Source organism: Styela clava, chromosome 7, assembly GCF_964204865.1.
Source record: "Styela clava chromosome 7, kaStyClav1.hap1.2, whole genome shotgun sequence".
NCBI classification, from domain to species: domain Eukaryota; kingdom Metazoa; phylum Chordata; class Ascidiacea; order Stolidobranchia; family Styelidae; genus Styela; species Styela clava.
The window spans coordinates 13,707,257-13,779,345 of record NC_135256.1 but is presented as its reverse complement, the minus strand read 5'-3'; the positions used below and the strand labels follow the sequence as shown (position 1 = coordinate 13,779,345).

Here is a 72,089-nt window from a genome sequence, read left to right as displayed (position 1 = left end):
ACAAATCTACTTTGAATAATATAAAAAAAAACAAATCGTGCATACGCTAAGCATGAAGAATGGAAGTTTACCAGTAAAATCACGAATGAAACGTGGGAAATGCAATGCTAGCAAATTTAGGCCCTTGGGTTCAAATCACATATCCACCAAGAATGTGATGAATTTGGCAAAAAATATTGTGACGAAAAGCCTGGTCCTTCCAAAAATAGTAGGTATCAGTGGTTGCTCGTACAAGGGTTGTGTAGTTGGAGTTGAAATGATTTTAGGGCAAAAATTTTTTGTTGCAAATGTTAAAGATTTTATTATTTAAATTTGATTTCATCGGGAGTACACAGTTGAAGCCCGCGTCGAAATTTCCGTCAACCTGAAGTTGGGAGCTAGAGTCTGAGCCAAAATTTATTTCAACACTAACAGGCAGTCTTGAGCCAAACTCACGGTGGGAGTAAATTGTGGATTTTCCACAACTCCACATTCTGACTTATACAGAGCTCTGTTAAGAATCACCAGTGTTACTTCTTAGCATTTTTAGTCTAGCTAAATAAAATTCAAAACTGACCAACTCCAAATCAATAAGTGAGATACATTCCTTTTCAGATGCCATATTATCGACAGCAAATCTTTCTCTTCCCTTGAGCTGTGTTGAATTTGCAAGAAGAGTGGTTCCTGAAAATGAAAAAGATTTACTGCATAAGCATCAACTCTACATAACAGAAATCTATATAATTTTTCTAGATTTTGTGTTTACTGCTTACATAAAGTGGACTTAGTTTGCGAGATACTAATTTTTAAATGTCCCTGCTAAAATCGACCGATATTTACTAATTAGTAGGGTCCGCTGATGATGTAGTACATGATAACTGACCTCGAATAAAGTAAAATCTGTCTCTATTGGAAGGCAGGGAGATAATATATGAGTATGAAAATCTCATTCTTACTGTGTAAAGAGTATGTGTGCCATTAAATCCAATAAAATTCCAAATTAGTATCCTCTTTAGCAGGTATTTAACATCCATACAATACCTTCATATATTATTGGTCCTTCAGGTAATGGAGCTTCTTTTGATCTTTTTTCGACAGTTACTATATATTTTGAATCCACAGTTTGACGTCCCAAGTTTGATAAAGTAATACCCGACACATCAACATCATCATCCTGTGAAATGATTGAATATACTTATATTAGAATAGAATTTTCCTATTTATTGCTCTATAAAATATAAAATAAATAAAATGTAACAGTGGCAAATGGTTGCTTCGAGTAAGATGACCCAACTAATTTGGTACACAAAGCAAAGCACTTGAGGTCAAACCGAATGCTCACCCATATTGAAGTAAATTGTCAAGATTCTTTCAAAAGCACATTACATGTATATTTTAGTGACTAATTGCACAGACTAGTATAGTACAGGATTATTGAAGGGAGGTGTGATACGCCACATTGTAAAATGACATTTATATAAGATTCAACTCTTAGTAGTTCATCACTCACTATAAAAATATCAATGGCTACTTGTACTTGTTCAAAGCAAAAACATAAATAAGTGTCGCGTAAAAAAGGGGGAAAACTTTGACATAGGTTACTACGACTCACTGGTTCTATATAATGCATTTCATCTCTCCGCTTTTTCTCGTTTTCAGCCATGCTTCGTTCAACGTCAACTGCTTTCTTTTCTATAATATCGTCGGTTTTCTGTTTCATCGATTCATATTCAGGCACATCAGATTGTGCGGTATCTTCTGTTAAAAATAAAATTAAAAATTCTATTAACGAAAAAAAATATGTTTCGAATTCTTTGGCTCATGCAGTCAATGCAGATATAAATCTTTTATCAGATTAAATTAATCTGGACTGAAAGAAAAATTTTAGCAGTTTTTAATCAAATTCAACATGCAATTTGAGCTTATCGATTCAAACAGAAATGCAAGTTGACTATTCTTTACTGTTAGTCAAAGACATTGATGATTATGGGTATTTTATTACGTCTAGAGGAAAAGAATAGCACTCTAATTCCATTTAAAAAGCTACGAGGTCCAAACTTTGTGAATCTTCGTTCAAAAAAAAATTGTCTGACAAATGCCAGGACCGACAAGGTATATAAAGTTGAGAGAATTCCCACCACAAGGCCACCAGCCATCAGCAAAAATAGAATAGGTTCAGATATCCTGGATTCTAAATTGGCCTACACTATACTAGGATGGTGCAGCGGTGTGGCTCATCCTGCTAAGCGTTAGGAAAACGCTCGCCACCGCACCTCTGATTACTCTGGGTGGGTTCGAATGCCACGCAGGGATAGTTATGTGCAAGAGGATTGCTGGACTCCTTCGCTGCCGTAGGTTGGTTCATGTAAGGCCGGTCGATTACGGCTTCCTCCACTATCAAGTCCATGCTTCCGAAAACAAATAACAACTAATCCCATTTCTGACATGGACTGGTAACCAGACGAGAGGCCGTGGTTCGCCATATGGTTAAGTTGCTTATCTTATCCTATACAACAGTTACTGTAAGAATTGACATATCAATATCTCGATACACAAATTTAAAGCTTTCACAAAACATCACCTGCATTTGTAGAATTATTAATTTTTTCCACTGAATCCTGTAAAATTTCATCATTTCCATCTTCCTCATCCAAATCGAAATCCATGTTATCATCCCTGGGATCTTCATTCTTCTTAATACTTCCGAAGTGAACAAATATACTCTCATCATAATCTTTGATTCCAAAATATTGATACGAGTATTTCAACATGGCTACCTCAATTTTGATTTTACGATGGTATAAAACCGCACCCTTGAATATATAAATATTGTTATAATGCAACTGGAAGGAAATAAGCAAAAATCCTTAAAACACAAAAGATGAGGTTTCTTCATAAATAAAGTAATAGCAGCTGAACAAAACAATAAACATTGTAAAAAAAAAGAAACAAAAAATTCAACAAATTCATACTGGTGATTAAATTGAGTAATTTAAATCTCATTTTGTCAGGATTGCATTATGCATATGTGATTTCAGGTGACCGTACATTTGAACCTATGTGTATATCCGCGGGTTCAATCAATATGCGGGTGCTAAAACCCATGGGTTAGGTTAGTATGGGTACAAATATCCGTAAAACCAAAAAAAATTCCATTATCCGTAAAACCAAAAAAAATTCCATAGGTGCAATGGCATGCAGGTGCAATTGTCGTGGGTTCAAATGTACGTGGGTTCAAATGTAATGGAACCGTGATTTCAGTAACAAGTTGTTGAATCATCTAATGTACAAATTAAATTTCTGACTTTTTTGACTTTCAAAGTGGCACGATTTTCTACGGCCTAGCGATTAAAGAGTTAGACTTAACTGTGTTGCTATTGGAGTTTATGAATCTCGAGTTTCAAGTCCCATGCCAACCAACTCATTTGAGGGTATGATAAATTGGGTATACATTGTCAAACGAAAAGATTCTAGTATTTTCAAATAAATAATGATAACTTCTTTCATATCATTAGGTATCAATGCCTGCTTGTATAGAGCCTAGTTCAGAGTAAAAGGGGTTGGGTGAAAAATAAATAAAATAACAGTACAATTTACAAACCTGTCTTGGTTCAAATTTATCGATGCCATCAACTTCATTTGAAAGTAACCTTAGATTCTCCAACATTACAGTATCATTTGGATGAAACACAAGATAAGTTTTTGCACATTCTATTGATTTATGAAAATTGTTGGCTGTGTAACAAAATGACATATTATGCCTAACTATATGTTGATGTGTAAAATCCATTTAATAGTAGCTGATAAGCTGTGACACCATATTCTGTTTAAAAATAGATTTGCTAAACCACAGTTCAAAATACCTACCTACCTCACTTTTCCAAAAAATGGCAACTCGAGTAAAAACATTGTCATTGGCAAATAATAAAGAACGTCAGAGATTTGTAATGAGCAGATCATCTAGCTGTCTGTATTTTTTATAATTTGAATTGAAAGGCGTCTTATTGTAACATAATCTAATTTATTCCTTCAAGAAGTTGAAATAATCTCTCAATGAGCATTCTGAACCCCCAATTTCTGGATGTGAGTAAGATAATTTACACTTTTTACTCTTGATTCATCGAAATATCTCCTACCTTGATAATAAGAAAATTGCAGATAATGATATTGCACAGGAACAAAATTTGGATATTTTTTCTCCCCATAATCTGTTGCTAAATCTTGTATACATTTCAGACTGCATTCAAGTACTTTGATGTAAAGATCTAAAGATAAATACAAATGTAAATACATTTTCACACTTTAGAAATTTTTCAATCTCAAAGAAAGCTTATATAAATATACCAAGAATACGTTTACTAGGTTGATTAAACTAACTGCTTTAAATCCAATTAATTCTGATTGTATCGAGTTTATGTGAAATATAAAGTAAGGCTGACATTTTTCAAAATTGGCCAACTGTCAAGCAATTATGTATAATAAAAATTTAAAACAAAATTTGAAAAGCAACAATGCTGAAAAATGGGTTATAAAATATACAAAGTAAATTTTATACAAATTGTTGCATAGAACTCAATTTTTCATATTAATTCTAAATTGTCTAAATAAATATATATATTGAACTATGATAACATAAGATTCATAAACTGCTGTTATATTTGTGAAGGGTGCATGATGCGCAACTGTGTCTTAGGTCAGAAAATTCCTGCATGTCCTGTATGTTTTTTTATTATACAGATTCTGTTACTTTTTGCGACAAATAAACGCACATACATACAAATAGAGTCTGAAAACTCAAAAAAGGTTTACCAGATCACCAAATAACAAGATGAAAAGTGCCAAAAATTTGAGACATCAAAAAATAGATAGAAGATACAGGGTGGAAATTCAGGAAATTTAAATGACTTTGAAATTTAAATGAGATTTCCAACAAAAGATGAATGGGCACGCACAATCCGAACTTGGGATATAAAATACAAGTGAAAATATACAAAAAATAACAAATGAAATTGAAGAAAATAGAAGAATTTAGCATATTTCAACTACCATATATCCTCACATATAAGCAGAGGAGTTAAAAACTAACGATATACGGTAATTGGATTGGCACAATCCCACTCATATAAATACACAAATGTTAGTCATGCAAGTCTTAAGTTTTTGCCTACATACAAGTTTATTCTTACATGCAGTCTGTCTGTGAAAATCTAAATTTTCTCTACTTTCTGCTTCTTCAAAATTACTTTCATTTTCACATAATGCATAGCATTCTTCTACTGAATTATAATATGCTAGTAAAGATGATTCAAAATTTTGTGCAGCATTTTCATAATCTTCCTTCAAATAAGCTTGAACGGCTGAAATTTAATTAATAGTATAGAAATTAATTATATGTATAAAATGAAAAAAAAACACTGGCAAGTTGAATAGCTTCTATGGTCTCCATGTCGATGGACTGACAGAGTTTCTAAAACTGAGCCCTCGGCGTCGTAAAATACTTAATTAACAGAAGTAGAAGAAAAGAAATTACACCATACCCTGATCGTATAATTCAAGATGATCTCTTGGTTCTACGTTTAAGAACATATCCTTCGTTACATCATCATTACTCCGAAAATATGCCATGTTCTTTTTCATCATTTCATCCTCTGGATATCTCACATTAAATGTATGAGCAGATGAAACTGATTTGGCCAAGAGACCTTCCTGCAATAGGAAAACATTACAAAATTATTACTTTTTTTCATAGAGCGCTTACTCACACCATCCGCTCTAAACAATGCCCTACACAAGCAGCCACAGATACCTATGTAAGGAGCTTCTTATATTCAAAAGGACCAGAATCTTACCATTTCAGCATTGGCTGGCGAATTTATCACACCCTGGGACTTGAAAGTAGAGAGTATTCAGAGACAGTATTCATTTTTATTCCGAGAATAAATTGAAATATTACCTTAAAATATGCATATTGAAGATATTGATATGCTGCTAACTTTTCAAATGCTTGCTTCACTTCACGAGATATACCAGAAATAAATCGGAAATCTCCAAATTTTTCATCCAAACATTCTCGATTGCACACAGCTGCAATAAGAGACAGAGCATCAAATATGCCAAGTGAAGTAACAACAATCACAATTTCAAATTCAGTTATCTAAAATCATAAGCACTATTGTTACCTGATTCAAACCTATAATAGAATAAAAGCTAAACCTACTAAATAACGATAAAAGCACTTGAAAATGAAGGTTAAATAGGTTCGCAATGTCATATCGATATCTTCCTCAGATTTTCACTTGTGACAATTTTACAATGTTGGCATTGTTAATATATCTTACTACTATTGCTTACACACAAGTATAAGAAAATCATTATATGAATTTCACCTTTCAGAGTAATTTTTCCCAGATCACTTTGACTCAGTAATGAATTTTCCAATGAAGAATTTTTACATCTCATATAACAATCGACAACACCACTTTTATATTGCCTGAGAACGGAAATTAAGGATTTAATCAAGTATTTTTAGAGATAGCGTTTTCATAATCTCCAAATATTATGGGCCTGGGTTTGAAGCATTAGGCTTAAATGTGGCGGCATGACAGATTACACATCTCAAGTTCAAATCCCCTGCCACCATCTCACCTTGGTGGTAATAAATTGGGTAGACAATGCCAAATTGGCAAGAATTTGGGCCCTAATATTAAGATAGTATCTCCTTACATAACGGTGTAAGCTTGTACAGGGCCTTATTCGGAGCGATAGGACAACTCTATCACTTGTGGGATCATTAACGAAATGACTGATAATAAATATCTCATCCCAATTTAAAAGTGCAAACCTGATACTAATGCACATTTCAGTCATTAGTTTCCAATTGCATACCAGTACAGCTTTGGGATCTAGTATAGTTTAGTACCACAAGTACTTCCGGTGGGCGTAACGAATCCTGTATGTCATTCCTAACCCCCACCTGACTATGTCATCTAAAAATTACGTCACTACGACGTCACAATCCCGTCATAGAGCTTGCCATATATAGCTACCATCGTCCAAAATGGCATCTGCGCCGATGATACCAAACTCACTAATGCCAGCGGTCTCTCTCATATTGGGATCGTTGCGACGAGAAAACGAGAGAAATAGCTTGCTCGATTTCGGGTGATCGTCTGCGTATTTGGACGACCATTCGTACACTTTGGGAGGTATTTATTATGCCAGTGTGATGTCGTAGTGAAGTAATTTTATGGTGACGTAATCAGGTGAGTGTGGGGAATGACATATGCAAAAATTGTTGAACCAGGCCAATTAGAAGTGCATGTGGTACTAAACTATACCAGACCCAAGCTTTGTTACACTATTAATTAAAAATCTAACTAACATTTTATTCTCATTTCGAAACATCAGAAATTATTCAGTGGAGAGCTGCAAAGAACAGATTAGTGTTTATCATCGTAATACACATTGCAGCATTGTGAAAAATTAACTTTTCTTACTTGTAACTTTTTATTGCTTCTTCAAAGCTTGAAATTGAAAGTTTCCAGTTTTGATTTCCATAAGCAGTCAGACCATCATCATAAAGTTGGTCAAATGAGACATATTCTGTAAGAAATATCCAACATAGAATTACAGAATTACAGAATTAGGAAGTCCATGCTTACGAAAACAAATAACTAACTAATCCCATACCCGACATGGAATGGTAACCAGGCGAAAAGCCGTGGTTTTCCATATGGTTAAGCTGTCTTATCGTCTCTCCTCTCCCCCGGGATAAATATGTGAAACCTATCTTATAACAGTACCGGTACAATGACTGAATGCAGGAATGAACAACAAAACAATGCAATTTTTCCAAGCTGATAGTCAACTTACATCTGAACATCCATCAGGCAGGCAAGATTAGTTATATCCTAACCTTCCCTGAGCCTATTCTGCATACCGGCAATCACAAAACAGTGCCGTAGAGCAAACCATCCGCCGTGGGATAAAAAAATAAGTACCGTACCGGTACCGTCAGACCGTACCGTATTGGATACGCAGTCTGTCAATCTTCAAGAATTTAAGTTAGTTACCGATGAGTTTGCTTATTTTCCTTCATTATCAGTATATTATTACAAAATAAACACTTACCCCCAAGCGCAGATGCAGTCACGATGAGAATACATATGCAGACAAGGCTATTCATGCCTACAGGCTAAAGTGGCAAAACGATCTCCAAAAAAAACACCTCTGGGAAGCTAGCAGCAAAAAACGAAATTAAGACTGACAGAATCGCAGAAAATACCCACGCGTAAAATTTAATGTTCCCAATGATTTGTCTTGTTAAAATATGGTAAACAAGCATAAAAAAGGAAATGCCGGATTGAAGAAAGCAAAGAAAACGGAGGAGGGACGGTTTTAAAATTTCGAATGAAAAATATAATCATAAAAATTGTAAGCAGAAGCAAATGAATTTCTATCAGAAACTCAAAATTATGTCAATATTTATGGCGATTTTGGTGTTTTTCAAAGCCCAGCAGCATGTGGTTCCGGTCAAGAGGGGGTTGATTTTATTATTTTAAATTAAAGATATAGTCATATAGATTATAAGCAAAGTTTAATGAATTTCAACAAAAACTTATAAATTTTTGAATTTTTCGATTGAATTTCGATAATCTGACGCAAAATTGACGTAACTCATATATGGCGATTTTGGTGATTTTCAAAGCCCAGCAGCATGTGTTTCCGGTCAAGAGGGGATTGATTTTATTATTTTAAATTAAAGATAAAGTCATACAAATTGTAAGCAAAGTTTAATGAATTCCAACAAAAACTTGGAATTATGTGAATTTTCCGATTGACTTTTGATAATCTGCCGCAAAATTGACATAACTCATATATGGCGATTTTAGTGATTTTCAAAGCCCAGCAGCATGTGTTTCCGGTCAAGAGGGGGTTGATTTTCTTATTTTGAATTAAAGATATAGTCAAACAAATTGTAAGCAAAGTTTAATGAATTTCAACAAAAACTTGGAATTATGTGAATTTTCCGATTGACTTTTGATAATCTGACGCAAAATTTACATAACTCATATATGGCGATTTTAGTGATTTTCAAAACCCAGCAGCATGTGTTTCCGGTCAAGAGGGGGTTGATTTTATTATTTTAAATTAAAGATAAAGTCATACAAATTGTAAGCAAAGTTTAATGAATTTCAACAAAAACTTGGAATTATGTGAATTTTTCGATTGACTTTTGATAATCTGACGCAAAATTTACATAACTTATATATGGCGATTTTCAAAACCCAGCAGCATGTGGTTCCGGTCAAGAGGGGGTTGATTTTATTATTTTAACTTAAAGATATAGGCATACAGATTGTAAGCAAAGTTTAATGAATTTCAACAAAAACTTTGAATTATGTGAATTTTCCGATTGACTTTTGAAAATCTGACGTAAAATTGACGTAACTCATATATGGCGATTTTGGTGATTTTCAAAACCCAGCAGCATGTGTTTCCGGTCAAGAGGGGGTTGATTTTATTATTTTAAATTAAAGATAAAGTCATACAAATTGTAAGCAAAGTTTAATGAATTCCAACAAAAACTTGGAATTATGTGAATTTTCCGATTGACTTTTGATAATCTGCCGCAAAATTGACATAACTCATATATGGCGAATTTGGTGATTTTCAAAGCCCAGCAGCATGTGTTTCCGGTCAAGAGGGGGTTGATTTTCTTATTTTAAATTAAAGATATAGTCATATGGATTATAAGCAGAATTTAATGAATTTCAACAAAAACTTATAAATTTTTGAATTTTTCGATTGCATTTTGATAATCTGACGCAAAATTGACGTAACTCATATAAGGCGATTTTGGTGATTTTTAAAGCCCAGCAGCATTTGTTTCCGGTCAAGAGGGGGTTGATTTTATTATTTTAAATTAAAGATATAGTCATATAGATTATAAGCAAAGTTTAATGAATTTCAACAAAAACTTGGAATTATGTGAATTTTTCGATTGACTTTTAATAATCTGACGCAAAATTTACATAACTCATATATGGCGATTTTGGTGATTTTCAAAACCCAGCAGCATGTGGTTCCGGTCAAGAGGGGGTTGATTTTATTATTTTAACTTAAAGATATAGTCATACAAATTGTAAGCAAAGTGTAATGAATTTCAACAAAAAATTGGAATTATGTGAATATTTCGATTGACTTTTGATAATCTGACGCAAAATTTACATAACTCATATATGGCGATTTTGGTGATTTTCAAAACCCAGCAGCACGTGGTTCCGGTCAAGAGGGGATTGATTTTATTATTTTAACTTAAAGATATAGTCATACAAATTGTAAGCAAAGTTTAATGAATTTCAACAAAAACTTTGAATTATGTGAATTTTCCGATTGACTTTTGAAAATCTGACGTAAAATTGACGTAACTCATATATGGCGATTTTGGTGATTTTCAAAACCCAGCAGCATGTGTTTCCGGTCAAGAGGGGGTTGATTTTATTATTTTAAATTAAAGATAAAGTCATACAAATTGTAAGCAAAGTTTAATGAATTTCAACAAAAACTTGGAATTATGTGAATTTTTCGATTGCATTTTGATAATCTGACGCAAAATTGACGTAACTCATATAAGGCGATTTTGGTGATATTTAAAACCCAGCAGCATTTGTTTCCGGTCAAGAGGGGGTTGATTTTATTATTTTAAATTAAAGATATAGTCATATAGATTATAAGCAAAGTTTAATGAATTTCAACAAAAACTTGGAATTATGTGAATTTTTCGATTGACTTTTGATAATCTGACGCAAAATTGACGTAACTCATATATGGCGATTTTGGTGATTTTTAAAGCCCAGCAGCATGTGTTTCCGGTCAAGAGGGGGTTGATTTTATTATTTTAAATTAAAGATATAGTCATATAGATTATAAGCAAAGTTTAATGAATTTCAACAAAAACTTGGAATTATGTGAATTTTTCGATTGACTTTTAATAATCTGACGCAAAATTTACATAACTCATATATGGCGATTTTCAAAACCCAGCAGCATGTGGTTCCGGTTAAGAGGGAGTTGATTTTATTATTTTAACTTAAAGATATAGTCATACAAATTGTAAGCAAAGTGTAATGAATTTCAACAAAAAATTGGAATTATGTGAATATTTCGATTGACTTTTGATAATCTGACGCAAAATTTACATAACTCATATATGGCGATTTTGGTGATTTTCAAAACCCAGCAGCATGTGTTTCCGGTCAAGAGGGGGTTGATTTTATTATTTTAAATTAAAGATAAAGTCATACAAATTGTAAGCAAAGATTAATGAATTTCAACAAAAACTTGGAATTATGTGAATTTTTCGATTGACTTTTAATAATCTGACGCAAAATTTACATAACTCATATATGGCGATTTTGGTGATTTTCAAAACCCAGCAGCATGTGGTTCCGGTCAAGAGGGGGTTGATTTTATTATTTTAACTTAAAGATATAGTCATACAAATTGTAAGCAAAGTGTAATGAATTTCAACAAAAAATTGGAATTATGTGAATATTTCGATTGACTTTTGATAATCTGACGCAAAATTTACATAACTCATATATGGCGATTTTGGTGATTTTCAAAACCCAGCAGCATGTGTTTCCGGTCAAGAGGGGGTTGATTTTAATATTTTAAATTAGAGATATAGTCATACAAATAGTAAGCAAAGTTTAATGAATTTCAACAAAACTTCATATAATTTTAAAACTTTTCGATTGAATTTTGATAATTTGACGCAAAATTGAAGTAACTCACAAATGACGATTTTTGTCATTTTCACCAGCAGCATGTTGTCCAATCAAGAGGGGGCTGAGTTTATTCAAAATACGTATATGTTGTTAAAGATTGTAAGCGAAGAAGAATTAATGTTATCAAAATGTTGTAATTTTGATTATTATTTTGAATTGAATTTTGATTTGAATTTTGAATTTCGATTGAATTTTGATAATTTGGCGCAAAATTGAAGTAACTCACAAATGACGATTTTTGTCATTTTCACCAGCAGCATGTTGTCCAATCAAGAGGGGGCTGAGTTTATTCAAAATACGTATATGTTGTTAAAGATTGTAAGCGAAGAAGAATTAATGTTATCAAAATGTTGTAATTTTGATTATTATTTTGAATTGAATTTTGATTTGAATTTTGAATTTCGATTGAATTTTGATAATTTGACGCAAAATTGAAGTAACTCACAAATGACGATTTTTGTCATTTTCACCAGCAGCATGTTGTCCAATCAAGAGGGGGCTGAGTTTATTCAAAATACGTATATGTTGTTAAAGATTGTAAGCGAAGAAGAATTAATGTTATCAAAATGTTGTAATTTTTAGTATTATTTTGAATTGAAAATATTATCTTTAAATCTATAAGCCAATCGAATGAATTTCAGCGGGTTTCTTAAAATTCTCCTCATGGTAAAAAATAGGATGGATATGAAATATTGAAAAAAAATGGCAATCACATCTTACGAAGGAATTTAAGCAAAAAAAAAACAAAATATCGGATTAGATACGTAGGTCGTAGTGAACTAAATTGAAAATTGGCTCTGATGTTTGAGCTGTGAAACGATCAAATTGGATTGGAAAGTATTATTTTGAAAGCTGTAATAATACGAAATCGAATCACTGAATGAATTAACTGGTTATTGTTCCATTGAATACTTGAAATTGATTCTGTATCAAATTCTACATGAAACAAATCAAACTTGAGATTTTTTAAAACATAAATGAATCAATAAAAATATTTACAAAGAAACAACACAAATTTTTTTTATGGTTTTCAATTTTTTACTTTTTTTAGTGAAATTTTTTAATTTTATCGTTTGAAAAATAATAAGTAAAACATATAAGACGAATAATAAGAAAATACAAGACGATTACATTGCAAAATACACACTAAGTACAGTTCGTAGCGATCAAGTTTGTAATCGAGTTGGCCTATAACAGTTAGAAAAAAATTGAGCTTTGGTAAAATTACTAAAAATGAATTCATTGAACAAAATTATAATAACATTTATAGTCGGATGTTCAGAAAAATTGCGTATACCTTGGCGCATCCTAACACATTTTGATAAATGACAAATAATGAATTTACAATATATTAAGGATGGGCTCTCTTTTGTACTGGACTCACTAATACCAGCTTCAGTTTGACTCGTATTCAAAAAAAAAAAAAATACTAATGTGTATGCAGGCCTTGTTTGTCTATTGGGTATGCGTTTCAAGCTCGCCATTGACTTTTTGAAATTACAACGTCGAGACACTCGAGAGTTTGAAAACATTACTCGTGCTCAAACTATCTCACATCAACAAAAACAAGCTAAACTCGAAACTCCACAGCCAATTTCCCAATATATACTGACAGGTAGCAGTATAAATTATAAATCAGTAAGAAATCAGAAATGACAAATCTGTTTGAATATTCAGTGTTGCTGTGTCTATCAGCGATAGCAAGACATGAAAATTACAAGATAATCGATAATAATATATGTGTCACTTGAATCAGTGAGGACCATAACCGATGTATTAGACAATTTCTATATTTTTAATTTTATCAAAATCTAACAAAATAGAAATACGTAGTAAAACAATTATAAATAAAACACATGTCAAGTGTGACATGATTGAAATTTGAAACTTTCGCTTCTGAGTAATAATAGATAATAAAATACATGATTAATTATGATGACTTGCACCCTGTATCAGGCAAAAACAGGAATAATAGCAACTAGAACCGTAGTTTGAATTGTACAGTGAATTTCAAATCCTTAATGAGGACAAAATTTTTCACACGGACGGCACTTTTCCTATCTCACAAGTATCCCCCTTCACGAGTTTTAAGCCACAATTTTTTTTATCGAAATGGTCGTAGGCATAGCGGTTGAATCGTGGTGGCAATGGCATATAAGATTGTAATGTCTCAAATCTTAAAAATTCAAACTATACCAACATACCGGACACCAGAACAGATGCAAAACTTCGTAAATCGCAAGTGATTACCGTGCATAATAATGTCAATTGAGAAGAGGAACATAGCGAAAAGAGAACAAATAATGTCATTGTTTATAATTTTTAAAAAAATTGTCGAAAGTATCACAAACACCCAAGTTTTGACCCACATCGTGATATGTGTCATTGGTTTTAGACATGCGATAATAAATCAGTGCCTCATGAACCAGAACCTGCTTTATGTAATTTTTTATATGCTGTTTACCTGATTCAAAAAGTGACACTAAATCACTTCCTCTTTTAAAACAATTAGATTTGTAAACTAACATTTTTGGGGGAGTGGGTATTTTTCTAAATCCCAGACTATAATTTGTATTAATTGCAATTTCACAGTACTTAGAATGTAAGTATTTTTCCATATTTATGAGAAAGATACCCTCACCAAAAACCATATCTAATTTTCTGTTGATTGATGCTAATAGTCTATTATAACCCTGTAAAAACATTGAATGTCGAAACCCGGAGTACTCAATTCTGGCTCTTTCGAATGGAAGATTCACAGTTTTTTCGAGCTCTGAGCAAATCAAATCTAAAGTAGAATTTTTGATAGAAGACCAACTTTCATCAGACTCATAAATTGGATCAATCTTTTGTATTTTATGTTTTACCACAGAAACACGGTTGTTTTGCGACAAAGATGGGGGAACCCTGTACCCTTTTCGTTTGACAGTCTTGATAGTGTCGTGAACTGGGGAATGATCTATCTGATCTATTTTTTTATGACCAACTTTGACATAAAATAGGAGAACACAATTCTGTTTTATCAATTCAATACAGTCCACGTAAGGCATGATAGAAATATTGATATCATCAAATACAGCAACTTGAGAACTTTGTGGTATAAAAGAGTACGTAACAAAATGACCACGGTCTACTCTTGAACCCAAATGGATAACACAGCTGTGTAATTCATATTCGTTATATGAAGAGGCAGAATCATCATACATCGTGATTTTATCTTGTAACTCAACCGGTTGCGTTACTTTTCCGTCCTCTGCACATCTGGCTACAGCAAAAGTCAACAATAGAGGAGTCAATATAAGTTTGCTATTACATTGAGCTCGTTGACCACAATTGTTACAGAATTTATCACAGCTTAGTTGACGATCTATACAGACTTGGGGTGAAACATTGAAATCATTATTAAGTGAAATTTGAAAATAGTTAACATCAGTCATTGTTTGCGAAGTATTGTGACCACATGAATCACACACATTGGTCCAAGAAAATATGCAATTCGTGGTTATTCCAATATACTCCAATACACCTCTTTGTATTAAAAGTATTGCAAATTCGACCACATCATGATGCTCGCCAAGATTCCATCTAAACTCCTCACATACCCCCATTAGAACCGAATGCAATTTATCCTTTTCTAGATTATTCCCGTCTTTTAAAATTTTCAAAATACCACATATACTCTCATTCAACCAGTTTTTAGCGGAACAACCTTCTACTTCTACATGTAATTTTGATAGAATAGAAGCAAAAGACTGGAGGGCGGAATTGAACCAACAATTATTCCAATTATTGATCATTTTTGTATGCATGGCGTAACTTTTAATAACAACTTCTGGATCTGTTTTATCGCCATCTCCAAATTCGCCCAAATTGAGCAGTTCATAAGTTATGAAGTGACGGTATTTGAATATCAATTCTGAATTAAAAGCAGGTGGTTCACTCAACGAGCACCAAACATCAGTAGCAATGCATGTACAGACCCCACAACTGCTATTGTCATTTTGACGAATCAAACACCTTTCATTGTATTTGATTTTTTTTTCAGCTGTGATGTTTTTTTCTAAAAACGGAATGAAGTGTTTCTCTATCCTTTCTTTGAGTATTTTGTTCACTTCTCCCAATGAATCGATAACGGTAATATTATGGGTTTTGATTGATAAAGCCATTAGAACAAAATGTGAATTATAAAGCACAGGAAATAAAACATATTCAATAGAAGACATGTTTTTTTCATAATGCAATATTCGTTGCAGAGTATTTTTAGGATTTTTAAATTGATAACCATTTAGTACCTGTCTAACAAATATGGTATCGGTACATGCAAAAATGACCCTATTCAATGAAGCGTTATGGCGGGTAACAGTGCAATAGATGTAAGCGCTAACAGCATTCTCGGTTAGCTGGCCAGGTTCATAATCGATTTCATTGGCATGTTTTTTTAAAGCTGAAACAACTACTTCGTTCTCAATTGGGCATACAGAGCATACATCCATCCAAAAAATAGGGCCATATTTTATCTTGAATGCAATGTGTGATAGGGTCTCTAATTTGTTTGTCCAGATATTTTCTGAAAACGACATTATTTTTTGCATTTCGGTATTGTCAAGATTCCAAACGTAGGGAGCGCACCAAGTTAATTTAGATATATTGCAGTTATTATACGCAGTATCAATTTTGTCAGATGTTTTTTGCTGTGGTATATTGTTGTACTTTTTAACAAATTTCGCTAAAAGATGCTCATTGTAGGCGCCCTTCCCACGACATTTTCCTCTTTTTTTGAACTTGGATTCAACCATTGGGCTCTTTTTGATAGTGTCTTTAAGTATATTTTTACGTTTTCTCAAAAGATAACCACGATGTTTGACCAAGTCACCAAATTGTTTTTCAATAATTTTCAGTTGTTCTATATATCGATAAGTGAAATCATCAAGTCCAGAAGCACGGGTGTTATTGAAAAAGGTTCGCTTCATGTATCCAAAATGCTGTTCAATAGCACCCTGTGTTCTGTTATCCGAAGCGATATTTTGAACAGGGCACTTAGACAAATTGGAATACATCTTGCTGAAATTAGCAAACAATTCTTTCTGTTTAGCATTAGAGGATTCTGTTTGATGTCGAGAAAGGTCGCCAATCATAAGAGCAGAAGTGGCAACAACCCTGCTCAGTACGTACTTGACAACCACCTGGCAAAAGTTTTCATTATAAAAAGGGTTTATTTCATCAGCAGTACCAATGAACTTGTGTGTTAAATAGGTTGGAGACTCAAAAAATTCGTTCAACATTGTAGCATATCTGGCATAAAAGGGAGATTCTATTTCTTGTTTCAAGTCCATTTTTTCGTTTGCAATGAGAAATTCATCACTGGATTTTTCAACCCCGTGTGATGAAATTTCACTCAAATTGATATTAGAACCTTTTCCTAAAACTAAATTTAAGAGCGCATTTTTTACATCTGTTGAATTTTTACGACAGTTCGTCACTACAAAGAAATTTGCAACTAAATCATCAAGCTCATCGAGCATTGTGCAATTGAAAAATTTGGACATCCACACCATACTATCTGTGACATGAGTGAAATGTTTAGAGCACATGATAAGAGCGGCTCGCATAGCATGGCTATAACAATTTTGAACAATTGAATGATCCAAGTCTGAATGTTTTGGTCTGCCAATAATGATTCGAAAACATCTGTTGTAATATTCAACTCGAGTCTCCCCGCAAAACGATTTTAGGACACCATTCCAAATAGCCATGGACCCATCAATCATAATTCTTAATGGCTTTCTACAATGGCCCAATTCTGCGACTTGAAAGGCTTGGACTTGATCAAGAAACGCACTAATGTCAAGCGCCCTATGTCTCGATGTCACAAAAGACGCAACTGGTAGTGAGAGGTATCCCCGATGGGGGTTTCTCGCAAGCAAAGTGTAAATTTGAAAATCACTACTGGAAGGATTGCGCCTAATGATACCTCCAGTAGCATCCAAATAAATAATGTCCTCCTGAGAGCGGGCGGAGTAATATTTCAACTGTGTTTTGCTCATAATTATTATGCTGGGTGGCTCTGCACCAATGAATCTTATGTAATTATCTCCCTCATATTTTTCCATCATATTTTTCAGATTCACGATAGAAAATTTTGTCTGCCTAAAGTCTTTTTTCTCATTTTTTATTTTCCGCAACACGTCACTTGAAGGGGCGTACGAGTGCGAACCAAATTCCCTCTCTTCCTGTGTCAGTTTATCGTAAGCAATATTATAATGAACAGAGGGTGGAATAAATTTCATTTCATCTCTTAGTTTTTTCCTAACCTCACCCCGTACATAAATGCTTCGCTTACAGCCAATATTATGTTTGCGAAAGCCGGTGATTTTTATGCGACCCTCCAACCTACCAATTGTTTTGTAGAACATAATAGCAATATCAACGGAGCATTTGCAGCATTTTTGATGAGCACACTGCAGCTTTAGGTACCCTATTGGTTTCAAGATTTCAGTCAAAGGTTCAGCGACACTTTCTGGGGCATATAAATAGTGATATCGCAAAGTTGGTACACAACATTTATACAATTTTTGCACTTCCGCAATAACAAAATTCTTAGCCACATAGATACCATCAGAGCTAAGTCTATGCTCCGTACGATCACACATGATATGATTCCAGATCGTTGGAGATATTAAAAATACGCTACACAGATCTACTTGCACACATGTGCTATAGATCTGTGTTTCTTCACATGTATCATGTGTTTCAGCAACATTGCTCTGTACTTCTTTGCGAATATCCAAATCTGAAAGATTGCAAATTTTGTTGGAATAAGGTAATTCATCCGAATTTTCAGTCACATGATCAGCAGGAAAAAAATCTGTCTCGCTGCAATCCATTTTTTGTTCAGTTTGAGTGTCTTGTTTAGAGTGGTACGGAGTTTGAGTTTTTTTGTTGTCACTATGTGTAGAATGTTGAGGTATTGGTAACACACTTTTGTCGTGTACAAAAATGTACCCGCTTGAATTTGGACTATGAAAAGCAACTTTCGTATTCGAGCATACGAGTAAAATCTTTTCCCATTCTTTATCATTCACATATTTCAAATACTCACTTTGGATGACGCATGCAGGGTGAAACCATCTTTTACATTGGTCGCATTCTATCATTATTTCATCTCCTTTCCACTCACTCTCGCAATCACAAAAAACTTGGCCTTCATAATCGGATACGTTAAATATATCACCTGTATTTTGAGGCGGTATCTCAAGAATGTTACTATTTTCAATGGCCTCAGCGGGAGGGACAAATGGAGCGCAATCCACTGGTTCCATCGAATCAATGTCGCGAATAATTCTGAGAACATTTTTTTCACTCCGATCAAGGTGCTTTGAAGAAATTTCTTGCAGCGCTACTGCTCTCTTGTCTGAGCGCTTCAATGAATCATGGCAGGGCATGATCTTTTGAGAGTGAATGGGCAAGCATGCATTGCGTATTTCGTTTCCATGTTCCTTGAAAAAATTAATTAAAAGCAACTGTCTTGTCTTGTTAGATCTCTTTTCCCAAAATTTATTCATACGAAGAAAGCTGGCTTGATGGTCAAAATCCGCAAAATCTTTAAGATTATTTTGTATTAAATATTTGGCAATAGCCGTACATATCTTTTTTATCCATTTAGAATTCCCTGAACATTTGATAGTTTTTTTGCTATTAGTTTTAAAATTAGAATTCATAACTTCTGTCGTTTCGCCACGTTTTTCCCCTTCAGATTCCAGTAGTTTTTTCGAATTTTCCAAAGAAAAATGCATACTATTTGATATCAAACGCTTAGGAAACCTTCCCTCACTTCTTAGGAAGAGAATTGGACGTAATAAACTCGATTAAATAAACGAACACTTGACACCAATGCGTGCAAATCAAAACGACTTTCAAATGTCGGAAAGATATGAAAGCTCTAGGAAACCTTCCTCACTTCTTAGGAAGAGAATTGGACGTAATAAACTCAATCAAAAAAACGAACACTTGACACCAATGCGTGCAAATCAAAACGACTTTCAAATGTCGGAAAGATATGAAAGCTTTAGGAAACCTTCCTCACTTATAAGAAGAGAATTGGACGTAATAAACTCGATCAAAAAAACGAACACGTAACACCAACGCGTGCAAATCAAAACGACTTTCAAATGTCGGAAAAATATGAAAGCTTTAGGAAACCTTTCTCACTTCTTAGGAAGAGAATTGGACGTAATAAACTCGATCAAAAAAACGAACACTTAACACCAATGCGTGCAAATCAAAGCGACCTTCAGATGTCGAAAAGAAATGCGATCGATATTTTTTCTGCTACAGTTTAAGAAGTATGTTTGAACCACGCCGTTGATTATGACGCAGCAGTTACAGCGAACCGAGCAACGCAAGCGTGGAAAATGTTGCCCCGAGAATCGATTTTCTGAACAATACCTCAATTATGACGTAGGCGAAGTGATTTGTCCTGCGGTCCAAGGACTTCTTTCGTTCACAGCCGTACACAGTTTTCAGAGATTAGATGTGAATCACTAGTTGTCATCATGCCTTCCCGGGAGTTTTAGCTTACCAAATTTATTCAAATATAACGTGCACTCTCTAAACACGGTGTATTAATTTTGATTAAAAATTGGTATAAATATTTTTCTACTTTACTTAATATACGATGTACTAAAAAGTAACTCAAATAAAAAGAGGTTGAAATGCTACTTGAAACATTTAACACTGACATCTTATAACAGGTTTGAATTACGGTGGAATGCCATCTGAACATTTAGGAACTGACGCTTTTTAACAGTTACTTTTTTGATGCTGTCATGGCGAGAAATTTTACCTTAATTTTGCGTAACTTATTTAACACCCTGTATATTACGCATGTATTACGCACATGGCACATCCTTGGTTTTTTTGCATAATTATGCGCGGTATACGCGAATAAATACGGTAATTGCAATATTCAAAAATTAGTCCCAGAAAAGTCATGATAGAATATTATTACCTGTAAGCGGTATGTATTTTTTTTTTCAGAAAATAGATATTTAAAAAAAAGGAAATGAGTTTGTAAGTGCCAACTCTTCAAATCACTCAAAAATAATCATCAAAACTTTTGCAATAGTAAAGTAAAAAAATATTTTTAGAGGGTTCAAGTGTCTAGGAAAAATGAATATGAAAAAGTGTTCTAAAGCGAAAGTTTTGGCTCTTAACGGATGATTAGTAGTCAATTGAATGGACGTCGTGGGGAGGAGAGTTTGGGATGTATATTCGACATTGAAATTAGAATGAACATCATTGATTTGACCGAAAATCGCCATATACGAGTTACGTCAATTTTGCGTCAGATAATCAAAATTCAATCGGAAAATTCTAAAAGTTATAAGTTTTTGTTGAAATTCATTAAACTTTGCTTATATTCTTTATAAATACATCTTTAATTTAAAATAATAAAATCAACCCCCTCTTGACCGGAAACACATGCTGCTGGGTTTTGAAAATCACCAAAATCGCCATATATAAGTTACGTCAATTTTGCGTCAGATTATCAAAAGTCAATCGAAAAATTCACATAATTCCGAGTTTTTGTTGAAATTCATTAAACTTTGCTTACAATTTGTATGACTTTATCTTTAATTTAAAACAATAAAATCAACCCCCTCTTGACCGGAAACACATGCTGCTGGGCTTCGAAAATCACCAAAATCGCCATATATGAGTTACGTCAATTTTGCGTCAGATTATCAAAAGTCAATCGGAAAATTCACATAATTCCAAGTTTTTGTTGAAATTCATTAAACTTTGCTTACAATTTGTATGACTTTATCTTTAATTTAAAATAATAAAATCAACCCCCTCTTGACCGGAAACACATGCTGCTGGGCTTCGAAAATCACCAAAATCGCCATATATGAGTTACGTCAATTTTGCGTCAGATTATCAAAAGTCAATCGGAAAATTCACATAATTCCAAGTTTTTGTTGAATTCATTAAACTTTGCTTAAAATTTGTATGACTATATCTTTAATTTAAAGTAATAAAATCAACCCCTTCTTGACCGGAAACACATGCTCTTGGGCTTTGGAAATCACCAAAATTGGCATATATGAGTTACGTCAATTTTACTGCAGATTATCAAAATTCAAAAATTTATAAGTCTTTGTTGAAATTCATTAAACTTTGCTTATAATCTTTATAAATATATCTTTAATTTAAAATAATAAAATCAACCCCCTCTTGACCGGAAACACATGCTGCTGGGTTTTGAAAATCACCAAAATTGCCATATATGAGTTACGTCAATTTTGCGTCAGATTATCAAAAGTCAATCGGAAAATTCACATAATTCCAAGTTTTTGTTGAAATTCATTAAACTTTGCTTACAATTTGTATGACTATATCTTTAATTTAAAATAATAAAATCAACCCCCTCTTGACCGGAAACACATGCTGCTGGGCTTCGAAAATCACCAAAATCGCTTTATATGAGTTTCGTCAATTTTGCGTCAGATTATCAAAGGTCAATCGGAAAATTCACATAATTCCAAGTTTTTGTTGAAATTCATTAAACTTTGCTTACAATTTGTATGACTTTATCTTTAATTTAAAATAGTAAAATCAACCCCCTCTTGACCGGAAACACATGCTGCTGGGCTTCGAAAATCACCAAAATCGCCATATATGAGTTACGTCAATTTTGCGTCAGATTATCAAAAGTCAATCGGAAAATTCACATAATTCCAAGTTTTTGTTGAAATTCATTAAACTTTGCTTACAATTTGTATGACTTTATCTTTAATTTAAAATAATAAAATCAACCCCCTCTTGACCGGAAACACATGCTGCTGGGCTTCGAAAATCACCAAAATCGCCATATATGAGTCATGTCAATTTTGCGTCAGATTATCAAAATTCAATCGAAAAATTCACACAATTCCAAGTTTTTGTTGAAATTCATCAAACTTTGCTCACAATTTGTATGACTATATCTTTAATTTAAAATAATAAAATCAACCCCCTCCTGACCGGAAACACATGCTGCTGGGCTTCGAAAATCACCAAAATCGCTTTATATGAGTTTCGTCAATTTTGCGTCAGATTATCAAAGGTCAATCGGAAAATTCACATAATTCCAAGTTTTTGTTGAAATTCATTAAACTTTGCTTACAATTTGTATGACTTTATCTTTAATTTAAAATAATAAAATCAACCCCCTCTTGACCGGAAACACATGCAGCTGGGCTTCGAAAATCATCAAAATCGCCATATATGAGTTACGTCAATTTTGCGTCAGATTATCAAAAGTCAATCGGAAAATTCACATAATTCCAAGTTTTTGTTGAAATTCATTAAACTTTGCTTACAATTTGTATGACTTTATCTTTAATTTAAAACAATAAAATCAACCCCCTCTTGACCGGAAACACATGCTGCTGGGCTTCGAAAATCACCAAAATCGCCATATATGAGTTACGTCAATTTTGCGTCAGATTATCAAAAGTCAATCGGAAAATTCACATAATTCCAAGTTTTTGTTGAAATTCATTAAACTTTGCTTACAATTTGTATGACTATATCTTTAATTTAAAATAATAAAATCAACCCCCTCTTGACCGGAAACACATGCTGCTGGGCTTCGAAAATCACCAAAATCGCTTTATATGAGTTTCGTCAATTTTGCGTCAGATTATCAAAGGTCAATCGGAAAATTCACATAATTCCAAGTTTTTGTTGAAATTCATTAAACTTTGCTTACAATTTGTATGACTTTATCTTTAATTTAAAATAGTAAAATCAACCCCCTCTTGACCGGAAACACATGCTGCTGGGCTTCGAAAATCACCAAAATCGCCATATATGAGTTACGTCAATTTTGCGTCAGATTATCAAAAGTCAATCGGAAAATTCACATAATTCCAAGTTTTTGTTGAAATTCATTAAACTTTGCTTACAATTTGTATGACTTTATCTTTAATTTAAAATAATAAAATCAACCCCCTCTTGACCGGAAACACATGCTGCTGGGCTTCGAAAATCACCAAAATCGCCATATATGAGTTACGTCAATTTTGCGTCAGATTATCAAAAGTCAATCGGAAAATTCACATAATTCCAAGTTTTTGTTGAATTCATTAAACTTTGCTTAAAATTTGTATGACTATATCTTTAATTTAAAGTAATAAAATCAACCCCTTCTTGACCGGAAACACATGCTCTTGGGCTTTGGAAATCACCAAAATTGGCATATATGAGTTACGTCAATTTTACTGCAGATTATCAAAATTCAAAAATTTATAAGTCTTTGTTGAAATTCATTAAACTTTGCTTATAATCTTTATAAATATATCTTTAATTTAAAATAATAAAATCAACCCCCTCTTGACCGGAAACACATGCTGCTGGGTTTTGAAAATCACCAAAATTGCCATATATGAGTTACGTCAATTTTGCGTCAGATTATCAAAAGTCAATCGGAAAATTCACATAATTCCAAGTTTTTGTTGAAATTCATTAAACTTTGCTTACAATTTGTATGACTATATCTTTAATTTAAAATAATAAAATCAACCCCCTCTTGACCGGAAACACATGCTGCTGGGCTTCGAAAATCACCAAAATCGCTTTATATGAGTTTCGTCAATTTTGCGTCAGATTATCAAAGGTCAATCGGAAAATTCACATAATTCCAAGTTTTTGTTGAAATTCATTAAACTTTGCTTACAATTTGTATGACTTTATCTTTAATTTAAAATAGTAAAATCAACCCCCTCTTGACCGGAAACACATGCTGCTGGGCTTCGAAAATCACCAAATCGCCATATATGAGTTACGTCAATTTTGCGTCAGATTATCAAAAGTCAATCGGAAAATTCACATAATTCCAAGTTTTTGTTGAATTCATTAAACTTTGCTTAAAATTTGTATGACTATATCTTTAATTTAAAGTAATAAAATCAACCCCTTCTTGACCGGAAACACATGCTCTTGGGCTTTGGAAATCACCAAAATTGGCATATATGAGTTACGTCAATTTTACTGCAGATTATCAAAATTCAAAAATTTATAAGTCTTTGTTGAAACTCATTAAACTTTGCTTATAATCTTTATAAATATATCTTTAATTTAAAATAATAAAATCAACCCCCTCTTGACCGGAAACACATGCTGCTGGGTTTTGAAAATCACCAAAATTGCCATATATGAGTTACGTCAATTTTGCGTCAGATTATCAAAAGTCAATCGGAAAATTCACATAATTCCAAGTTTTTGTTGAAATTCATTAAACTTTGCTTACAATTTGTATGACTATATCTTTAATTTAAAATAATAAAATCAACCCCCTCTTGACCGGAAACACATGCTGCTGGGCTTCGAAAATCACCAAAATCGCTTTATATGAGTTTCGTCAATTTTGCGTCAGATTATCAAAGGTCAATCGGAAAATTCACATAATTCCAAGTTTTTGTTGAAATTCATTAAACTTTGCTTACAATTTGTATGACTTTATCTTTAATTTAAAATAGTAAAATCAACCCCCTCTTGACCGGAAACACATGCTGCTGGGCTTCGAAAATCACCAAAATCGCCATATATGAGTTACGTCAATTTTGCGTCAGATTATCAAAAGTCAATCGGAAAATTCACATAATTCCAAGTTTTTGTTGAAATTCATTAAACTTTGCTTACAATTTGTATGACTTTATCTTTAATTTAAAATAATAAAATCAACCCCCTCTTGACCGGAAACACATGCTGCTGGGCTTCGAAAATCACCAAAATCGCCATATATGAGTCATGTCAATTTTGCGTCAGATTATCAAAATTCAATCGAAAAATTCACACAATTCCAAGTTTTTGTTGAAATTCATCAAACTTTGCTCACAATTTGTATGACTATATCTTTAATTTAAAATAATAAAATCAACCCCCTCCTGACCGGAAACACATGCTGCTGGGCTTCGAAAATCACCAAAATCGCTTTATATGAGTTTCGTCAATTTTGCGTCAGATTATCAAAGGTCAATCGGAAAATTCACATAATTCCAAGTTTTTGTTGAAATTCATTAAACTTTGCTTACAATTTGTATGACTTTATCTTTAATTTAAAATAATAAAATCAACCCCCTCTTGACCGGAAACACATGCAGCTGGGCTTCGAAAATCATCAAAATCGCCATATATGAGTTACGTCAATTTTGCGTCAGATTATCAAAAGTCAATCGGAAAATTCACATAATTCCAAGTTTTTGTTGAAATTCATTAAACTTTGCTTACAATTTGTATGACTTTATCTTTAATTTAAAACAATAAAATCAACCCCCTCTTGACCGGAAACACATGCTGCTGGGCTTCGAAAATCACCAAAATCGCCATATATGAGTTACGTCAATTTTGCGTCAGATTATCAAAAGTCAATCGGAAAATTCACATAATTCCAAGTTTTTGTTGAAATTCATTAAACTTTGCTTACAATTTGTATGACTATATCTTTAATTTAAAATAATAAAATCAACCCCCTCTTGACCGGAAACACATGCTGCTGGGCTTCGAAAATCACCAAAATCGCTTTATATGAGTTTCGTCAATTTTGCGTCAGATTATCAAAGGTCAATCGGAAAATTCACATAATTCCAAGTTTTTGTTGAAATTCATTAAACTTTGCTTACAATTTGTATGACTTTATCTTTAATTTAAAATAGTAAAATCAACCCCCTCTTGACCGGAAACACATGCTGCTGGGCTTCGAAAATCACCAAAATCGCCATATATGAGTTACGTCAATTTTGCGTCAGATTATCAAAAGTCAATCGGAAAATTCACATAATTCCAAGTTTTTGTTGAAATTCATTAAACTTTGCTTACAATTTGTATGACTTTATCTTTAATTTAAAATAATAAAATCAACACCCTCTTGACCGGAAACACATGCTGCTGGGCTTCGAAAATCACCAAAATCGCCATATATGAGTCATGTCAATTTTGCGTCAGATTATCAAAATTCAATCGGAAAATTCACACAATTCCAAGTTTTTGTTGAAATTCATCAAACTTTGCTCACAATTTGTATGACTATATCTTTAATTTAAAATAATAAAATCAACCCCCTCCTGACCGGAAACACATGCTGCTGGGCTTCGAAAATCACCAAAATCGCTTTATATGAGTTTCGTCAATTTTGCGTCAGATTATCAAAGGTCAATCGGAAAATTCACATAATTCCAAGTTTTTGTTGAAATTCATTAAACTTTGCTTACAATTTGTGTGACTTTATCTTTAATTTAAAATAATAAAATCAACCCCCTCTTGACCGGAAACACATGCAGCTGGGCTTCGAAAATCATCAAAATCGCCATATATGAGTTACGTCAATTTTGCGTCAGATTATCAAAAGTCAATCGGAAAATTCACATAATTCCAAGTTTTTGTTGAAATTCATTAAACTTTGCTTACAATTTGTATGACTATATCTTTAATTTAAAATAATAAAATCAACCCCCTCTTGACCGGAAACACATGCTGCTGGGCTTCGAAAATCACCAAAATCGCTTTATATGAGTTTCGTCAATTTTGCGTCAGATTATCAAAGGTCAATCGGAAAATTCACATAATTCCAAGTTTTTGTTGAAATTCATTAAACTTTGCTTACAATCTGTATGACTATATCTTTAATTTAAAATAATAAAATCAACCCCTTCTTGACCGGAAACACATGCTCTTGGGCTTTGGAAATCACCAAAATTGGCATATATGAGTTACGTCAATTTTACTGCAGATTATCAAAATTCAAAAATTTATAAGTCTTTGTTGAAATTCATTAAACTTTGCTTATAATCTTTATAAATATATCTTTAATTTAAAATAATAAAATCAACCCCCTCTTGACCGGAAACACATGCTGCTGGGTTTTGAAAATCACCAAAATTGCCATATATGAGCTACGTCAATTTTGCGTCAGATTATCAAAAGTCAATCGGAAAATTCACATAATTCCAAGTTTCTGTTGAAATTCATTAAACTTTGCTTACAATCTGTATGACTATATCTCTAAGTTAAAATAATAAAATCAACCCCCTCTTGACCGGGACAACTTGCTGCTGGGCTTTGAAAATCACCAAAATCGCTAAATACGAGTTTCGTCAATTTTGCGTCAGATTATCAAAAATCAATCAAAAAATTCAAAAGTTTATAAGTTTTTGTTGAAATTCATTCGACTCTGCTTACAATCTATATGACTATATCTTTGATTTAAAATAATAAAATCAACCGCCTCTTGACCGGGACAACTTGCTGCTGGGCTTTGAAAATCACCAAAATCGCTAAATATGAGTTACGTCAATTTTGCGTCAGATTAACTCAATCGAAAAATTCAAAAGTTTATAAGTTTTTGTTGAAGTTCATTCGACTTTGCTTACAATCTATATGACTATATCTTTAATTTAAAATAATAAAATCAACCGCCTCTTGACCGATACAACATGCTGCTGGGCTTTGAAAATCACCAAAATCGCTAAATACGAGTTTCGTCAATTTTGCGTCAGATTATCAAAACTCAATCAAAAAATTCAAAAGTTTATAAGTTTTTGTTGAAATTCATTCGACTCTGCTTACAATCTATATGACTATATCTTTAATTTAAAATAATAAAATCAACCGCCTCTTGACCGGGACAACTTGCTGCTGGGCTTTGAAAATCACCAAAATCGCTAAATACGAGTTACGTCAATTTTGCGTCAGATTAACTCAATCGAAAAATTTGAAAGTTTATAAGTTTTTGTTGAAGTTCATTCGACTTTGCTTACAATCTATATGACTATATCTTTAATTTAAAATAATAAAATCAACCGCCTCTTGACCGATAGAACATGCTGCTGGGCTTTGAAAATCACCAAAATCGCTAAATACGAGTTACGTCAATTTTGCGACAGATCATCAAAATTCAATCAAATAATTCACATAATTCCAAGGTTTTGTTGAAATTCATTTGACTTTGCTCACAACTGTATCTTTAATTTAAAATAACTAAATCAACTCTCTCTTCTCCGGATTGTAATGTTCGTCTGACGTCATTGTTGCTTTAGATTTCTTACCGTAGCTGATTTAGTTGAAATACAAATCCATTTTATGATGTCCACATTGTTTATAAAATTGAATAATATACGCTATGTTTGGTATTATATATGGCCAAGTAAAAACGTGCTGCTACTGTTCTGGTATAGTGAAGTCGAATCTATAAGGTATCTGGTTTTCTCCGAATGTATCATGGGGCTGTCCTTATTGGCCGTTTTTGAGAAATCGACGTTCCAAAAATGATAATAATCTTGTATACCTGAAAAATAATTTTTAAATCACTTAGTCTTTTTTAAAACACTATTTTGCAGTCAAATTCGTTGTATTCATTCAGTTTAGAGATTTTTCCATGTATTTCCGTGGTCAAATTTTACTTTATCAACCTTTTCAATCTTTATATGTAACTATAAGTGAACTTATATGCGCGTGGAAACTATATTCAATATGTAAAAATATTCTGGCTGAAAATGCTGCTAGCTTCACAGTGGTAAAAAAAACAATGCGTTCTGCAGCGATCGAAAGCAATGCACACTTTTTATAGTTGCGAAATGTGGCCTTACTGTAAATTGTAGGAGTCGCGTCCGGCAGGTAATAGGGGACATTTTTTTATTTCCACAAAACAATGTTAAAAATGGACAATAGTACAGATTTTTATAGAAATACAGTGCAGTGAATAGTTAAACATTGAATTGTGCTGGTCAGTATACAAGACCTTTATAGGTCACCGAGGCTCCTGGTCATTTCATGTACATTGTGATCAAACTGTCAGTATGGCTTATCACAATATGGAATGAAACAGAAAATGAGTCGGCTGATAAATAAAAAAAAATTCTACCATTCGACACTTCACATCAGATTTATTGTATAGTTTAGAGGGCATGTGTAAAATTATATATATATTATACTTTGATCAAGTACAATACTGATCCTATCCACATAACCTGGTTCTTCATAGAAAAGAGAGAGAGAGAGAGATTTATTATTTAGTCAACCAAAATACAAACATTCATCAATACGAAAAAAATGTAACATAAATAAAAAGTGCTTTCGGTATGGACAGAAGGGAGCGATGCGAGCATGCGGTCATTGAGGTCAACTCCCACCCTATTTGCTGATGTGATTAAGGTTCACACTGAAAATGACTTAGAAAAGTTGGTCTGTTAGTCTGTCAAATTCGATATAATCACAGTACTGTAAACTTCTTATTGGGGGAGGGCGTATTTTGTTTTTAAAACTCATTTACACAATAAAATTCTATCGGCTTTAGATGATGGTAAACAATAATATATACAAACATTCGATTCGATATATGGAAAGAGAAAAAATGAAGATATATATATAATGTATATCAGTGGATGGTGGGCTCAAAAAATGTGGTAAAAATGTATCACACTCACAAGCATGGCAAAAGATTAAATGCAGCTTAGTAGGATTACCAACATATTTAAGCCAGTGATAAAATATACTATATCTAAACAAAACACAAGAACAATTTCTAATTGATCACTATGGCAACATTAATACTGAGAAGAAAAGGATACCATCATGATGGTCAACAACGAAATAGAAAATGATTCATAACTCTATTCAAAGAATAGAGGCAATAATGATGATGGCAATAAGAATATAACCTAATAAATCATGGGGAAAAAATAGAGTTAGCAATGCATTACACTACCATTTGACGTGAGTCAATTATTATATGGCATAAGCTACTTTTAATAAATTGAGTCACACTGATATATAGCCAGAAGTTGAAAATATAATGCACCACAGATGAAAAATACATGTTTCATTTATTATTTAATCTTAATATTTATTCTTTAGATGTGTAAGATAGTCCTTAAGGCAGGGGGAAGAAGGACGTTTTCATGTCGATGCATAAATTTTGCAATTTCATGAGTATGCATCTATGAAATCTGCAAAATTTTATTCTGACAGAAAAGTCGAAGGTTGGTTATAGTTATACGACTCTTCTCTAAAAATGATATGCACTTAAGTATTTTATTCTGTAAAACTTGAATTGGCTGTAATAAAGACTTGGCTGCTGATCCCCAACTAAGAATTTCATATTGCAATCGGGAGTGAAATAAACTACTTTGGGCGTTTCAACATTCAAGATACTTCTTAGTCTATAAAAATACCAACGGTTTGCGATAACTTCTTAGCTATTTGACTAATATGCATTTTCCAGCTTAGATTATCATCGATCGTGACCCCACAAATATTTTACACTATTGGTTCGCTCAATCTTTTCACTGCCTAATAAAAGTGGGTAATATATTTTCCCTTAATGCAGAAGAGCATAAATTTTGTCTTGGAGTAATTTAAAGATTATTTATTTGCCTTTGCAACATTTTGTATTGCATATTCACTACAGTCACAAGTGCGGACAAAGATGAGGCGGACTTCAACAGAGAAGTATCATCTGCAAATAGTGTTGAATAAAAGGAAGATGTATCTGGTAAATCATTTATATAACATAAAAATAGCAGAGGACCGATTGTGGAACCCTGTGTAACTCCGCATTTGATAAAGCCCCTTTCAGAAGTAAATTCCCCACTCTGAATAAATTGCTGACGACCGCTTAGATATGACGCCATGAGATTGAGTGATTTCCTAACAATACCGAAAAGGCCTAATTTATCAAGTAATATTGAGTGATCAACCGTATCGAACGCTTTAGCGAGGTCCAAAAAAATTGCGCACGTGATCGTTTTGTTTATACTATTATGCATTATCACTTCCTTGAGCCTAGCTTTCGCCAGTTCAGTAGAATAATTATTTCTGAAACCAAACTTGAACAGACTCAAAGCACCTGTTTTTTCAAAAAAAAAATGATTCGTTTATATAAAAAATTCTCATACATATTGGCAACTTGTGATAGTAGTAGAGAAATAGGTCTATAATTATTAGGGTCATATTTTGACCCCTTCTTAGGGAGTGGCACTATCTTTGGTATTTTTAAAATTTCAGGGTACACACTTTGATAGAAACATTGGGTAAAGATTTCACATAAAATAGGTAACAAAACAAACTTTGCAATTTTGACAATTTTGATATATTTATATATATTTGGTATATCATTGCTGCCTATAGTCTTATCCACGTCCAGTTTGTCAATTTGTTGTTCTATTTCCAGGGGAGTTGTATCACGAAGGAAAAAAGACTCTTTGATGCTTAATCCCAGAGTTTGCATATGGTCAGTTGCAACTGGACTCATTCGTGAAGCAAGTTTAGGACCAACTTCTATGAAATGTTGGTTAAAAGCGGTTCAAATTGCTTTGCCATCATTAATTTTATTGCCATTCACTATAAATATGATGGTAATTTTTTTTTCTTTGATGAAGTGCCAATTATTTCACGAGTCTGAATTCACGTTTTCGCAATATCTTTTTGGTAGCGAGAAAGGACTGTTTTGTAATAAACTTGTTTAGCCTTAGTTAGGGCCCTAGATAATTTGTTCCGAAATTTCTTGTATTCTCCTACTTCTGACTGAGATCTATTTCTGCAACATTTACTGTACATTTTATTTTTGATCGTCCTTGGAAGTTCATGGTTTCAGCAACAGTAGGCCTATACTATTTTTTGATTTAGTTTTATATGCTGGGCAGCCATAGATTTGCCCGTATTTATACCTGAGTTGAATTTTTTGTTTATATTGTTGGGTATTGAAACATCTTTATCAACTACAAGACAAGTGATCTATAAAATTATCAGGATTCAAATTACTATAATCACGTCTCTGGGTTTTTTTAATTTGTGAATTCTTGCATTTGAGGTGTATATGAGCCAGAAAGGGGAAATGATCTGAGATGTCGTATTTTAAAATACTGGTGTTCGTTTTATATTCTAACCTAACTCATTAAAATAAAAATGATCTATTAAAGTAGCTCATAATTTAGTAACCCGTGTGGGTTTATTAATGCCACATAAAAAAAACACAAGAATGAATACTATCAAAATATTTGGTTACAAAGGCCAACAAACATCACTAGAGCTTATTGAATTCAGGGATTTAACAAATTTTTCAAGAAAATCGTCAAATTTATACGATGGGTGCCTATATACAACTGCTACAATAAGGATTTTTGCATTTTGGGTTGAACCAGCTTTATCAATATCAATCCATAGGTCCTCGCATCCAATTGAATTTAAACTAAGATCATCTCGTATATATATATATATATGAAATGTGATACAATCTAATATATATAGACCAACACCTTCTGCTTTAGTGCAAGAGTAAATACGAATAAAAACATATCCAGCAATGGATACATCAGGTGACACCTGTCCCAGTTTGGTTTCAGAAACACCTATTACATCAGTCAATATTTTACTTAGACCTATCAAATATTCAATTTGTGGACTATTTTTTGTAAACTTTTTACATTAAAATGAAGAATATTAAAAACTCGCCATGCCATTTGACATCAGTTTTTTTGACAAACATTATTAGGATCAATATATTCACTTCCAATTGACCAGTCATCTACATCAGTCAGATATGTATTGATGATTGAATTAGAGGTGAAGCAGCATTGATCTTTCATTACAGCCATGATTGATAAATTACTGATAAGGCATACATTACAATGATAAAGAGTGTCTGAATTTCCTAACAAACCAGACTGCTCATGGGCCATCAAAATTAATCGTATTTTTGCATAAATCACATACAATGAAATTATCGCTATCTGTAGAAAGTGTATGTAGTCATCTACATCGGATATTTATTTTAAGTATTAGACATTTATTTTACTTTGATTTTTTTAAAAGTATAAGTTTATTTCGACTCCATAATCAGCATAATAGACGATGAAATAATTGATAAAAACAAAATAAATGAAACTCATTATAGAATCAGGGGAGCACAAAAACTTCAAGTAAGGTTTGAAGTGTACAGATTTTAGATGGAAAAGTATTGTTAAAAAGAAGTAGTAAGTGTTCGCTAAATGGATTTTTAACAAAATAATAAAACCAGCCCTATTATTGCCCATATGCTACTCAGTGACGCCAAACTCTTTTCCTGTGGAAAAGAGGAGGCTAAATAGATATTGTTTATGATCAGTTCAATTCAACACTGTATAGAAAGTAATAATATTATAGGATATAGCGGAATGAACAGGCTCATAGTTCAATGCATTTATACGAACTGTTTTTTGTTTGTGCTTAAAGTTAAAATATGGCTTCAAAAATGTATATATAATTATCTATACACATTGCAATTTCAAATCTAGTTTGTGCGAGTTCGGTTTAAGTTCTATACCGTACTCAAAATGAGGATCATGATTTGACTTTTCTGAATATGCCAACATATATAAATATATGAAAATTGTGTTTTCGTTCTTAAAGAACGCCATCGCGTCTGTGGTGAGTCACAGTGAATAAATATCCACCATTTCCCCCGCGCGAGGTTTAAGATATGATAGGATTTACATATTTATCCTGAGGGAGAGGAAAACCGATAGAACAACCTAATAATATGACGAACCACGGCCTCTTGTCCGGTTGCCAGCAGTTCATGTCGGGTATGGGATTAGTTAGTAAAGTATTTGTTTCAGATACACAAACTTGTTATAATGCAGCTCAATGATTCCAGACGTTGAAAGAGGAAACTTTGATATACTTCTTTCAACTTGCGGTATTTATCTCTTCAGACAAAACGGCTTGCATAATTCATATCGTATTGAGATATTGAGTTATATTTGATTAGATTTCGCCGTTTCAGTTCGCGATCTGACGATGTTGGCGTGCAATAATTGTGCTTTTACAAAATTATTCTGGGCTGTTAGTTGGTAAATGCCCAAGAAATTTACTATTGCGTTAAAGTCTGTTCTCTTTTAGAAAACCTGGGTCCAATTTTCTACCGACTTCCTTAAAATTTTAATCGTTTCCGATATGAAACATGGAAGCAACATAGAGTGCAATAAAGGGTCCTCAACAGAAAGAAAATTTACTCATTGGGGATAACATTGTCCTGCCTGGGGGTAAATTTTGCAATCGTTTAATTGACAAAATGCCGCACATATTGGGTTGCAACATTGCTTGGATTTCAACGTCGAATGTAGCGTAACAAATGTTTCAATGCTACAGAGAATACTGTGATTGGTAGTTATGAAAATAGCATTGTTATGTTTCGTGAACTGCACTTCTATATCCACATTAAAATCCTTCTTCCAGATCTTAATCGTCCCCATAAGTTATTGAAAGTGAGTACAAAAAATATGGATTAATATTTTATCGAGATCCGCAATGGGAGTGTGGAGATTTAAAATGAACGACACTTGATCCCAAAGAAATACTCTTATACTTTACTATTGCAAAATTTATTATACTTATTTTGAGGTTGTTTTAGAGAGTTGGCGCTTACAAACTGATTTACAAGTTCAAAACCATCATTTTTATAAAATATTCAACCACGTGCCTCATTCTACCTCCATTGTTGTATTCGCAGGCTGTCTCGGGGAATGACATCATTATATTTCTGTAGAACACCGCCCTTGTGAGTAAATTTTTTGGGAAAATGAATAATTAAATACTTTTGCGTATCAGGGTTTTCTTTGCTGCTTTATTGTCAATTGGACCATAGTCTGTATAGTTCACTGCGAAACATTTACGAAATTTCCCCCAAACAAAACGCTCGATGATCAGGCCAGTTCAAAAACCAAATACTACTCTCTTTTCATTATTTAATGTTTTTATTTTAATTATCAGTCACGCACAATAAGCAATGTAATTAACTTGAGTATTACTGAAACGCATGCGAAATAAAAGACATTCACATCGGAATTTGCAAGGCATTGTATTGAAAAAGCCACCAATGGAATTTTTGTTATGTGCAAATACGTGTGTTTCTCTCTAAAATTTAACTACAAGTCATTTACAAAACGAAAAAATAATTAATGCTTTTTATATTGTTGTGTATACATAGGCAAGAATATAGGCAAATAAAAAAATGGTTTCTATGTGACATAATGGTGGTATACGAGAATTGCGGAACGCTTTTACTGTTTATCGTGTACCAAGTGTTATGATTTCCTGTATCAGTCATTCATTTTGAATAAAACTATCAGATTTCATATGACTGTGCCATTTTACGGTCATGATCGAAATGATGCATCCGATAAAAAATCGAGTTCATTTTTGGCAAACTTAAAACATCATAATTCTGATAATTTCATGTTAGTACAAGGGAAAATTATACTAAAATAACACATGATAAACTTTCACTAATATGAGAATGTTTCGTGACCTCCGTGAATTGGCAGCTCAAAAAGCTCATACAATGTTCAATTCACTGCTCACTGATTACGACAATTCCTCGCATCTAACATGCATGTAAAGAAAAATCAATATTTCAGCAGAACACCTAACAGACACATGCACGCGGTCAAATACAAGTTTCCCGAGATGAGAACAAAGCTCCCTGGATCACCATCTTCATTTTCATCTTCAATGCCGCTACCATCATCTTCTTCGACTTCGAATCCAGATCCTTCTGTGTTAGCTTCCATAATTCCAGTCCAATCATTGTGAAACGTTCGTTGCATGTCCCAGCTGTTACAGCTGAAATGGATATATATATTTACATTAAAAAGTAATTATATTCAATTAACATCACATTATACCCGAATATTGTAAAATCATATCCTAGAAGTTGTGAATGAGAACAGATGACTGGCATATATTCGATATATCATGGTGGTCGCTAGGAAAACAGAAAATTTGTCAAACGGATATATATTTTTACGAAGTTTTTGAAGGCATATGTTATATTACACTCATAGATGCTCAAAATGTTGTCCGTGAACCTTAGAGCAGTGTTTTATCCTAGTAGAACCAAAATGGTGTCAACCTAAAACCTGGAAGAAACAAAAATGAGTGTGACGCGTTTTATATGTGATTTCACTTGATCTTCTGCTTTTCTAGCGACCACCCTGTATTTTCATTTACGTTGAAAATCGTTACAATTGGGACTAGGTTTTTTATTTTAGAAGTCTGAATGGAGTTTCTCCAAAAGTTTTATACAAACTATTTTAAGCTGACTCGATAATTATTATGAATCAATTGCCTTGCACTTAGCCTGAAAAATTTTAAATTTTGTTAGAACATTTTTAAATGTCTCGATCTCAATAAAATATCAAATATGACAACAACGATAAAATATATACTAACTTGTCTGTTGTACAAAGATCACATTGTATTGTATAACACTTCATTTCAGCTTTTCCGGTGGCCGTGACGAGCTGCTGTGTACATGACTTGCACCATCTTTCATTACATGATCTTCTGACATAGGTAAGGTTCTCGTTTGTTATTCCATATTCAGTCTGCGTAAAATAATAACAAACTGCTGTACAAGCTGAAAATTTTATTTATATATTAATAAACCAAAATGTGGAATGTTTATTCAGAGAAGAAAGCTTTCGTAGCCAACTCGCACAATGTAAAAATTTTATTCGTCCAATGTTGGAATCCCGGAGAATATCGGCTTCGTATTCATGTATGTCTGCCATGTCTACTGTTCAAGGGCAAATGTTCTCCATTGTCAATATAAATCCCAATTTGACGAATTGCACTTGGCGAAAAATCGATCGCTGCACGTTCAATATCAACTAAATATAGATCAGTTCACAAACCGCCATTGCGTTATCCAACTATGGTAGGGCTTAAAAGCGTTTTCCATACATTTCCACATTTAATGAATATGTTTTAAAAAAGTTGTGACCACTTTCACACAAGTATGTAGTTTAACAGTTTTTGAATTCAATAACAACATGTTTTTGTTTCGAAGTTACTTATATAAGGATATATCGAGCGCATATCAATGTTAAAATCAAAAAAGATATGTCCAATTGATAAATTTATATTCATTTTCTTACCGAGCAATAAGGTCTAAAAACTGAAGGTCTGCATGATCTTTGCGTTGAGAATATATCAACGCGGTATCCTTTTTCACACCTGATGATGTAAACTTTTGAATTATTTATATAAGGTAAAATTGCCCAACATAAATATTGCAGATAACAAGTTGGTTGTTCTCAACTTGCGTGTACATAATATAATATTGTTACAATTATGACACCGATATGCATGCTGTCTATTACAGCATATGAGCCCCGTCGACCTACTAAAAACCCTGATGGGTCTCAGTTTAAATGCAGCAGTAAAAAGAAAGAAATATAATATGCGCGGATGTATCAAAAGTCAGCTTTTGAGTACTACAATAGATCTCTTGGCCTATATTATAACTGCTTATTATAACTTGTATGATTGCCTTTTTTGAGGTAAACGTTTTCTAATAATCTCATACTCACCCTACATCAGACCCATCTATAGACATACAATCAGAACAATAATCAGGACGGTTTCGACCACTGCCGTATCTGTTGTGCCCACCTCTGAATCCAACGCTCGGTTTCATCTTTTGAAGTAAGTACGCCCCAACAGCAATTTTTGCTGCAATGTCAATAATTTATGATTGTTTATTTTTGTTGAGAGAAAATTCTATAAAAACATTCGGAGTTAAAAGGGAATCATTTTGAAACAAGCTCTCGCTTGAAGAATACAATGAATTCCAGAAAAGTAGCATTCTGTTTTATCGTGTCAAAATTTTAAATTGAATGTGATACTACGAGATGACGTAAGACAAGAGCAACGCTGTTATTTTATTTTTTTTTCAAATATATATATGAATTTTATATTCTTACCAAAACTTTTGTATCCACCCTTGTTAAAAAAACTTTTTTTCTTCTTTGGTTTCGGGTGAGCTGGTTTAGGGTAAGTAGGTTGTCGTGGGTAACTGGGCTGTCCGGGATAACTTGGTTGCCGTGGATAAGTAGGCTGTTTTGGATAACTTGGTTGTTGTGGATAAGTAGGCTGTTTTGGATAACTTGGTTGTTTTGGATAAGTAGGCTGTTTTGGATAACTTGGTTGTCGTGGATAACTGGGCTGTCTTGGATAATTTGGCTGGGTTCGAGTGTTTGATTGTCTTCCAGAGCCTCCACGACGGCCCCCTCCGCCTCTGCGACAATTCATTGGTTGTAAAAGTGTTAATGTTACCAATACAACTGCAATAACGAATGTCTTCGCCATAATTTTCGTTTTAATTTAATAGTTGTTCTTATTGTACGCTCTGAAAAATATGTTTGAAAAATATTTTTATTCAAAATAAATAAAACAATGTAAATCGCTTCCCTGGAAATCACCAGGGAATTATGTAGTAGGGTTCGGACCATCACGAAGGCCCCAACGGTAGGTACTAGGTCAGGCATGTCCAACCTTTTCAGTGTCGCGGGCCACTTTCACATATGAAAACTCACTGCGGGCCGCAAACTTAAATAAATATATATATACCAGTTCTGATTTACGTTAGAATTTGCGCGTCGCTTCACAAACGCTTGGATTGCACAAAGCCATTGCGAATATCTGAACACAATATGGACGCGATTTTACGCAGTGACAAATTTTTATTTAGCGCAAAAAAGCCAGTAGAAAAGATATTGTACAGTACATTTTTTATTTTACGGTGGCGATAAGTATGGTCAATGCACACACCATTGGTGGCCAAGCTGCATTTGATCGCGATCGACTATAATCTTCGAAATAGCTCGCGATCGACTGATCGGTAATAAAGTCACACATGCAGAATATGCAAATAACTGCACACAAGCATACATAAAATTCCACCGCTGCCAGGAAGCTCGATTCTGTGGGCGCACTCTTGATGGAATCGTCACAAAAAAATTGTATTTTTTACGTTCCATATGTGATTAAGTGATTGTACTCGGAGTAAATGTTTCATCATCCATTTGAGATTTATTCAAATCATACAATTCAGATATGAGGCCCGCTTAATATTTAGTCGTAAGTGTTGCAAATTCTTCAAAAAACTTTGCCAAGTACCCATGTATTACAACACTATTGTTGGAGAGAGACAATCACTTCCGCGTACCGCGGTTACAGCCTTGAACGGAAAACATGTACGCAGTTCCGCAGTACGCGGAAGTTAAAAGGGTCGTTCATCGGTCAAAGCCCCCTTTGCAATTGTTTGCACAGACTCAAATACTGTATGTGTGTATCGTATTTTGCGCATGTATAGTACTGTATTCTACCTGCAGCAATAAACTTTACAAGCGCTGCATGAAACAGGTTCAAAGCAATTTTGCGGGGAGTTATGTATTAAATTCACTCAATATCGGACGCGATCGACTACTCGAGACTTTGCGATCGTCGTGTTGGACAGCCCTGGCCTACACGAAAGATAATAGTCATATTGAACTAAATTTGGGTTGCAAATTTATTCCTATAATTTTCCCCGACCGATGATCGCACAATAGCTTTCGATTTGGTTTCGCTAAACGCGCGGTTTTTCAAGAAATAAAATACAACATCGATGTCGACCAGAGCGCAAGATTTGGCACATGTGATAAGAAGAACCGATATTAAGATTTGGGATTAGATAGCCGGAACAAACAAACCAAAATCACGAAACAAACCGTGCCGTATATAAGTTGAATACAACGAGCTGAAATAGACAAATCGTCCATATAAGTGCTCACTACAGCCGTAGTACATTGAAAGCGATGTCTTGAAAATGTTCTATTGGTCGTGTCTCGCGCACGTTTGAACGACGAGGCATAACTTTTTTTAATAATGGTTTACTTAATTTTTTACGGGAGGTGTCAATTGTGGCTCAGATTTGTGGGAGACATCGAGTTGAGTTGGGAGATCTGTTAAATTATGAATGCGGCTAATGGAAATTGCTCGACCTTCAATCCTAGAGAAACTTTTTCAATACTTCACCATTGCAAAAATTTTCATGCCTATTTATAGGGTACTTGGTGCTTGTTTACATGTTCATAACCAAGGTTCCCTCCAAGGTGCGCCATTGCGCAGTACCACCGGACCAATAAAATCGCATTCTCGCGCACCTGTGAGTGTGACATTACGTTCTCAAAGCGTGGCCCGCCATACTTCTAAATCTAAAGCCTCGCTAGAATGCTCATTCCATGTTTCAACAGTATTTTCGTTTCCTTTGTTCATTGTGATGTCACACACGTGTCTGTTACGTCCAAGTACATGAATTTCTTCTGAAGCATCTGAGAAGAGCTATTGTAAGCCAAGCTTCCAATGCCTGCGCGAGATAAGGAACAGCTTTTAGAGTTAATTGTGTACGTACTTAGTTGGCATTATAATAAAATACTGTTGTTGTAATATTTCACAAAGTTTGTGAATCATTTAGGACTCTGCTAAGCCCTAAAATATTCATGCTCACTAAAACAAACAATTGCGCAGTGTAATATTTTCTAAGAGGGAACACTGTTCATAACCATCATTTTAATTCAATATTTCAACCACTCGCTATTTAAAAGTACTGAAAGCTAGTTTTAGCCTAGTATATCATAGCTTTTGGAAACTAATTTTAGATTACCGCAACTAAACTCGAACTCCTCAGAAGACGGAATGATCGTCAAGTTGTTTGATTTATACCAAAATTTCGGAAGTACAACTAAAAATTGGCAGATAGAAAACAACGAAAACGAATTAATATTTATTGATTTCGACTCCCCGCGTCTGTTCCAGTAATTCTGCTTGTCAATCAAAAATTATCGAGGGCAAGAGGAAATATATTTTTATGAATTTTGCTCTGTCGTTGCGAATAGTGTCAGCGCCGCGAAGAACGTGGTTGACAAAATGTAATTTCGTTTCTGTTTTAGATTAATACAGAATCGTACTCACGGGTATCGATTGCTTCTGGTCATCACATGTTAAATGTAAATAATGCGCTATATTCCACGAGACTAAAGTAAACATGTGCCTCATTTCATCATGTAATGATATTCAGGTGAGTAATGTTTTGGATCATTTCCCCTGACTCTAAAGTGCGACAGTCACGATCAGTAGACAACAAAATCAGTTCATGAATTGGAAACCCCAAACAGTTGCCTATGGCTATAACTTTCCAGATACTTTGAATTTATCTTGGGTTCCTTACCTTTTGTAAAACGTCGGCCTCAAATGGTTTTAATTTACAGGCATTGTGTGAAAGCTACATTTTCAATAAATTCGAAAAATAAAAAAATTGAGCCCAAGATCATATTTTTTGTGGACAACATTATTCAGTTGAGTTTGGTTTTTGTCAATTTCCACGCGATGTTTACCTAAATAAAACTAACTGAACTTAAATAAAACTAACTGAACTTAAATAAAACTAACTGAAACTAACTTTTTCATTTCGCCTAATATATATACAGTGGTGGGATTCAGCCGGTTCGCACCGGTTCTATAGAACCGTCTCACGGAATTTTATGAGATCAGTGAACCGTTAGCATTACTGGTTACTGTCAATGACTTTTTGCAACAGAATCGGCCGAAAAATATGACTTTTGTGAGGGAACCGGCTGACAAAAAATTTAAATCCCACCACTGTATATATATATATATTTACCTAAATAAAACTAACTGAATTTCGACAGCTTACGGCCCAATATATATATTATATATATATTGCTTACGGCCGTATATATATTGGGCCATAAGCTGTCGAAATTCAGTTAGTTTTATTTAAGTAAATATATATATATTTATTTAAATAAAACGACAGCTTACGGCCCAATATATTATATATATTGCTTACGGCCGTATATATATTGAGCCGTAAGCTGTCGAAATTCAGTTAAAATACACGATACAAGTTGAAGCGATATTGAACAACTCTTGGTTGTCTGCAACTAATAGGCTCGTCGAAAAGCGACTGAGTATGAAGGCCTCTCTTGGGGATCGCCGAGTCTTGAAATATTTATGCATTTCTTTCGCGTTTATCAATATTCCGTCTGTATCACTCGCATGTGGGTCAAATTACACGGATTGTGACAGCCAAGTAGCGAAAACGCTTACATCTACAAATTTTAGAAAAGACTTGAATGCAAATGCGAACTGCATCACAACTATTTGAGATAAAATGTTTTTACTCAAATCTTCCATTGTGTTGAAAGATATTGATGTATAAAATTAAACCACAACAACGTGGAACAAAACTCGTATAATATTTAGTTGAGTAACTTTTCGTAATACCTTTTTTATTGATAAAATTACCATTGGTCTTCCGTTTTTAAACTGACTTACACAGTGCTCGTTACCACGTTTGTGTCTTATCTGTAGCTATATCTTAGTGAGCTATTGATATCTCCAACTAAATATGCCAAATGCCATATTGTTCAAACAATTCATGTTCAATAAATAGAAACACCTCGTGAAATAACTTTATCTAGCAATGGAACTCGGAAGAACGGGAAGTTTTCTCGTAAAGGGAAAACTAAAATCAGTTTTGCGCCCAGCCACGTTCTTCTCTGAAACATATATTTTGTTAAAATTAACGAGAACACGGTTTCCCAAAAGGTTTACTGAATTTCTCTAATGGTTTCAGCCCTCAGTAGATAAATGAACTGGGCTGAGTTCACGGATCGATAATAGGCGCCTATACAGACAGACAAATTCAATAATAGTAAGATCTCGTTTGGTACATATTTTTGTTACGCAGCAACCGTCTTATCAGGCACATACAATTGTTCATGAATCTTTATCTGAGATCAAATGTTGCACAAGAATAAGAGGTCAAAATGGTTCATAAATATATATTTTGGGTAATTTCGCCCCTTTGCCTCTTTTGGAACTTTTCAGTCATCCCCCACTAGGCATAAAATAAACAGATTAACTAAATCTTTGGTAGTGTTATGCAAAAGCCTGGCCCCGTTTATGTTATCAACACCACAGCAATTGCAAAGCAAAATTCCTACCCCGGTTGGGAAACGTTGTGCCAATACGATGCTTCTACATTGTCGTCACATAGGAATATCAACCCACCCTCTGTCAATTCAACACACAGATTAATTTTTTATATGACGTGTGATATAACCATGTCATAGTTTTAGTGGAAAATTTGGAAGGTTGTTCCCTATCTGGGATATGTTCAGTGGTGGGATTCAGCCGGTTCGCATCGGTTCTATAGAACCGTCTCACGGATTTTATGAGATCAGCGAACAGATTAGCATTACTGGTTACTGTCAATGACTTTTTGGCAACAGAGCCGGCTGAAACATATGATTTTTGTGATAGAACCGGTTAACAACCAGTCTGAAATGCCCTGTATATTTTAAAACATCAACTGTCAGCCTACAACTTGATACATAATTTCTCACCTCTCAATCGCTTCATTTCTTTCAACTCCTGCATGACCTATCATGCATTACACAAACGGTCATTATTTTCTGAATAAGATATGCTGAATACTCAAGAATCGTCATTAAATTAATTAATCATAAACCTTCCATACAAGCATGAGAATACCGTATCGTTGTTTGGGATCTTTCTAGGTCTAGGTTCCTTGAAGTTACCGCTCCGTATCGATTTAACAACGTTATATGAGCTAGTGCTCAACTAAAATTGCTATCCATGGTAAGGATCTACAAGTGTTTAATAGCTTACTTATACTTTTTAACACCGTCTTAGAATAACTTAACTAATAATAACTGAAAAAGACGATGGAAAGGCTACCCAACTTCAATTTTGAATTGGTACGTCATGCAGAAGTCTGCGTTCATTGGCCAATGTTACCGGAAAAGCAGAAAATATAGGACAGATGGAAGCACACATTTCTTGTAGTAAAAGCGTCTTTTTCGTAAAACGTGCAACTTTTGGAAATGGGAACAAGGTATTATTTATTACTAAATTTCTAAAACATTTTAAAATTATTTCCAAGTACTTCCCTTTATGTGCGCTACGAAACTGAAGGATAAACGGGCTCGTTTCGCGGCCTAATTGGCTCTGGGCGACAATCATATATGATATTCTGTTGAAGATGTAAATGCTTACTGAAGTATATTACTTTGTGCATTTGTTCATGTATTCTCGAAACTCCATGATAATCGTTGTTTTACCTCATATTTTGTTAATTTTACAAAAACTGCGCCACGACCGGTTTCAATCAACCACAAATCTGTGATTTCCCTACACCCCCCCTATATGGGGTGAACACCCCCCCCTAAAATTTCAAACACCCCCCCTAATTTTGAGGTGCGATTCCACATTTTATTTCCTAACTCAGCTATAATTGTATTCAAATATAACGACTATGGCATATTTATCAGTGTAGATGAGGGGTTCTAAACCGCAGTCTGCGGGCCAATTACGGCCGGCGTGACGATTTAAAATGGCCCGCCGAACTCGAGTGAAATAGTTTAACGAGCTAACCCTTCATGTAGTATCTTTTGAGTTTTAGATACCGTCTATTGTTACATCATTATCACAGTTTAAGCACGTTTATTTCGCAACAATTGAATTATACCGGTATCTTATATGTATACGTATGGGTATCAGAATTACACACTTCAGTATTTTAGATATTTGCCGTATATTAAGAAAGCTTAAAGATGTCACAAAACGAAAACTAGGCACTGAAAACAGACGATTTTTAGATGAATGACAGCGTTTTTATTTCTTTATTGAAAAGAATCAAACTTCAGCGATTTGTCTTCTTACCAACAAAATATTTCAGTTCTGAAGGAATACAACATTATGCGCCATTATGATCAGTTGACGCGCGTATTTCAAAATTTAATTCATACAAAAGTCAAACACACATGTTCAAAAAAATGTGAAATGTGTAACAAAACAAGCCATAAGTAGCCATTCATACAATGCCAGATGAGCAAGTAACCTCATTAGTCACTATCAGTTGCAAATTACTTGTTGAAACGTAGTAGTATATATATATTTACGGTTGAAAGTCGTGCTTGTTATCTATTTCCCGGGAATTCTATCAGCTAAATATTATAAGTATTGATTTTATTACATAACAAACCGCGATGCTAGGTGTATCTAAAATCAAGCTTAGAGCCTATTTTGGTGCCTATTTCTCAAAATTTTCTCAGGGCGCTTAGACGCGCCTTGAACCCCAGCCGTGTCGTCCCGCACTTTTCCTCGCTCCCCTTTTATGGCCCTACAGTTTTATTCTGCTGTGGATTTTGGCTCGCCGTCAATCAACTTGGGGAGCCCCTCATGTACATCGTTTCTTAAATACATACCATTTTTTTAAGAATACAAATAACCTAGTCTCTAATAGTAAATTATTTACCACCCCCCCTAAATTTCGAAACACCCCCCTAAAATAAAAAGCTGGGGAACATACTGCCACAAATGAATTTTCCGCTTCATCGATTCGGTCCGTTGTGAAGGTTCTGCGTTCGCGTTAGTGGTCAGGCGAAGACTGTGGTACCGGTGGTCTACTGTGAAAGATTGCATACCGTACTACTTCGTTATGGCATTCGTGGCCATATATTTGAGCATCACTCTAAAGTATTTTTAAATAGCAGCTTCGCAAATCCAGTCCTGAATCAAGGCCAACTGCTCGGTTGGAAAGAGATTTTGATGACAAAAGGAAACCATTGGTGCAGAACTAGTGGCTAATACAAAAGAGGGAAAAGGTAGGATAGGCACAATCTTTGGAATTTTCGATTCAGACCGTGTCTGATTCTTTATTTTGGAACATTAACCCCATTATTTCTGTGGAACGTTGACCACATTTGTCAAAGTTTTTATTAAATAAATAAAGAAATAATACCGAATATTGGTGTTTCGATTAACGATACTCACTATTCGAAGAACTGCAACGCATGTTTTTGCGATTATTCAGTTTTCCACAAATCGTTTTTTCTTGTAACTCTTTCGCCTCATAATTAGAGGCACTGAAATATATTTTAGGAGCACACATTTTCTGAAAATACCGGACCAAGCAATATTGAAATTATGTATACGAATCACTGGTAAAAATCATCACAGGATACTAATTATCATATTTCAAACCAAGTTTGCTTTTTTATGCTGAACCAGTTTGACTCTTATTTATCTCCTTAATTAATTAAAACTAGCTCTAAGCCCCAAGGTATTGTCAAAATTAAAGATTCTTTATTACCATGTGCTTACGTCAATGTCCAAATGGAAATCAGACAGAGATGAAGAGAGTTGATCTTTTGCCTTCATTCTTTAGGCCTACATGTTTACAAACTTCAAAAAGCATAAAGTATAAGCTACATTTTAACGATCACAAAATTGACATGATTTACACATTAATCCCGGAGGAGTGGAAGGCAGATCTGGTATTTGATGATATAAGAATTATATTACGGGTTTCCTCTATTATTTCATCATGTATTACAATGCCGAGCATATAACAATGGATCGAATTGAACGACAGAGTTACCAACTAGGCTAGGGTATTTCTATCAATTTACACCAGGGGTCGGCAACCTACGCCCGCGGAGTAAAATAAGTCCAGTGGCGGCGCGTCAATAGGGCCAACCGGGGCAATGCCCCGGTTGTTTTTTTGGCATAATAAAAAATATTCGAAAAATACCTCAATATCGGTTGCACAGACTGTCTACACTAGCCATATTCTCCCGACATGGTTCATTTTTCGCTCGCAAAGCCTTCGCCTAACGTCGACGGGGCGACGCCGATTTTGCCCCGTTGCTCCTTGTATATCGTATTCTCTCTTTTATCTTCCACTCGCCGCGTTTGTCTCGTTTGTTTTCTGTTTCTTTTACTAAATCATCGGGGCCGATGGGGGCTAGCCCCGAAATTATGACGACACAATGCCGACGTTTCTTACAACAACGTGTTGACATATTCACGCATTCCTTCACGTTCGTTGGTTGCTTGAAGAGTTGATAGTTTCCTCGCCTTCGTTTTTGTCGCTTGTTTCGCTATTTGAATCAGTTAGAGACCTTTAGTCCATTTGCTTTCGATTTTCCACATTCCTTTTGAGCTCCTCACTTCTTTCCGGCTTCGCATTTCTTAGCCTTAGACCTCATAATGAATAAGGTTGATGCACTACTTCGCACTCCGTTTTCGCAGCTGCCGCTGGAACAAAAATTTGAGGTAAAAAAGAAGATTTTCCTCATGCGCATTTTTTACATTGTTATGCACACCAATATAACCTCGTTATTAAAAATATGTGTCTTGATACCCCTCTCGTCCGTATATTTTTTGCAAATGTTTCGGGGTTTTCTTCATTTTTTTCCGTTTCGCCGAAGCGCTCTGACCTCCTTCGCCAGATATGTAGCCGCCGTCTCCCATCTTGTGCACCAACACGTTGGAACTTCCAATCACGCGTGGTGCAGGGCGTGTCCGAAATTAGGTCTGAGCTCATTGAGTGTTTCAATGGCATTCAGAGCTCTCCGGTTTGGGACGAACGCTCTGTGAGGGAGGCGGCAGGTCTAAAGCGTCTGCTAGAAGATGGTGAGTTTTCATTTTTCTCCACAATATTCTATCACGTGGATGTATTATACGGCGCATTGCAGTCAAGGCTAATGGATGGAGCGTCTGTGCAGTCGTGCATTTCAGACTTCTGCGATGCTGTATCTCGTATCCGGGAAACAATAAAATACGACGACACATGGAGTGCTTCTTTACGCCGCGGGCAAACAACGCAGCGTTTGATTTTGTCTTTATCTTTGCATGTCCTTATCTTTGCATTAACTTTCCTTTCTTCATAGTAACGTTTTAAACCTTATTTTAGGTTTTGTCTGCTTTCCCGAAGTTTCTGTTAAAATGTCATTGTATTTATCTGGGTAAATATTGCCTTTCCTTTTGAAAGAGGTTTTAAAATAAACTATGTCTATATTTATTAATCCCTTGACTTGGACCGGTTTTAAAGACACTTTCTTATCGTTAAAAATTGTCGCTTTTGCCGATTGGTTGTTACCGATGGAATGGTTTTTATACTCATAAAATGATGGGAGAACTTACAGCGCTCATCCTGTCCCCGTAGATGGGGGTGACTTGGTCCCGCAGTAGCTTGCCCCGGTTGTCAAAATGACCACGCGCCGCCACTGAAAATAACCCGGCCTGTGATGCTTCACTGTTTTCATTTAGCGACAAAACGGCGGCTGCGAATTCTATTTACGGGAGGTACGAAACGATTTTTGCTCCCGCTTTGCTGACTTTCGTTCTCTTGAAAATGAATTCAGGCTGTTAAGTACTCCGTTTGATGTCAACGTGGATACGGTTGCAGAAAATATTGAAATGCAGCCTTTTTATATGCAATGAGGAAATAAAACCCATTTTCTATTCGAGAGATGTGTCACTGCTTGATTTTTATAAAAAGTATCTCTTGGAGAAAATCTCTATCCAAATTTGACAAACCATGCAAAAAAATGTATTATAAAAAATCGATTTGGAAATACATATGCGTGCGAACAATTATTGGACACGTTTAGTGGCCATAACGATTGTTTCAAAATTTTGTTGTTATTGTTATTTTCTTTCGTCATTACCATTAAAAAATCGCTTTTCTCTTCGAATACTGGACCAATTGCTTTGGAATTTTCAGTGGTTCAAGATTGTTTTTTTGCCAGAAGGCTATTACTTTCATTTATTCCTGAATTTTCTATGAATCTTATGAGATCTAATATTTCATCCAAAATTGCGCTGTATTAATTTTTAATTATGGGAACTCGGTTTTTAATCCGCCAAGCGTGACGGCTGACTTTGAAAATTCTTGCGACTGAAAACCCGGATCTTTTTGAGGGTACGGTACCGGTAACGTCAAAGGTAAACCCTGGCTTCGCTCTAGTCCACGTGTCCAAATATTTGAGCGTTGCTCTCTTGTTTTCGAAAATGAACATTGCAAAGAACAAGCGGAGAACTAGGATTAGTTATGCCCATTTAGAAAATATTCTAATCTTGGCTTCATACAACGTGCCGCCTGATGTCGAAAAGCTATCACGCGTAATGCAACAACAAGTGTCACATTAAATGTCATTGGTAAATTTTGCCTAGTAAGATGACTTGACCTCACGAGTCGTCGCAGTGTTCACTAGCTATTTAAAGTCTGAAATTTCAACTTCTGATCTGTGTAAAAATTGTGATTCAGTTTTCAGTCAGTCAGTAGTTTATTTTATCACAAACCGAAAGTACACACTGGACAAACATAATTAAGAAAAATAAAAAAATGCATTTCAATGTGAATGGAGACGCGATAAACCAGTGATAGTTATCGAGCAGCGTCACCTAGCTATGAGGGAGAGAGTCTAACATTAAATCATACTGAGAAAGAAGTTAAACATAAAATACTAACAAAAGCCGGTCACTTTTTAACTTTCCCAAAAAATATGTGCGGATTTGCAATCCTTAATTTTGGCCAACGAGTGACAAGAGGTTGTCGACCCTGATTTACACAGTTCAGCATTCGTGCATTTGGTTGCCTGGCATATACCCCATAAGATATTTGGTGGGTTTGATCGGGGACAAAATTGCTATGTAACGTTTATGGTTTGATAGCCATCCCATATAACCTAGGTCTAGTGCAGGGATCACCAAACTACGGTCCGCGGGCCAGATGCGGGGTCCGCAATAACACGAAAAAATAACGATTTTTTTTGTCCAAGGGATGTTCTCCCGAGCATCGACCTCCTTATTCATTTCGTAACATTGGCCAATCAGCGAGATGCAAAAAATGACACAACAATAGGCCCTTTCGTCACTCGGATGGACTCGGAAAAACTGTTGTGAAACAGCTGTGATAAAATAGGCTAAAATTCTGCCATGGTACGCAACGTTTTCTGCGAAGAATGCATTCGCGGCGCGTGCTTTCGGCGAAACTGTTGCTGTGTACATCTGTATACCGCGATATAAAAGTCAATAGTCAAGACTTCAGAAATGTAGAATTCATATTGTTGAACAAATTGTTTGGACTTCACAACTTTTGGGAATGTATTGTATTGCATTGACAAAAATATTCGTCCTGCCCGTTTCAACACAGTTTGATTCAAGGCTGGCCCACCGTCAAAAAAGTTTGGTGACCCCTGGTCTAGGGGATACTGTTGGTGATTCAGCTGCCAAAGCCATACTCCGACTTGAATACATTAAAGAAAGCACTACCCATGATCCTAATCAGACATGGAAACATTTCACATTTATTTAGTGCTTCACACAATGGATAGTAAATCCAATATTAACATTTATTGAACTTGACATAAATATTTACACAAAACAAATAATCAACAAAATATGATATATCATTCAAAAACGATTAGATTGTGTTAGATCGATCAAGATCACTATCTCCAGACAGAAAATTGATGCAAAATATTCACTAGAGCATTACTTTATCACACAAATAGCAAGAAGTTTTTTTAAATATGTCGATGAATTGCGTAGTGCCAGATGAAAACCGGACTGAAAGGAAAATGGTGTAATGCAAGGGGGAGCAACCTTTAATACTGTTGGGCCAGATACAAATAATTGGGAAAATCACGGGCCGCACCCTTATTCAACATATGCATTCTACTAGTTGCAGGCACAAAAATTTTGGTTATTGATTTTATGACATGTGTTGTTCGCTTTGCACAAGCTAGCTGTTAAGGCATTGTAACATCAAAGGCATAGATAATAAATTGGACTCAGGTATAGGCTTTGCAACGTAAAGTGATTGGAATTACTTGCATGTACCAGATAAAACTAAATTAAAAAATCGTTTCGTTGACCACACACCATTCAAACTTGGCACTTCTCAGAGGGACACATAATTTTTCCTTGTAGGCCGCATTTGGCCCATGACCGCAAGTTGCACACCCCTGGTGTAACGTGTTAAACCGAAGATTAACCTAATAAACTTGACAAAATTTGTTGACAACACTATTTCATACAGATGAAATCAGGTTCACAATTCGCATAGCATTCTCTGTCTGGCAAGATTAGAAATTGCACCTGTGATTTACAAGTACTGATGAAAAATATTTCTGACAATCCAAGAAAAATATGTGACAGTTTTAATTATTATTTTATAGCAGGTGAAAAGGCTTGAAAATGGTGCACAAATCAGAATCACAACAAAGTTGTTTGTTGTTACACCTAATTCTAGTGAGGGTGGGCACAAAACATGCAATATTCCATAACCCATATATTCCATTGCCAAGTTGCTTCCCAATATTTTTACAAGCATGATGTATGTGAATAATATGATTCCCTGTCATACACAATTACTACATGTAGAAATATTCAGTATAATTATGAATCTTCAAAATATTTTCTTCAACTATACTTAAGTATAAAAGTGTGGACAATATCATCCAACACAAAGATAAGCCCAAATATTAAGTGATGAGTTGAACTTATTAATATGATGGAAAAGCTACCTTTTACCAAGCGATAGTTGCTCAAATCATGTCATGCATTTCCTATAAATACTAGCAACATAACTGTGCATTAGTATATAATCAGAAATAGAGAAGTAATCAGTAGAAATTCATAATGTAACACTTATGACTGAATATCTTGATTAAATCTCAGCAAATTAGCTGAGGAAACAATCTTCACAATATATTAATTCACTCCCAATATATCTGGTTGCCAGATTGTACACATTCAAACAACAATCTCAATTGTATAAAAGATGGAAAGTATATAGAATATATTATTATTAGCATCCAGTAGCTATCAATCAACCTCCCGACTTGGAATGCTGTGTAAGCCACTGAAGTGTGATATCTGTAATAGGTGAGAAAAAAAAAAGATTAAATATCAAAACAAAAAATGTGATCATAAAAAAGAATTGATATACAAATAAAGTCAATGGAATGTTATTTCAGCAAACAATGCATAATAGAGCACTGTGGTATTAACCGTAATGAAAAAGTAAATATAGCAATACAAACTAACCCAACAGAAATATTGTCTGCAAGTGAGACTAAATCTCTCAGTATGGTTAATAAATGTGAACATAAAACATATGCTTCAAAATTAACACAAATATTTTTACAGGTTATTCGTTTATTGTAATTAACACATCTTGTAGTTAGGGTTTTGGGTCTTCGAGTTGATTGTTACCCATTCAAGTTTTTGATTTTTTCTAGCATTAGCCCATACATTTCAGTAGCCATAAAACACAATGTAATTCACAATCCTGCGAAATCACCAAATTTTGCACTAATTTGAATAACAATACTTTCTATACATTTTACTCACAACAGAGCAACTTTATACATATCAGAAAAAAGATTGGCCTTTGGGAATTACGACAAGGAATAAAAAACAAAAAAATCACAACATACCTATATTTTCTTTTTCTTTACATGAAATTGAATAACAGCATATTTCTCTATCTTGAATTGCTGAAAGATTCCTATAAAACAGACATGAATTAGTTCGTCATGGAAACATACCAGAAAACCAGTGTATGATCTTTACCTCATTGCTCCAAATTTAGTATCGTAAGTATGGTTATCACTGAGTTGGGAATATTGACTAAACAAATAAATTTTTGTACTAGGCTCAGTGATGCGGCACATGGTACTTAATGTTAGGAATACGCTCGCCATTGCATATCTGATTACCCTACTTGGTTCGAATCCTGTGGAGTATAATTATGTGCAAGAGGATTGCTGGACTCTTCACCGCAATAGGGTGGTGTACATATAACCGATGGTCGGTTGCACCTTCCTCCACCATCAAGTCCATGCATCTGAATCAAATAACTGGCTAACTATCCCACACCCAACATGGACTGGTAACTGAACGAAAGGCTGGGGTTCGCCATATGATTAAGGTGTCTTATTCAACTTCCTTCTCCCTTGGGGCAAATATGTAAATCCTATTCCTATTCTATTCAATTTAGTTTATCTGAAAAGGAACTTGGTGAAATTTATAATAAAACTTGAATCAGAAAAGTTCATATTATTGTTTATACCGCCATATATTATTCAGTCTCATCAACAATTTCACATAGTGAAACCTCATTTATATCTAGGGAATTATTCGGGGGAATTTACAATATCACAACTATTGTCTAAATATTACTGGGTATATGACCCTAATTTATACATTCCTAAAGAGATAGAATTCGATTTTTCAGAGTAATTTTACCAAATCTAATATATTTAAAAGGTTGTGTGATATAAAATAAAACTTACATTCTTTCAATGAGTTCTTTTTCATCAAGTGCATTAGGTAAATCTCGCTTGTTTCCAAGGACTAGAACCTAAAAAATTGAAGATGATTAACAAAGCAGCAGGGACAGTTGTATAACACAGGGTATGGAATAGAACTTAGAATATTTTAAAGATGCTTGTTATTAAAGATGTCACTCTTACTTTATAAAATTTGATAATAATTTTTCAATACCAGACAAGGTATTGCAAAATGGATGGAAAATATTATACAGTGAAAATTCGGAATAGGCTGCTATCAACTAAATAGTTACAGCAACTTCACATGCACTGATACTAAAAGATAGTGAACATTCAGGCTGAATACTGAGGGGCAGAAATAAAGTTAAATTTTTTTTATCACAGTGTAAGTCCATGATGACGCAATGCAACTCAGACATGCAATATTAATATTTTATGAGGAAATGAGTTTTAAGTACCCTACAATTCGTGAACACAATGGCCCGAGGTTTGTAAATATGGACAAAAGGTATTAAAAATTGAAGTTCAGACTATTACCATAATTCTAAACTAAAATTTAACAAATCGGGTGATACCGGCACACCACGATGGTACAATTTCTTCAAATTTATAAACAGCAAAGTACACATCAGCAGCTGCTTGTGCATTCTTGTTGAGATAAAAATTAGAACTTATCATCAATATAGCCTACACAGAAATCAAACCAATTCTTCAATTACAACACTCTAGCATTGATGCCAATATACAAGTTTGCTCGAACAAATTGTCAGTCGAAGAGACAGTATACCTCAAATAAAAACATGAGGCTACTGATAGAGAAGTAGAAAACTACTGATGCGCTAAAGTCAAGCAAGTTTATCTTCACGATAAAGACATCAGTACAAAGCTGTGAACACAGGGAAACAACTACCAGTAAGTGGAAATTTCATAAAGTATTTTTTGTCCAGTTGAAACACAAGTACGATGAAAAAAGTTTACCATGATGCCTGAAACTAGTTTTGGAACAATTATATCTATGACTCTTATGTACATTCAATGAAGAAGCTTCAAAACAGTCAAATTAACATCAGCTCAGATGTGGCCTGAATACTCTCTAGAAAGGACATATCATCGATTTGCACAGAGGAAGTCATTATTCAAATATCCACAAGCTCTATGAAGGAACCAGTTTTTCATTGTAATTTTCCTAGCAAGATTTAGGATATTCCAATATCTGTGGCTGCTTGTACTACAGTGTCTTGTACATATCAAACAGTGTGAAAAGCATAAAAATTAATACAATTCATTTATCGCATGGCATGTCTGCGCAAAGACGGAAAGTAAACATGTAGCATTTTATGTGAGGAATTTCCAAGTATGGATGCATATAGCAAAGCATTAGTCATAGATGGTGATGAATATAAACAATGGAGATGCTCGTTTGCTGTTGAAGTATTGATATGTGAAACAAGTTGTCACATGTATATGATTCATCTATCATCACTCTACACTCAGATGTATAGAACAGTGAGTTCGATAACAATATGAAACATGGCTGTTAAAAACCAAAGAAGGTACTATTCCCCATACATTCTGGTATTGAGATTATGGATTTCCAACAAATACTAGTTGTTTTACTTTTAGACTTCAATTGCTCTGAAGACAATATTATAATGAAACAATTCCAAATGATCACTTCAAGAACAGCGAATATTGAAGCTACTGCTTTATCTGTATGAGCAGGAAAAAATTTATACCACCTCAAACTCTACACTCCCGATTGGCATACCACTCAATTGCGATTCAGACTACTGAAGAAGTCCAGGCTGAAAAAACTTTAAACTCCAGTTCACAACTCTGAGAGGCCCAAATATTGTTCACAAAAACTTTTGTGTATTCCTTATTGTCTACTTAGAACAAGTCTGAAATTCAACTCTGAGAACAATTTCTACTTCAGCTCTGACTCCCGACTCTAGTCTATAGAGTCCAAAAATACGACTCTGGCTACAACAGTAATAAAAACATGACAGACTACGATTCCACCTACACAGTTGTGATGAGATCTACAGAATTCAACAATAATCTGGATATCATCGCTAAACAAACTACATAGCATATGCAATGAGGATTTTACAAAATGATAATATTTAATAATAATTCACACAAAACAAGCTTTTTTCAATAGAAAAATAGGATAATCACCGGTATTCCAAGTAATTGTGGTTTTTCTAAAAGATTATGAAGTTCATTTTTGGATGCATCTACTTTATCAATATCTGCAGAATCAACCATGTATCTGAAATATAGGATAAGATTTACATATTTATCACAGGTAAGATATCATATGACATCATCATATGACACACCACAGCCTCTCGTTCGGTTACCAGTCCATGTTGGGTATGGGATTAGTTAGCCAGTGATTTGTTTTCAGAAGCTTAGATGTGATGGTGGAGGAAGCCATAACTGACCAGCGGTTACGTGAACCACCCCAAGGCTGTGAAGAGTCCAGCAATCCTCTCACACATGACTATTCCCGCATGGGACTCGAACCTACACACCCACACAAAGTAATCAGAGGTGCGGTAGCGAGTGTATTCCCAACGCTTAGCACTGCCGAGCCAAAGTTTATTTGGGGGTCAAACCATTTCACTATTACTTTCTTAAAACCATCAGAGAATATTATATATCTAAACAGTAAACATAAATGCTTCAATAAAATTGCAAATTAAATTTTATAGTGACTTGAAAGGGATAAAGTTAATAACATGCGACAAATATGGTAAAAGAATATAAGCAGAATTGACAGAATGTTCTGGCCATGATATGAACTTTATAAAATATAAATCAGCTTACACAATGGCATTGACGCCTCTACAATATCTCTCCCACATGCTTCTGAATCTGGGTTGGCCACCAATATCCCAAATCTGTAGAAAGGATCGTTATCAAGATAACAACAAGCAAACATCTTATTTTGCTTCCTCAGAAATAGTTTAAAAAAAAACTAACAATGGACCTTTCCCCGAGCATGGACTTCCTTGTTTACTTCGTGACATTGGCCAATCAGCAAGATGCAAAAAGTGACGTAACAATGCCCCCTTTTCGCATCCGCTCAGACACTTTTCTCACTCAGACAGATTTTCAAGCGTGATTGTAAACATTACCTCGTTTTCGCGTTTTTGAACTCTATTCGTTAGTTTTCAGTTGTGTTTTGGGAACTTAAATAAAAATCAGATAATTCAATGATCACTCTGTCTTTCTAGGAGTTTTAATTTAATTGCAGTAATAAAAATTAGGCTGTGATAGACTAGCCTGAAATTCTTTACCGGTACTTTTAAAAAACAGATTGTTGTATGCGATGAATCATAATGATGGTTTGAAACACATACCCCATTTTACAGACGCCAACTCGCAAAAGCACTCTTGAAATAGCCTTGACAATTTTGCAATGGTAAAGTATAGGGAGAATTTTTCGAGGGTTAAAGGTCGGGGAAAGGTCCATTAGATGTATAGATCTATTCAACCATGCTTATAAAAAATTGCAGTCAGATTAAACAAAAATCAATATTGCTCCATCGTAAAAAAAAGAAGAAAACATAAATATAGTTACCGTAAGTTCATAATAAAACAGAAAACACAAATATATTATATCTTGAAAGTTTCTTAAGATAGTATTTCTCAAAATATGATCTTTCTTGTATATCCCAGAGAGAATAGCTGATAAAGTAGATTTGAAAAAATAGTTGATAGGAAAGTTGCGGGTTCCATATCTTTTTTATACTTTACTCTTACTTTAAATAATTATACCTTAATTGTAACATTTCCTTTTGAAACTTTCCTCATGTTAAATCCAACTGTTGGAATCATATCTTCATTGAATTGACCCGACTGTAAAATCATTATGAATATTTTAATCCAGTAATCATGCACTTGGATAAAGATGTAGGCACACTTTAGCATGCAGTTCTTAGTCAATTATATATTCTGACATTGAGCAAACTTTTATGAAAAATTGGGTCTGGTATAGTTTAGTACCACATGCACTTCTAGTTGGCCTGGCTCAACAATTTCTGCATATGCCAATCCTAACCCCCACCTGACTACGTCACCGAAAAATTATGTCATTTCGACGTCACATTGGCGTAATGAGGTCCGCCAAAGTATGCGGATGGTCGTCCAAAACGCGCATATGATCACCCGGAATAGAGCAAGCTATTTCTCTCGTTTTCCCGTCATAACGATCACGATAGGAGAGAGATCGCCGGCGTTAGCGAGTTCGTAATCGGCGGCGCAGATGCCATTTCGGGCGATCGTAATTATACTTTGGCAAGCCCTATGACGTGTTTGTGACGTCGTATTGACGTAATTTTTGGATGGCATAGTCGGGTGGGGGTTAGGAATAACATATGCAAAATTCGCCAACTGGAAGTACTTGTGGTACTAAACTATACTAGACCCGAAAAATTATCATATATATTATGAGTAGAAATGGTAAAAGCAATATTTATCAATATGTGCAATGCAAGCTACATCGAAATATATAAGATACTTACAGCTATAACATTAACAAATGTTGTCTTCCCAGAATATTGTAAACCAACCAATGTCAGTTCCATCTCTTCTTTCCAAAACAGAGATTTAAACCAGTCCAGCACACGCCCAAAAAATGCAAACATCTTGGATATTATTTACTCTACTAATACTGAAATCCTATAACCTATGGTCATCATATGTTAATACTGTGATATGAAAATGAAGTATCTACCTAATGACCTATATCTGTACGGTATATGATATGCTGCTATATGAAATTGAATATTCAGGTTTGGAAAAAATCAGCCATTGCAATCATGATCATACCCAAATTAAGAAAGTTACATTTAGCACATCCAGGTACTGAGATATCATATGACTGTATGACATGAAATATTAACATATTTTTCGAAAAAGGAAAGGAAGAATTTTCTAATGCAGTAGTGCGACATCCCACCTATCAACTTTTGCTAGGGCAAACAATGGAAAATATGTTGAGCAATCAGGCAGGGGTCATATCGCCACCTGGCGTAAGAACGGCATCATGTGACGTGAGCGCTTTAACCGTAAATATATACCACTACGCTTTAACAAAAGATAGGCCGCCATGGGCCAAAATCTGTAAAGCGCTTAAAATCGAGTTCGTGGTGACTCTTGGAGGGGTACCTAAATTTTGGTGGGTCAAGATGCTGCTTGCCCAATCCTCTTTCACATGCCAAACGTATATGCGATGGAACCAATCGTTCCTTTCGCACATGGTCATCCTCAATTCGATTAAAATCTACTGGACATTTACCTATGCCAACCCGAGCCAAGCTATGACTCTTGTAATACTACTGCGCTATTCTGTTGAAAGAAAATTACAATAAGAAAGACGGTTGTTGAACAGGATCATTACCTGTAATGGCAAGCAAAACGTGGCGACGCTATATAAGAATATACTTGTAATTTAAAAAAAAATTCTATAAACTCTCTTTCAGCTTGAAATCAAAAATTTATATTATATGGATAAAATATATATACATATATAGGAGATTTTACTAACGCCTTCGGGTATAACTATGCTCTTTACCGACAAATACATTCGATTCTGCAGAAGTACGTGTTCATTCGTTACGAATATGCCTACACAAGATATGATTCAGAACTCAGAAGAATAATGCGGTCATTCGCGCAGAACTGAGATCTGTGCGATGTAATGAAAATATTGTGTTTCTTTTTCACACATTCGCTCTTGACTAGGCTATGTACAGCCAACCGTTGAATGTATGTGACGGTCATCCACACTTTCACTCTGAACAAATCTGGATACAAGCAATCGCTTTTAGTCAGGCTATGTAAACTAAATACTACGAAATAGTGTGGCCCTCGAACGACCTCACTTTCAAAGTATCAAACGAAAGGATTTTGTGTAGTCAAGGGGTCAGCAACCTTTTGTCGCTCGCGGGCCAAAATTAAGGGTTGCAAGTCATTGACGTGCCGCACCTATTTTTATAAATTTGAGAACCGAACGGATGATACTTTTTATAATAAAAACCAAGCAGTGATACATCGCTCGAATAGAATATAGATTTATTCCCTCATGGCAGCTCATAAAATCACATTTGAATATTTTCAGCGTCATTGAACCCTTTGCACTTAGCATCATGTTTCTGCGTTTTGTTGCCATTTGTCTAATTATAATTAAATTATAGGCTCATTAAACGAGTAATTGTGAATTACCTAATTATTAGGTTATAATTTAATTTAGTCTAAAGCAGTGTTCCCAACCCGAGTCCGCGGTCTCAAATGAGTCCGCGGAGCGTTTGAATGAGTCCGCAACGGGCCAGAAATTCACTGGGGCCGCAAACGTTTTTGCGAGACCTGACTATCAGCCAAGTTACGATTTATGTTAGAATTTACATAAAACATAAAAAATAGGTTTATTCACATAACTTAATCCAGTCAATAATTACTGGTTACTGAGTAGGGCTTGGCATATATTCAATCAATCAATCAATTTTATTTGGTCACTCTGATACAAACAACAAGAGGGCTGTGCTCAAATATATGGACACGTTAACCAGAGCGAAGCAGTATTTACCTTTAACGCCACCGGTACCCACAAAAAATTCCGAGTTTCGCGTAGAAATAATTTACAGAATCAAACCGGACAGCCAGTGTTCCCATGGATAAAATAATACAGCGACATTTTAGACGAAATATCAGATTTCATGCGAAATTTAGAAATAAATAAAAGTAATAGCCTTCTGGCAAAAAAATCAATCTTTACTCACTGAAAATTTAAAAGCAATTGGTCCAGTATTCGAAGAGAAAAGCGATTTTTTTAAAATGATGGAGACAAATAATAACAATAACAACATAATATTGAAACGATCGTTATGTCCACTAAACGTGTCCAAAAAACAAAACAACAACAAAGGACAAACATAATGCAGAGGACCTGGAGGACGGGCATAACTTAATAATAAAGTTAAATACGTACAAGTACGTGCCCGTCCCCCAAAAACAGTCAAAACACAATAAAACAAAATCACGATGTCACATCGGGCAATATCTTACAAATTCAAATTAAAATGTGAGACGTGTATGTGCTTTTCCTACAGATATATGGATTAAAGAACACTCGCTGCCGAAAAATGGTGATGCTGTAGGCCTAGTTCAATTACGTTGCAAAACTAACACATTGACAAACTTTTTTACTAAAAAAAAGCTTGGTAAATGGATTGAATGTTCCACAGCAGTCTATGCACAAATCATGGATTGGAGTGTTGGGTTCTTTTGTCGTTTTCGGTTAGTTCAATTCAAAATCATTGTATCCGTTCCAATGCTTTCAACATTAATATCGAATTTCCTCGAACGACCACCATTCAGCCATTCCAACAGGTGCATTGGTCCCATCTTTTCTACGCCCTGTTCCATCATCCACGTGTAGATTCATTAAAGGATCGAAACCTCGCAATATACCCGCAACAGATCGTCCACCATTTAACTTTAAAATCTTTTATCCATAAACTTTAATTCCAGTGGACGGGCTTTGCTCATGTTGATATTACGCGATACAGATTACAGATACCGAAACATACAACGCGTAGCATTCACTAGTCTATATTCAAATATATATTCAACTATTAGAATAGCAATTTGCTATTCGAAAATTCGGCAACAGGTGGCGTGACAGGTCACCTGCGCGTCGCCTAATAAAACAATTGGATTTCGCAACTCATTTGCGGATTTTCGACGAAAACACCAGTCGGCACGCATGTCGATAGATACCTAAGTAGTGTTTCTCGCGAGTGCGAACAACCAGGAATAATTTTTTTTTCTGGTAGGTGTACTAAAAATAACACGGAGAACACCATAAGTTTTGTTTAATGATGGTCCGCGACCGATTAAAAACACCTTTTTACATTGCAATTCGCAAAATTTCCGGTGCCGCCATAGTATGCGTACAAGGGCATTTTCCTTTGGATACTTTGCTTTACTGCCTCCACATTGGTATGTAGGCTACAGCACTGGAGCGGCGTAAGTTTTGTTTCGGATTTGTCGAATTCACAAGATCGCAAAAATTATGTATCAAAACTAAATATGAGAATATCGGTCAGAGACCGAAGACTTATCGATCGAAAGTTAGGGGATCCCCAAAACAGCGATCTCACTCCATAGTGACACCTTGTGTCCCATCACTAATTAATCAATACCTCGCTAATTATACGACATAATTCATCCAAAATCAATGGGCTTCTGGTCCGACATATGACGAATGCACATGCAAAATCTGGAGCAGATTCAATCTCGCTTTCGTGAGATATCGCGTGCATCTAACAGACAGAGAGACAAATACCTTACAACATACTTACCGATAAAAATCAATGAGTAATAATTGGGTAACATATTCTCACATTAGTATATTCGCAGATTGCCGTGGAATTTTGAAGAAGTAATGCTTTCATCTTTTCGTAAGTCGACGCAACCGCGAATTACCATGAACACGATTAAATTAAAATAGAAAGACATTTTAAATTCTCGTCGTTTTCATGGATTGGATATTGTTGGACAGAAATGGCCATTATACACTAAAAAATTCGGCCATTTTAACGAACGCGTAATTGCGGCAAATTTCCGATTATGAAATTCGTTAAAATTCCGTTGTGTTTGGTTTTATTGCTTCTTCACACAGAGTACGGTTGCAATAAATGCACCTTTAGTCCGCAAAGGTTTTCGCCGGTGAGAAAATAGTCCGCGACCAAAAAAGGTTGGGAAACGCTGGTCTAAAGAATATTATAATCATCAAAATGGATATTTGTTACTATAATTCAGTGAAGCGTCGCGGGCCGGATTATATTACTCCGCGGGCCGGATCCGACCCGCGGGCCGTAGGTTGCCGACCCCGGATGTAGTCAGTTGCGTCAATCGTTTATTTTCTAAATGTGCTTTAGGTTAGGAAATTTAAACAATTGGATTTGACCAGCAAACAGATATCAACCTATCAGCATCCGTGAGGAAATACAAAGCCTATGGTATGAATGTTCGGTAGCGCATATTGGTGTGAGCAGTGTTTTTTTCAAAATGTAGCATACTAAACTAGGAATAAACTTCGTACTTGCTTGCCAGATCGCCATTGGAATAGTCCGGCAGATAAGGGGGCCTTTTGGGCTCAACCTTGTTTTCAGATATATATAAAGTTTTTTTTATTTGTGATTATTCATCTTGGGGTCATTGCTTATCATTTCTACATGGATGTGGAGTTTGCAGCCTTGAGCAATTTTTTTCACGGCTTGATATTTGTATTGGTGTTTTTCGTCAAATCTGTGCACCATAATGGCGCACAACCTGAACCCTAACCTGTTACAATACTATGTTCAGGTTGTGCGCCATCTTGGTGCAGAAATATGTACAAGAAATAGGGACGGCACGGATGAAGTAAGTCTGTATTAGAGCTACTAAAGAGTCGGCTACTGGTGGGCTATGCGTCACCATCAAAACAAAATCCCCAAACTTGAAGTACAGTATATAATAATGATATGGAATTGAGCTCTCGCTTCAATCTGATATTCCTCAATGAGGAATATATATTTCCACCATATTGTTGTAAACTTGTCGTGGACTGTTTTTGTGTCACATATACCCCCTAAATGGAGACCCGAATTACCCTAATGATATGAAACTAAGCTCTCGCTGCAACTTGATATTCCCCAAATAAAGAGCACTGATCCCTATTGTCGTAAACTGTCGCGGATTGTATGTAGAAATGTTATTTGATGATGCCATATACATATATATGTCAACCAAGATAGAAACCTGAGATGGCTACAACGTTAGGAGAAATATATACAAATAAACAAAAACATAAAATACACATTTCTTTTTAACTGACACTATTGTTAGATGTAAAGATGACTTAGATTTAAAACGCCGATGCAAATCAATTTATTGGAAACGAAGTGGGCCTATTAGCATAATCCAATAGCCTTTGTGGCTAACATCGGAACACTTTTGGTAGCATCTCGTCTTCCTTTTGTCATAACTGAAGACAGCTAATAGAATTCCACGAAAACTGAACTAAATATAATATAAACCTTTCATAATAAATATATATTAGGAGGTATGACTGTAGGCTTACCATATCTCTGAAGCCAAAAACCGGGACGGCGCGGATTGGACAAGTCAAACTTGGTTCGATTCTGGGGGTTAGTAATAGTTTAAACGTTTTCCTACCATTGTGGGTAGACTGCAGGCATCAAAATTAGCTGTAAATCTTATTACGAAATCCTCGGTTTGACAAATAAAAATAAACTCTCTCTTTCTATTGGTCTTGGCTTCAAATGATGGGAATTGTTCTCATTCTTAAACTCATTAGAAAACTTGCACTTTGTTTCCGGCATTTCGATGATTCAACGACATTACAGTTGGGTGTTAAATTACCGCATGGTTCATACTTCATGTCATGAAGTGAGACGCAAATCATTGGTAAATCGGCTGCCTCCATTAAAAATAATTTTTTTTGTAATATTATCGAATAGAAAAACTATTATGACTGTCATACTGCAAAACCGGGACATTTAAGTCTATCGCCGGGACGGCAGAAAAACATGCTAAAACCGGGACTGTCCCGGCTAAACCGGGATGTATGGTAAGCCTAGGTATGAGGGAAAGATTGATCGATTCGACAGCAGTATGGTGGCCCATCGTTGTCACGCGTAAAATTTAAAAAAAAATGAAAAAATAAAATGAAAAAGCGAAAATAAAAAAATAGTTGTGAAAAAACATAAAAATAATTGAAAAAAAAGAAGTGAAAAAAAAAATTAAAAATAAAAACAAAATTAAAAATAAAAACAAAAAAAAACGAAAAAAAAAATTAAAAAAAAAAATTGGATAAAAAGAAAATAGAAAGGTTGACAACGATGGTCCGCCTCGTGGCCCATCGTTGTCACGCGTTTTTATTTTTAGAAAATTTGATGCTGCTTGGGACCAACGTTGTCAGGCTTAATCCTACACGCACAAATGTGTTTCCTGGGTTTCTAACTCACTACTGACTTTTATTAGCAATATCCAATAAATTCAACATGAAAATGTTCTATAAATTCTCCATGCTACAAGTTCAACCACAAGCAATATATTTATAATATTGATAAGAGAATATAGAATTGAATATGAAAATTTGTTTTTACGTGTAGAAGGTAATTTAATTGGAAAATTCTGCTTAACTGCTCAGTTGTCTGGACACTCGTGCGATGCCGGTACGGTACCGTCTGACCGTACCGATACCCATGCAATCACTCATGAAAGAATGGGAGATACGGATAGTCTCGTAGAATATAGACTACTGAAACACTCTCTGCGCCTGCCCCATACCGTACAGCCGTAACGTACCGATCCAGACAAATGATGAATCACCCGTGCCCAACCATTTATTTCAATCCATACCTCGACTCACTATATTCTACTAGGATCGAGGTATGGATTGAAATAAATGATTGAGCACGGGCGATTTATCATTTGTCTGGATCGGTACGTTACGGCTGTACGGTATGGGGCAGGCGCAGAGAGTGTTTCAGTAGTCTATATTCTACGAGACTATCCGTATCTCCCATTCTTTCATGAGTGATTGCATGGCTACTGGTACGGTCAGACGCAAAGCGACTATAACCGACTACCGGTATTTGGTAAGACGGTACCGGCATCGCGAGTGTCCAGACAACTGAGTAGTTAACCAACATTCTCCAATTAAATTCCCTTCTACACGTAAAAACAAATTTTCCGAATTTTCGTATTCAATTCTATATTCTCTTATCATTATTATAAATATATTACTTCTTATTGAACTTGTAGCATGGAGAATTTATAGAACATTTTCATATTGAATATTGCTCGAGAAAATCAGTAGTGAGTTGGAAACCCAGGGAACACATTTGTGCGCGTAGGATTATGCCTGACAACGTTGGTCCCAAGCAGAAGCAAATTTTCTAAAAATAAAAACGCGTGACAACGATGGGCCACGAGGCGGACCATCGTTGTCAATCTTTTTATTTTCTTTTTATTCAAATTTTTTTTTTTTTTTAATTTTTTTTTTAATTTTTTTTTTTTTTCAATTTAAATTTTTTTTTCAATTATTTTTATGTTTTTTCACAACTATTTTTTTATTTTCGGTTTTTTATTTTATTTTTTATTTTCAATTTTACGCGTGACAACGATGGGCCACCATACAGCAGTGTTCCCTCTAAGAAAATATTACACTGCGCGATTGTTTGTTTTAGTGAGCATGAATATTTTGAGGCTAAGCAGATTCCTAAATGATTTACAAACTTTGTGAAATATTACAACAATATGTTATCAGAATGCGAACAAAGTACATACACATTTTAACTCAAAAAACTTTTCCTTGTTTTCTTGATTTTTTAATGTTTATACACTTTTCCATGTTTATTGCTGGTCTGTGGCACCAGCTCGCGCTGGCATTGTAAGCTCGGCTTAAAATATCTCTTTCCAGATGATTCAAAAGAAATCCAGGTACTTGGACGTAACAGTGGTAACGAAAATGCTCGTGAGGCTAATTAAACGAGTAATTGTGAATTATATATACGTGTTATGTTATAATAGAATTTAGTCTAGTGTCTCACAATAAGTTCTGTTACGTGAAGAATATAATCGTCAAGACAGCTGTTTTGTTACTATGATTCAGTGAAGCGTCGCGAGCCGGATTATATAACTCCGTAGGTTGCCGATCCCTGGTGTAAATGGTCTGGTGGTACGGCGCAGTTGCGCACCTCAGAGGGAACCGTGGTCGACAGCACGCTTTGTCAACTTGTGTATTCAACAATTACGTTTGGTTTTTACGAAATACCAATATCGAATAACTGTTCCGCAATGTCGATAAGTTGAGTTTTCTGGGAGTTTCGTTTTTTGGAATTTCCCAAAATTGAAACTTGTCTCGTAAGAATGTGAAACTTAGCTCTCGCTGCAATTTGATATTCCAAAATATAGAATCTTTACTCTGAACCCTATTGTTTAAATACTGTGATGGACTACAAGTAGTACTGAGCTTCAATACCGTATACAGCGTGGACAAACATAACCTGTGATGAAGAACAGTATTACAAAGAACACAACACACGAGTATTTGTTTAGCTGACACCATTGTCATTATATAAATAGGTATCAAGTATATAAACTGTAGTGTTATGAATATTTAGAGCTTATTTCTACTTCTTCAATCACCTATTTACGATATTTGTTGTATCAGTATCTAGTCTTCTAAAAAATTGTGGACTGATGGCGGAGGGTTATACATCTTCGGAAGGCGGAAGCGCATCGCGTAGAGCGTTAGATGAAAGCGGAAAATTGTACACGCAGATGAAAAGCCATATAGCGACGAGCGGACAGCTGGATAGGCATGGATTTCCCCGTCCCGGCGGCGCTGCAAATCGTGCTCATTTTTTGGAATCTGAATGGCTGAATATAACAAAAGTTTCCCCCTGCAAATCGAATGAATTCAATAATTCCACGCATAAAAAATGTAGGAGATGTAAAAAAGATTTTACAATCGAAACTCCCGATCGAGTAACAGGCGGTCAGTGTACATATCATCATGGTAGATGTTGGAATAATATTTGGAAGTGCTGCGGAAAGCAAGAAGGAAGTCGGGGTTGCACAACGGCCGGAACCCATGTGCACGATGATAACATGAGAGATCCGTCCGGTTACGTTACAACTGTAATAAAACCAACTCCTGAGAATGGCAACCCAGGTATGTACGCAATTGACTGCGAAATGTCGTACACAATAAATGGATTGGAGCTCACAAGCGTCTGCATTGTCGATCACAATCTCAAAACCGTTTATCACAGCTACGTGAAACCTGACAGTCGTATGCTGGACTACAATACGATTCATAGTGGCGTCACCGAACGCGATTTACAGGGAGTGTCAACAACTTTGAAAGATGTACAAAATTTCATGTTGGAAACATTTTCGAAAGACACCATTTTAATCGGACACAGTTTAGAAAGCGATTTTGTGGCGTTGAAATTAATTCATGAAACCGTTGTGGACACATCACTGATGTACCCTCATCCCAGAGGTCTTCCATTCAAATCGGCACTGCGCACACTAGCTGAAAAACATTTACGACTATATATTCAACGTGGAACACACGATAGTAAAGAAGATGCTGTCGCTTGTATGAAATTGGCAATTGCAAAAGTACGCCGTCAAAGTTTTTCCTCTGGAAGAGGTTCAAGTGCGAGAGGTGGAAGAAACCGAGGTCTTGAGAATTTTCTTCTAGATTTTTTCTAGACTCCTGTCTTTCGTCATTATTTTTTTCTCCCGTTGAAGTTCTCAATATATATACTAGTAGTTGGTATTTCTTCAATATTATAATCTTGAATATGCTTTTATAGATTTGTAATATAAAAAAAAATCCGAAATTGAAGTATCGTAATGATATGAAACTGAGCTTTCGTTGCAAATTTTTAAGTAGAGAACAGGAACTAAGCATGTATACGCGTTGGACTTCATTTAAACTCTCGCTGGATCCGAAGGAAAACATCATTTTGGACTACATGTCCATTAAGATTGCAAAGCACATTTTGATCTATCAAGGTTTTTGAGAACGCGAATGACATAGCGGTACATCCAACTAATTAATGTAGCCGGCTAAGGTGCATGGAAATGAATGTTCATTCTTTTATGAGCGATCACTTACTATAACATAGTATATTATACTAACATATTGAAGAGTTTGATGGAGAAATAAATGGCGTATACATGATTTCTCTGCGGTAAAATTAATTTCAGTTGCCAATATCCAATTATCGAACTTATACTTCAAAACGTTATAGCCGAGATTGAAGACCTGAATAAATCGGAAATAGCTGTATATTTTTAACGGAAACGATACAATTACCGATATCGATCAAATGACCGATACATCTCTAGGTAAATTGCGATTAGTTTTCGTGTAATCGAACGTATACCTTGATCTATCAGTGTTCCTCGTACCTTGCTAATTGGTCATGTGCCCTCCACTTAATAGGAGAATGTTTGGGTGTTTCTTTTGAGAAGACGCATTCAGTATAACAAAAGCATCTTAATTTAATTCCCAGATACTTTGTATGTCTGCTTCTCCGTCGTATGTTTGCAGCTCAAGTTGTATACATTTTGTACCTATTTATTTATGTTTCATGGACCGACCTTACATTCTGAAGTAATAAATAGGCTCGATATTTATAAATTTGCGGTTACACGGGTTACATTAATATATTATGATGCCCCACATACGATAGCACCTGATGCAAATTGCAAACGTGTCAGGATAAATCACAACATTCTGTTCCAACAATATATATATATATATATATAAATACGCATGAAATATTTGCGGGATTGGTGGGAACGGTACCGTGAAATCAAACAGTATTTCTGGGTCTATAGTGTAGTTCAGTGATTGCTTTCGTTTGAACAGATTCATATCTAAGTAGGATTCTACGCGGTTCAGCCAATCAAAAAATGTTGACTAGAAAATGGATCTATGGTGATTAGCATGCTTCATAGAATAGGATATGCCGGAGAAAAATACGACCCGCGGGTGGTTATCGGTAAGGTGGACTATCGCGAGGCTGTAACGAATGAGTTACATATGAATGCATCGTTGGTTTACAAATGCTGATTCTGAAAATGATACAGTGGATGATAGCCAAAGTTGGAAGATTTAACGGAAGAAAAATTTCAAATTTGTTTTGAAATTATGTGCGATGACGATAAAAATCTTGATGAAAGTCCGCCAGGAATTTGAGCCCATATTCTCAGAAAATCCAGCACTAAGACTGGAAACCTTGACGTGTCGTGTTGGCCTTGAACTAACTCCAATCTACATTTATATTTTAAATGAAATTAAGGTTTCACAACGTATTTTTCAATTTTAGTAGTTCTATCAACATCCAGAAATTTTCAGGCATGATCAGGATTTTTTTTTCATTCGAAAATACCCTATACACTACAGTATATTGTAAAGTTATTGAAAACGCTGCGCAGGCTATGAGGCCATATCCTTAATACTATAGTTTAATATGGACATCTAATTATGGGCGACATCCATGAAAACAACATAACAATTACGACTCAATAAACTACCCTTTTCCATTTTCATACTGCACTGAGGATTTTTTTTGTGCTCATTTACAGGCTTAATAAAGCTTGAACATGAAGACGCTTGAATATAACCATGACTCAAGTATGTATTAATACAAGTGCTGACGAAATTGGGCGATGATCTTATAATTGTACCTCGGTTATCCCTGCCGCACAAAATTTTATCCTTTTCATTAAGAACACATTTGAAAACTTCTCTAAAATGATCCTTCCGCGTATAAGTGATTTCTTTCTTCCTTGTCTACCTAACACTAGCTGGAATTGAAAGAGTAGAACCTCTGGTATTATTTGCCTGGCAATAGCATCAGCCTCATTCCTTGTATGCTATCTTTCACAGAAAAACCGTTTTAGTTGTTACATACTAATCAACAATTAAAGCGATGGCAGGGATTATTATTATAAAATCCACCCAAGATATGCCTTTCAAGCAACCAAATAAGCGTCTTCGACCGTTCTATTCAGGAGTGGCAATATACTAATCTCACGTGTATCATGTGAGATTGCCAGTTAAAAAGGGCAGACCAGATATCATGGTTAAATTGATCAATGCATACACGGTGAGTCCTATCGTTATGGAGTCGAAATGAACTTTTAGGGAACAAAATGTGTGATTGATATCGTTTCTGTATTGCTGTCTAAGCTGTTGTTGTTATCTGATCTGAAGAAGACATACTCCTGGTTTCGAATACATGTATTGCAATTGTATAATTTACAAATACAAAGAACAGTTCCCAGTCATGACTGATAAGTCAGACACAAATACAAAGTTGCACTGCAAGCCCGCACGAGTTCGTTAATTACTTGTCCATCGTTATCCCTTTTTCCCTTCCTAACAAATGGTCGTTTTTATGCTGGTTTTGGTATTCCCAGGGCTTGACGCGTTATCGTCATCGTACCCTACAGCAGGGGTCCGCAACTACTTTTCAACGCGACCCAAAAAAATTTTTTCTAATTTCTCGCGACCCAAGCATTTGGTAAACATGTAATTAGTTATGGATTTTAAGACTATTATTGACACTAGCAATATTTTTGTAAAAAATTATATGAAACTTATCACATAAAATCGTGAATAATAGCGTTTATTATGACTAATGCGATATGATAAACTTTGTGTCGTGAACATAACATATAAATTCGACGTTTAATTTGGGCACAGCAACTCTAAGATCTTCTTCTACTTTTAGCCTTGATCTGCATTTGTTTTTTATGTATGAAAACGCAAAAAAGGTCTTTTCACATAATTCCGATTAATTCATAATCCGGTAGTTCCGAATGACAACAGAACATTCATTGCAGCAGCTGATAACTCTGGATATTCTTTTGCAACTGAAATCCAAAATTCAGCCAAACTTCTTTTGCCATCAAATGCGATCTTCAACCCGTGATCACTTGACAAGTCATCCCATGCTTCAATCAAATCTGATGATAGATGTTGTACATTTGATACTGTGAAACGTGATAATATCCAGTCGAGTTGCTATGTACCGGTGTTGTGTTTTCGGGAAAATATTTATTAAACCACTGCGCCTATAAACCGGTTTATATGTTTCAAACTATCATTTTAATTCAATACATTCAACAGCCTTTCATTTAAATGTGCCGTAGACAAGTTTGGTTTAGTTTATCCCAGCTATTTCTAGATTAATTTTTGATTACTGAATTTAAAATACAACTCCGACAAACCAAAAAGATTTTCGAGTTATTTGATTAGGACTTATATTTACCAAAATACCACTAAAAACTAATTAATAGCCCACGAAAACCGCCAAAACGAGGTAATATTCACAACCACGAAAGACTGTCTCTGAATGGCAAAAGTATCTGAGCGCTTCTGAAACGTTTGTTTCGTCAAATTTTGCACTTAAGCTGATTGGCCAATGTTACGGCAGTAAATAAGGAAGTGTATACTCAGGGCGACATCCATAATTATAATCAGAGATTTATAAAGTTGTTACACATAATACGCTACACTGACGCGATTCTCATATTTATGGCACATTCAAATTGTTTTGCGATCCAGAGTGGAGGGCTTCGCCACCCAAATTTGGGTCGTAGTTGCGGACCCCTGCCCTACAGGACGTCTAATTGTTACGTAATTTATGACTAATAAGTTGCT

General features: G+C 34.9%; 4 protein-coding genes across 4 annotated transcripts in view; 1 reads left to right on the top strand and 3 right to left on the bottom strand.

Annotated features, from left to right (window-relative positions):
* The window catches only part of LOC120328236 (prolyl 3-hydroxylase 2-like), a 15,885-nt gene extending 7,674 nt beyond the window's left edge, over positions 1 to 8,211 (bottom strand). The window contains exons 1-12 of the mRNA XM_039394672.2: positions 8,110 to 8,211; positions 7,476 to 7,581; positions 6,366 to 6,469; positions 5,933 to 6,063; positions 5,517 to 5,685; positions 5,166 to 5,336; positions 4,116 to 4,244; positions 3,581 to 3,714; positions 2,561 to 2,792; positions 1,592 to 1,737; positions 1,021 to 1,153; positions 557 to 663 (exon numbers count right to left, since the gene is read on the bottom strand). Coding sequence (XP_039250606.2) covers positions 557 to 663; positions 1,021 to 1,153; positions 1,592 to 1,737; positions 2,561 to 2,792; positions 3,581 to 3,714; positions 4,116 to 4,244; positions 5,166 to 5,336; positions 5,517 to 5,685; positions 5,933 to 6,063; positions 6,366 to 6,469; positions 7,476 to 7,581; positions 8,110 to 8,164 — 1,617 coding nt within the window. The 5' untranslated portion in view covers positions 8,165 to 8,211. The remainder of the gene's footprint in view (positions 1 to 556; positions 664 to 1,020; positions 1,154 to 1,591; positions 1,738 to 2,560; positions 2,793 to 3,580; positions 3,715 to 4,115; positions 4,245 to 5,165; positions 5,337 to 5,516; positions 5,686 to 5,932; positions 6,064 to 6,365; positions 6,470 to 7,475; positions 7,582 to 8,109) is intronic.
* A 27,505-nt stretch (positions 8,212 to 35,716) lies between these two features.
* LOC120328084 (uncharacterized) lies at positions 35,717 to 38,978 on the bottom strand. The gene is made up of 5 exons (XM_039394480.2): positions 38,555 to 38,978; positions 38,162 to 38,303; positions 37,727 to 37,805; positions 37,020 to 37,174; positions 35,717 to 36,410 (listed from the first exon to the last, which is right to left on the bottom strand). Exons 1-5 carry the CDS (start codon positions 38,937 to 38,939, stop codon positions 36,194 to 36,196), a joined length of 978 nt encoding a protein of 325 aa, XP_039250414.2. The 5' UTR covers positions 38,940 to 38,978; the 3' UTR covers positions 35,717 to 36,193.
* Positions 38,979 to 50,789: 11,811 nt separating this feature from the next.
* Positions 50,790 to 58,510, bottom strand: LOC120328441 (ADP-ribosylation factor-like protein 8B-A). The gene is made up of 7 exons (XM_039394927.2): positions 58,345 to 58,510; positions 57,599 to 57,679; positions 56,645 to 56,718; positions 55,991 to 56,084; positions 53,813 to 53,880; positions 52,955 to 53,025; positions 50,790 to 52,391 (listed from the first exon to the last, which is right to left on the bottom strand). The coding sequence occupies exons 1-7, from the start codon at positions 58,465 to 58,467 to the stop codon at positions 52,345 to 52,347; spliced, it is 558 nt and encodes a 185-aa protein (XP_039250861.2). The 5' UTR covers positions 58,468 to 58,510; the 3' UTR covers positions 50,790 to 52,344.
* An 8,586-nt stretch (positions 58,511 to 67,096) lies between these two features.
* LOC120328493 (putative exonuclease GOR) lies at positions 67,097 to 68,119 on the top strand. The gene has a single exon (XM_039395002.2). The coding sequence runs from the start codon at positions 67,097 to 67,099 to the stop codon at positions 68,117 to 68,119; it is 1,023 nt and encodes a 340-aa protein (XP_039250936.2).
* The last annotated feature ends 3,970 nt before the right edge of the window (positions 68,120 to 72,089 follow it).

Bases quoted from the DNA above. Each gene is read 5' to 3' on its own strand.
- LOC120328084 (XM_039394480.2), bottom strand. From the start codon at position 38,939: ATGGCGAAGACATTCGTTATTGCAGTTGTATTGGTAACATTAACACTT. The intron at 38,304-38,554 runs GTAAGAATATAA...TTGACATTGCAG, and splicing joins GGGTGGATACAAAAGTTTTG to CAAAAATTGCTGTTGGGGCG. The intron at 37,806-38,161 runs GTGAGTATGAGA...TTACATCATCAG, and splicing joins ATAGATGGGTCTGATGTAGG to GTGTGAAAAAGGATACCGCG.
- LOC120328441 (XM_039394927.2), bottom strand. From the start codon at position 58,467: ATGTTTGCATTTTTTGGGCGTGTGCTGGACTGGTTTAAATCTCTGTTT. The intron at 56,719-57,598 runs GTATAATTATTT...TCCTTTCTACAG, and splicing joins AAGGAAATGTTACAATTAAG to ATTTGGGATATTGGTGGCCA. The intron at 52,392-52,954 runs GTATGTTGTGAT...CACCTATTACAG, and splicing joins TAAAGAAAAAGAAAATATAG to ATATCACACTTCAGTGGCTT.
- LOC120328493 (XM_039395002.2), top strand. From the start codon at position 67,097: ATGGCGGAGGGTTATACATCTTCGGAAGGCGGAAGCGCATCGCGTAGA.